This window comes from Hibiscus syriacus, unplaced genomic scaffold (genome assembly GCF_006381635.1).
Source record: "Hibiscus syriacus cultivar Baekdansim isolate YM2019G1 unplaced genomic scaffold, ASM638163v2 tig00112293_pilon, whole genome shotgun sequence".
Lineage (NCBI taxonomy): Eukaryota > Viridiplantae > Streptophyta > Magnoliopsida > Malvales > Malvaceae > Hibiscus > Hibiscus syriacus.
In genome coordinates, this window is record NW_024063296.1 from 1,238,210 (window position 1) to 1,310,298 (window position 72,089).

At 34.8% G+C, this 72,089-nt stretch overlaps 3 protein-coding genes, 1 long non-coding RNA gene and 2 pseudogenes across 4 annotated transcripts; 4 read left to right on the plus strand and 2 right to left on the minus strand.

Annotated features, from left to right (window-relative positions):
• The first annotated feature begins 4,059 nt into the window (after positions 1-4,059).
• Positions 4,060-11,071, plus strand: LOC120177643. The gene is made up of 3 exons (XR_005521446.1): positions 4,060-4,189; positions 6,736-6,741; positions 11,023-11,071. It is a non-coding gene; the product is annotated as an uncharacterized LOC120177643 (long non-coding RNA).
• Positions 11,072-12,920: 1,849 nt separating this feature from the next.
• Positions 12,921-18,453, plus strand: LOC120177556 (annotated as a pseudogene).
• Positions 18,454-29,161: 10,708 nt separating this feature from the next.
• LOC120177619 lies at positions 29,162-31,268 on the plus strand. The gene is made up of 2 exons (XM_039183704.1): positions 29,162-29,663; positions 30,492-31,268. Exons 1-2 carry the CDS (start codon positions 29,397-29,399, stop codon positions 31,158-31,160), a joined length of 936 nt encoding a protein of 311 aa, XP_039039635.1. The 5' UTR covers positions 29,162-29,396; the 3' UTR covers positions 31,161-31,268.
• Positions 31,269-31,654: 386 nt separating this feature from the next.
• Positions 31,655-33,099, minus strand: LOC120177665. The gene is made up of 4 exons (XM_039183739.1): positions 32,876-33,099; positions 32,583-32,653; positions 32,093-32,489; positions 31,655-31,995 (listed from the first exon to the last, which is right to left on the minus strand). Exons 1-4 carry the CDS (start codon positions 32,993-32,995, stop codon positions 31,804-31,806), a joined length of 780 nt encoding a protein of 259 aa, XP_039039670.1. The 5' UTR covers positions 32,996-33,099; the 3' UTR covers positions 31,655-31,803.
• A 1,907-nt stretch (positions 33,100-35,006) lies between these two features.
• LOC120177646 (nucleoid-associated protein At2g24020, chloroplastic-like) lies at positions 35,007-42,070 on the plus strand. The gene is made up of 7 exons (XM_039183720.1): positions 35,007-35,132; positions 35,345-35,496; positions 40,931-41,031; positions 41,123-41,162; positions 41,279-41,350; positions 41,627-41,683; positions 41,773-42,070. The coding sequence occupies exons 1-7, from the start codon at positions 35,045-35,047 to the stop codon at positions 41,851-41,853; spliced, it is 591 nt and encodes a 196-aa protein (XP_039039651.1). The 5' UTR covers positions 35,007-35,044; the 3' UTR covers positions 41,854-42,070.
• Positions 42,071-42,212: 142 nt separating this feature from the next.
• LOC120177557 lies at positions 42,213-55,214 on the minus strand (annotated as a pseudogene).
• Positions 55,215-72,089: the final 16,875 nt, after the last annotated feature.

Consider the following 72,089-nt stretch of genomic DNA (forward strand, 5'->3'; position numbering starts at 1 on the left):
AAATAAAGCAAACTCAACATGCATATTCGAAATAAATAAGAAATGTATGACCAGAGTACAAAACAAGGAAGAAATGGAGGGGCCTACACACAGTTTACCCTAAAAAAACAAAACAGAAACTCATCTCCTTCTTTCTTCTCTGCACGCATAACCGATCAAAATCGCCGACAACTAAGACCGGTGATCTTCACATACCTCAACCAACACCAATACAAACCGGGAAACCTGAACCGACTCAAAAAGAACCAAAAATCCCCTTTTCTTTAACCTGAAAACCTCGAACGAAAATCAAATGTTCTATGTGAGCACTGTTCGTCCCTCCGACCACCATCCATGGTGGTCGGAATGCTAAACCAAAGCCACTGACGACACTGAACCACAACCAAGACCAACATTCTCACCACATTTACGTAAGGAGGCTAAAAAAATAAAAAAAATAAAAAGAAGCAAAAAAAAAGGAGAGAACCATAACCTCTTTCTTATTTCTGTATTCAGACTTACAAAAAATGTGGGCTTACATTCTGCTTTTTGTTTGACTTTTAAAGTCCCATAAATTACAAAAAGGCAATATTACAAGTTTGGTCCATGCCTTTTGTTCCTTCTTTTATTTTAGAACAAAATTAGGGTATTACAGCTGCCCCTCTTTGCTCGTATGTTGTGTAAACAATGACGAAGCAAAGACAAATTATGGCCTAATTTTGTCTATCTACGATGTTTGCTTCGCTCCAATTCTTTTTCTGAAAACAGATGACTTAAAGATGACATTGTTCCTTCATGTTGAGGACGTCGGGTCAATCTGGAGATAATTTGGTGTTGAAGATGACGTTGCTCATCCATGTTGAAGAGTTCTGGTCACTTTCAGGTAAATTGTTTGTTGAAGATGACTCTGTTCCTTCTCGTTGAGGAAATCGGGTCAATCTGGGTCAGTTGGGTCCTGATAGGCTGCTGGAGCTGAAGCAAAAACCTGATGGGTTTTCTACGTGGGTTGTGCATTGGGCTATTGTTTGGGCTTCTTGTAATGGGCATCATTTTCGGGCCTACAAAATGTAAATGTTGTATTAATAATAATAAAATAATATTTTGTCCTGGAAATTTAATATGTTTGTTGGTGGGGATGACACGACTCATACGCAATGAAAAGGTCTGGTCGTTTAAAGGTGACACGACTCCTACGTGATGAAGAGATCTGGTCGGTGGATGACACGACTCATACGTGATGAAGAGTTCTGGCCATCTTTAGGAATGATGATAACTCGGTTCCTACGTGATGAGGACAGTTGGTTATCTATGGGTGACACGGCTCCTACATGATGAGGAGGTCTGGTCGAGGGATGATACTGCTCATACGCGATAAAGAGTTCTGGCCATCTTTATAAAGGGTGATAACTCGGTTCCTACGTGATGAGGACGACTAATTATCTAAGGTTGATGCGGCTTCTACATGATGAGGAGATCTGGTCAGGGGATGACACGGTTCCTACGTGATGATGATGGCTGACCATCTTTAGGGATAATGGTTTCAAGGGAAATCGACTCAAAGATAAGTGTTTTTTGTTTCAATGGAAACAGACACAAAGATAGGATTTTGATAGAAAATGTCTCAAGGGAGACAAAATGTGTTTCAAGGGAAACGATCTCAAAGGTGGGTGTTTCAAGAGAAACTAACTCAAAGATAGGTGTTTCAAAAGAAACAACTCAAAGATTTTTGTTTCAAAAGAAACGACTTGAATATTTTTTCACGAAAAATTGTCTCAAGCGAGAGAAAATTTTGTTTCAAAATAAACAGACTCAAAGGTTTTTTTCAAAAGAAACAACTCAAAGATTTTTATTTCAAAAGAAACAACTCACAGACTTTTGTTTCAAGAGAAACAGACTCAAAGATAGGTTTTGTTTCAAGTGAAACAATCTCAAAGATGTTTGTTTTAAGAGAAATTGTCTCAAAAGAGACAAAACTTTGTTTTCATAAAAATAGACTCAAAGATTTTTCTTTAAACGGAACTGTCTCATAAGAGACAAAATTTTGTTTCCAAAGAAACAGACTCAAAGATTCTTTGTTTCAAAAGAATCTTTCTCAAAAGAGACAAAATTTTGCTATCAAAGAAACATACTCAAAGATTTTTCATTTTGTTTTAAGTGAAACATACTCAAAGATTTTTCAAGAAAATCTGTCTCAAGAAAGACAAAGTTTTGTTTTTTGAGAAAACGATCTCAAGTGAGATCAACTTTGTTTAATGTGAAACAAATTCAAAATTTGTATTCTCAAAGGAAAAATGTCTCAAACGAGACGAAATTTATTTTGAAAGAAATAACAATCTCAAGTGAGATTAATTTTTGTTTCAAGTGAATCAAATTCGAAATTTGTATATCAAAGGAAAAAATGTCTCAAGCAAGATAAAGTTTGTTTTAAGAGAAAGCGATCTCTAATGAGATCAACTTTGTTTAATGTGAAACAAATTTGAAATTTGTATATCAAAGGAAAAAATGTCTCAAGCAAGACGAAGTTTGTTTTAAGAGAAAGCGATCTCAAATGAGATCAACTTTGTTTAATGTGAAACAAATTCGAAATTTGTATCTCAAAGGAAAAATGTCTCAAATGAGACGAAATTTGTTTTGAAAGAAATTGTCTCAAGCGAAACAAAATTTATTTTTAGAAAACTGTCTCAAGCGAGACAAAAATTTGTTTTGAGAGAAATTGTCTCAAGCGAGACAAAAATTTGTTTTAAAATTCTCAAAAATTGTGGAAAAATGTCTCAAGTGAGAGAATTTTGTTTCAATAAAAACACCCTCAAAGGTGATAGAAAGTCTGTTTGTTCCTGGATGTTGAGGAAATGTCTTGGTTGTTGACTTCAATAAGTCAAATCATTGATTCTTCAAGTTAGAGATATCTGATCATTTCCGAGCTTTGATTTCCTGAGATATCAAAATGATACAATTTTGACTAACAATCTTGGTTGTTATGATAGATGTCAAGATGAAATTTATTTGATTTTGCCCTCAAGTGAGGAGAAAAATGTCCTTAATACACATGATGATAAATGTTTGATGCAAATTTTATATATCATGTATGTATGTGTATGTATGTATGTTTTTCTCAATCCATAAGGAGAATGGTTGCAAGAGCAGTCTTCACTCTATCATTGATTCAGTTTGTCTGCATTTCCACTAAGGTGTACTCTTACAAACCTCGACCTGATACAATTTGTTTTCTTTCCCCATAAAATTTTTGCCCCAAAAATTTGGCTTCTCTTGCCCCAGCTTTGATCTTGAGCTTCGGAGAAATCTTCGTTGAATTCCAAGATATGCCTCCAATATTCGATGTTGAATCTCCAAAGATGCCCCAACATTCAATGTTTCTTACTTCAACCCTGATTCTAAGCATGAGCTTTGTGTCTGAGAGCCACATTTCAACTATCAAGATCCACTCCAGAGAGATTGTCTTGTTTGAAAAACGTTTTTCTTTTATTTTCAAAAGTATGAAAATATCAATTAAAAGAGTTTTGAAAAAATATTTGATAAAATATTACCCCTTTCGAGGTTTCACATTTGACAAATCATAAAACAAGAGTTCACTGGATATCAAAGAATTAATTACACTGTTAATCCTTCAATAAATTATAGCTATTTGATAAGTGTCAATATCAATGCCATCTTTGAGGTATGGTTAAATAAGGAAATGATAAAAATATCTCATGTTATTATTTTTGGTCAAATGTATGGGGTTATCATTTATTTATTGTTCACTGATATGATGAAGTAGCTTATGTACTCATTTATTGGAATTATTCTCCGACTCCCAGCTCTCATGATCTTATTCAGGTTGTGCGATGCCTTATCAAGGGACTTGTGCAATCGCCTCAACTACACCATTTTTATACTCGAGCCGCCTTTTCAGGTTTTCAACTCGAATCCTCATTTGGTTTTAAAATGTTATTCATAATTTACGTCTTGAACCCCCCTTCGTTATTTTTCTCTATCATGCATTAAAGATTTTAGAAAACCTTTTGCAAATAAAGATTAATCGTGATGTGCGGGATGAAATATGAAGATAGTCTCTTATGTTTAGAAAATCCATATATGATTAGAATGGACTTTTAAGGAACGTAATGTAGGCCATGGTTCACGGTTATGAAAGAAATGGATATATAGGCTCAAATAAGTGTTAAAGGGTAGTTAAACCAAGGATCAATTCGTTCTGATGCCTTCAATTTTGTCTTGCTCAATTTAAATCTGCTCGTATGTGTCTTTCTCTTGATGTTATGTGATCTTCGAGTGAAGTGATTTTAAAATAATTGTGCTTGATCAATCTCATAGTTTGAAGGTCGATGCGTCATTTGAGTCGAGAGACTCTTTGTCTGTGCTCTTTGTCCTCTTTTTGTTCTTTGTTTTTCTTTGCTTCTTTTCTCTTTGTTTTTGCTCTTTTTTTTTTTTTGCTCTTTGTTTTTTCTTTGCTTCTTTTCTCTTTGTTTTTCTGTTCTCTTCACTTTGATATGATCTTTGCACTCTGTATTTGGTTCACCTTTTGGTATCTCATCTGAATCAATGTCTTTACTCATGCGAGCAGATTTCGTCCAACTTGCACCCCAGTGTGGAGGGTGATCCTTGGTTAGGGTTAAATCATAAGAAATCATGATTTAGGCTCAAAGGGGACACAAGGGATATATATTTTCTCCTGTTGTGAAGGGATAAAGAAAGAAAGTCATTCATCATCTCATACATATAAGTCTTTGCAGAAGAGGTATCCCCCATGGGGATAGATTTTTAGGATTAATTTTTATTCACATGAAAACAACGTAATTAATGCTTGACAGAATTATTTTGAATTAATTCTCCTTTTTCTCTACTTCTTCTAGCATGTCTCTATTGCTCAGGTTCATCCTCAGAAAATCGATTTGAGATGCCCCACATTATTTCTTCTTGTAGGAAATTTCATGTTCAAGTGAATAGTGTACTCAATGCCTTTAGGTCTTATTGGTAGAAAAAGTTAGTTATATGTCTAAGAAGACGATGGTGTGACTTTGTTGGCTCAAAGAAATGTATGGGTATGAATTTTTGTGTATCGAAAGGATAGATGCAATGTTTCAAGATCGAAAAGAATGTTTCAAGGTCTCAAAGAGAGGGAATGTCAAAAATTGGCTCCTTGGTAGTGACCATGAATTATTTTGGGTAAAAATTAAGAGATTTTATTTTTGGGGTTCTAGACAGGATAAGAAAGGTCTAATCTTGTCATATGTTAAAAATCTATAATTCTTGAAGAATTAAGAGAATACGTAATTCATTTGATATTCAAAGAACTAAAGATTAAAATTTGTTCAATTATTCCACCCTAGAAGGTAGCATAAATTCAATCATTAAGATTAAAAATATTTAAGCACATATTTAAGACATAACAAAAACGAGTCAAACAAAATAATCTCTCTGGATGCAAATGGTATACAATGCCCCCATCCTTCTTCGATTATCCATGCCTCCTGAATCCATCGGGTTCTAGATCTTGCAATTCTGTGCTTTATAGTTTTCAGCGGAATGTCTGGAGCTTCCTATGTGATATCAACATCATTGACTTCAAGGAACGGAGACTCTTTTCTTAGACCATCCTGGAAGGCCCAGTCCTACAACCAGCTGAACATGCTTCCACTATACTGATTTATTCGAATCTTGCTTCTATGTGGTGTCACATGGTTATGACCACTTCATCAAATCCTCCACTGATTAATTCCATGTTTTTATAAATGATGCATGTGAAAATGCTTAAAAATAAAATACAGATGCAAAATGCAAAGATGCAAATACAGATGCAAATACAGATGCAAAAATGTTGATCCCAACGATGAATATCGTAGAATAATTTTTACCAAAGATAAAAACTTTCACATTACAAGACAGTTGTAACATCCCAAAAGTCAGGTCAGTGACTAAAATGTAAAAATTTGGAAACTTTGTGCTCAATTCTGAAATAAGCTAAAAGTTCAGGGACTTAAGTAAAGGATTTTGGATTAAATAGTAAAGATGGATTAACTAAAGGGGTAAAATGGTCTTTTCATAGGAAAGATTTTTATCTTCCCTTTTTGAGTAATATAAACGTGGGAAATATGAGAAACATCCAGAGTTCTCTTCTCATTTCTTCTTCTTCATACCTGGGAGATCAAGGCAAATGTGAGAGTTTTATTAGTTGATTATTATTTGAATTTTAAGTTTGGGTTTGATCTTTAGTTGATGGATAAACTTAAGGAAAGCTTGGGTTACGATAAAATCAAAGAATGGAGGGGTTAAGAGAGATTAAAGATTTGGAGTTTTTATATGAAATTTTGGAAAAGAATTGATAAGTGGAATTGAAGTTAAATTTGACTTGTCCATAGTTGAATTAAGAGATTTGGAGTGATAGAAAGGAATTTAGAACATGTTGAAATTTGAGTATGATTATTGAATTTCATAAGAGGAGAGGTTTTTGAGAATTAAGATGGGATAAATGAGTACAAATGGGCTTAAGTATGTGTGTTTGAGTTTAGTATATAAAAGAGGTTGAAAGAGGAAGTGTTTAAGTTGAAATGAAGTATTTTTCGTGTTGAAAATGTAATTTCTGGGCTAGGGGAATTGGTACCCATTCAAGGGGAACCGATACCCCTTCAAACGAACAAAAATTTCCAGAATGACATGGGGGAACCGATACCCCCACAAGAGGGAACCGATTCCCCCTAAAGGAAAATTGTAAATATTGGTTTAATAAGTTCGTTTAAGTTTCTAGTATCAAATTACAAGGTGTAGGAATCTAATAATTGCCTTAAAATGTATAATTATGTAGATTCAGAGCCTAAATGAGTTCCAGAATCATTGACAAGTAAGATCGATAAAAGGGAAGATAAGAGATTGGAATTGACTAGTGAGGCCAGGTGAGAGTATATTAGTAGTATATGATGTTAAATGGAAATAAGACTTATGACAAGACTATTTTCCATAGTAAAATGCATGAATTCATAATAGAAGTATATGTGTATGATTGAGATGTGTTGACATATTATTGTATATATGTATTATATGGTTGATGTGAATATGTGCTATGATATGATGATAAACCATATGAAATGATAATAAATTATATGAATATAAAAGATAAGTTATGCGATAAGATCTTTGATATATATATATATATATAAATGAAATATTACTACGTGAATACATGATATGAGATAATTTAAGTAATAATATGAGAATATGGTAAAAGTGAGTTTATGAGAAATGATATGAACTAAGTAAGCAAAGGTTACATATATAATATATTAACTAGGAGACTTGAACTTCAGTGATACTATGAGCATATAAGATAAGATAGAGAAGAAAGATTCATATGCTTAAATAAAATTATGATACATTAGTTGTATAATAGAAGCTATGGAGTGATATGAAATGATTATATGAGTTGTATGAAATTGAATTAAGTAAATAGATTAAATTGTATATAAAGAAATAATAGAAGTAATATATTCATGTTTATAAGTATAATGTAGGTTAGGTAATGTAAGTGCATACCAAGAAATACAGAATAAGGTAGATGATATGATGTAAATTATATTATGAATTAGTGATGTAGGAATACGATATAAATATGCAATAAAACTTATGTGTTATATGATAAATATGAACATATGAGAATAAGAGATTAGATAAGTGACTTGGTCATAGAAGCTATATAACCATGGATTAGGTAAATATGAATAATTTAAGTGATATGTAACTATGAGTATTTGAGTATGTATCTATGTGATGTGATTCATGAGGTTATATGAAATATTATACTATGTGACTATGTGAGTATATGAAAAATAATATAGGTACATGCAAGTTATATAGAAATGAGTTGTATAACCATGACTGATATGTATTACATGTATAGGAATATAAGAGAATAAAACATAAACTATATGAAAATATATGATTCATGTGATGTGACTCATGTGAACATATGAGAAAGTGTATAAGTTATATGTATTACATGATATATGTGATTTTACAAGGAATGACATAAGCTATGTGATTACATGATTATAAGAGATCAGACATGTGATAAAAGATAATTAATATGTATGTGTGAATATGAAATGATAAATGACAATGCCCATATTGTGTGTCATGAGAGCTAGGGGTATAGTTGGCATGCCAAGAGTCGAGGGTCTACGCGGTCCTTCGGGACATATATGTATTCTTTAGAACATGTGTGACGTCTTTTGAGACATACTTGATCCTTGGCATATGTATATGATTCTTAAGGAATTTTCCACGTGGTCCTTAGGGACAATCTTATATGGCACTTCGGTGCAATTCTACGCGGCACTACGGTGCAATTCTACGTGGCACTTTGGTGCATTTATATGAGCTGTGGTGATAGCATTAGTGCACAACCTCCATAGACTCATATATCTATAGTTCTCACATATGTACATGGGTTAATCAAGAGATATAAACAAATATATGTTAGTGATATGATAAAGGTTATAGAAATGATATGATGTTGTGTGTGTAGAGTGTTTGATTGAAAAGGTTAAGCATAAAAGTATGTGATTACATGATAAACTGCTAATGATGATTTATGTGTATGTATGTATTTATTGTTAATTAATCTGATATGATTTTACATGATATAAGGAAATCATGTAATTTGGTATAGCATGATAGAACAGAACATGCATGTATTGTTATATGTTATAAAGTGCATTATAAGTTTTTATGCCTCACTAAGTCATAGACTTAGCGTGTGATTGTTTCACACGTAGGTTACAGAAGCGAGAAGTGAAGCGTAGAAGTGTAAGACAGGTCAGCATCTTCCTTACAAAATTTCAAATCAGAAAATAGATGATTTAAATGGTTTTGGTTATTTTGAATATAGTTGCATATACTAATTGATTGAGTTAAATATGCTCTGATCGATTTTGGTTTTTGTGGTCAATTTATGTAAATAAACCACTTTTACTTTAATGAAAGTTTTAAATATTCTTGAATTTTGTCAAGAGTCAAAGTTTGAAAAGTCAATGTGACACCTTAGACTCGGATCCGGGTCGGGTACGGGTTGGGGGTGTTACAACAGTCTACTTTACAGACATGTCTTCACTTAGATGGTTGAATCTGAAATGGATCGCTGCTTCGTCTTGGATCTTCGTCCTCGAAAATGATACCCCTCAAGCGTTCTCTAATCTAACTCTGTTACTGTCACAACGGTGGTGAAGTCAATGCGTCGCTCCTTGATGGTTACTAATGGAATGTTTGTAGATGAGAATCTACTGTTAGATTACTACTTGGATCAGTGGATCATCATCAGTCTCGAATGATGCATGATCTTCGAGCTCACTGCTTCATCTCTGATCTCTGTATTTGGAACTAATACCCATCAATGCTCTGTAAACTAAATCCGTTAATGCCTCGACGGTGCTGAAGTCAGTGCGTCACTCATTGCTGACTAGTGATGACATGATTATAGATAAGACTCTACCGCTGGATTACTCCTCGGATCAATGAATCCTCCTTTCAGTCTCGAATGTTGCATAATCTTCGAGCAATTCTCGTTCTTGCACTCTGGACTTCTTTTAGCCTTCGTAATGTTTGTGTTCGTGACTGCTTGATTGAAAACTTTCATATTTTCTTGTCAAACTTTTCTCTCGAATATCCCCTTGATGATCAACATTTTCACATTATATTATGACGATACAATGCAATGCAAAGAATGATGAAAAACGACACAAACAAAATAAATAAGTTAGTGTACACAAGCAAAAGAAAAGAAATTAGTTAGTACTGGTAAGATAATTGATACAAATAAAAATCTTATTCAAAGAAGAATATAACACCTACCCGGTTATGATATCTACCCGAACATGCTTTCAATAGATAGCAATCCTACCCGGACATGCTTTCTACCCACAATGATCTATTTTTAAAAAATTGGTCCTAACCGCATGATATCGAGTTCGCATGCTTTTATTCAAAAAGAAAACAAATTCTACGAACTTAAAGTAAAAGATAAGGGTTTAGAAACGCTTCTTCTTTGTGTACACCTATTTTTGGTACCTACGGACGGACAGAGGTTCGATATGACTATACCTAGGGTGACCGTTCTACAGGTCACTATATGCATGGTTTTGGCTCTAACAGGAACAGGGTACTCGAATTGTCCTTGATGTCGGTGCCCCCTTGGGCTGCCAGACCCTGGATCCTCACCCATTACAGGTTTCGAACGGAACGAGTTCAATTCGAGGGAATTCATTGCCTTATACCCATACGAGGAATAAATTCCTACGAAGGTATAAGGTATGTATCCCGTGGGTTATTTGCTAAAACTCATGTGAAGAATAAATTCTTACGAGAGTAAAGCATTCACCCTGACTAATTTGGATCGAAGCTCGTGTCTAGAGCTTATGTCATGAAAATGCATGTGATGTGTGTGAGGAGGAGCGTACCTACCTTTGACTCAAAACGAAAAAGAGATAAAACTTGACAAAAACTTGGATCGATCTGAAAGTAAAATTCAAACGTTAGTATGACAGTTAAAAATGAAGCAATTAAAAACTTCAATAAACGAATCATAAGTTAACTAAAGACTCGAACTCATAATTTCCACCACAACGACAATATGTAAGCAACCTACAGCTTCACACTCTAAAAAGTTGTCCCCAGCGGAGTCGCCAAGCTGTCATAACTATTTTTTGTAAAAACAATTAAATATTATTTTAAAAACAGTTATGACTTTTATTTTGAAAAATTGGGGATTTTGGATTAATTTGGATTAAATTGAAAGGAGTCGCCATTGACCTTTGGGTTAGGTAAGTCGAATACCCAAAAGACGTCTTTTAAAATAATTTTAAGAAAAAAATCATTTTTAAGACGAAAACCGGTATGCGTTTACCAAAGATTCGTTTTAAAAGGATCCGGGAGTCGGTTACGTGTAGGGAAGGTTAAGCACCCCCACAACGCCCAAAAACTGGTACTATGTCGCTTACACGTTGTCGTAATGGTGAAACTCATGAATCGAATATAAAGTTAAAATATAATTCATTTATTAAAATTGAATTAATTTGCTTCGAATTAATTAATTAGAAGAAATTCTTTAACTCGAAAAGAAATCTCGAACTTAACAATCCTCCATCGGGAAAGCTAACTCGATTTTTCTTATCCATAAAGAATATTTCCCTCTTTGATAAAACGCGAATCGAATATAAATGGAATATCAACAATAAAATAAATTTCTATTTATAGAAATATGCATTGCATTGTTAGACTTAAAATTAAATGAATTAATAATTAGCAAATTACAATTTATTTCAAGTTCGTATTTGGTTCGAAAGTCATATTGGATTACATCACTTCGATCAAGTGGTGCTTTCCACGCCCATTCTACAAATTGTTGTTCTTAAAAATATTAGAGTAAATAAAAAAAAGGTTAAAAAATGAATGAAACAAATATTTTGTATAATCGTTCGAAATCAATTCCCAATAACAAAGAACATATACATACATAAATGATACGAATAAATATATAATATCCATACATTATAAAAATGTAAGGAAATAAAATCAAATTAAGCAAATATTAAATTATAAAAGTAAAATAAACAAATAATAAAGAACAATCATTAAACGAATAAAATTAAAATACTGAAAAATAAAGAGACGGAAATAAACGATTAGAACATTAGAGCACACAAAATGTAAATACTGAAATTAAATAAAGAAAATAAAAATTAAAAGTGCACAAAGTTAAATAGCAGAAATAAAATGCAATAAAAAATATTAATATCGTACTTTATTATGTATCTCGCACCATAAATGATGTGAGTCATATCCCTGGATGCAAGGTCGTACATGGTTCGAATATGAAATAAAACAAACATATAAATAAAAGGTTAACAATTAATAATTAGTGATTATAAAAGTTAATTGTTAGAAAAATTAAAGGTTAACAGAGTTCGAACCATAATAATGTAGATCATACTCCGGATCAGGTCACCACAAAGCCGAATCAAATATTATAAATAATAAATAAATAAATGTTATAATGCAATAAAATAAAAATTAATAGTTAACAGAGTCCGAACCATAATAATGCGGATTATACCCCGGATCGGGTCACCACAAGACCGAATCGAATAATAGAAATAATAAATAAATAAATAAAGGTTAGAGTGCAATAAAATAAAAGTTAGTGATTAATATACAATAAAATAAAATTTAGTAGTTAGAAATAAATAACATAGCAGAACAGTGACCAAATTAAAATAAAGCAAATTCAACATGCATATTCGAAATAAATAAGAAATGTGTGACGAGAGTACAAAATAAGGAAGAAATGGAGGGCCTACACGCAGTTTACCCAAAAAAACAAAACAGAAACTCCTCTCCTTCTTTCTTCTCTGCATGGACAACCGGTCAAAAACGCCGGCAACTAAGACCGGTGGTCTTCACATACCTCAACCAACACCGATACAAACCGGGAAACCTGAACCGACTCAAAAAGAACCAAAAATTCCCTTTTCTTAACCCGAAAACCTCGGACGAAAATCAAATGTTCTATGTGAGCACCGTTCGTCCCTCCGACCACCATCCATGGTGGTCGGAATGCTAAACCAAAGCCACCGACGACACTGAACCACAACCAAGACCAACCTTCTCACCACATTTACGTAAGGAGGCTAAAAAAATAAAAATAAATAAAAAGATGCAAAAACGAAGGAGAGAACCAAACCTCTTTTTTATTTCTGTGTTCAGACTTACAAAAAATGTGGGCTTACATTCTACTTTTTGTTTGACTTTTAAAGTCCCATAAATTACAAAAAGGCAATATTACAAGTTTGGTCCGTGCCTTTTGTGCCTTTTGTTCCTTCTTTTATTTTAGGATAAAATTAGGGTATTACAAAACCCTTCGAACAACGTTATTGAGGATGGACCGGACCTTGTCTCTGACTTTCTCGCAGGGCTTTTCGATTTCGGAAGACGAAATAAGGGAACTCTTCGCTAAGATACACGGGGTCTATGTTGATAGTGTACATAGCAGGATAAGGTCCCCGGTTGTGAACAGCCTTTGTTTTCTAGAATGGTTATACATGGCATCACGAATGTCGGTACGTCAAATCTGGAACGGAAGATGTGTGGCTAAGTTCCGGATCGTCGACAGAGAAAGTAGGTTCATGTTGGAATGTTGATGATAGTAATATATAGCTGTTACCTTCTTTGGTAGGAAAGTTACAGCTTTTAGGACTTAAAAAGCATCCTTGTAGGCATTGTTGCATAAATGTTTGCCAACTACTGTATTGTTTTATGTGAATCAAAACTAGACGTTTATCAATGTTGAGTTAAAATATGCACCGTAGGGAGCCAAAGGCACAAAAAAAGTACAGTGACAGTACGGTAGCCTTTCTTGGTTGAAAAAAGAAAACGATATGTGAATAAAAATGCATTTGCATTTTTCAAACCAAAATATGTAACCATTGGACTACTAACGGGTTGCAAGATATGTAAAACCAAAATTTACTCTTGCATTTTTCAAAGAATTAATAAGATCTTAATCAAATAGTTTTGGCAAAGAATCTCATAAATTTAATTAATGCTGCGACGTTGAATTGATGCCTCATACTTCTAAAAACCAACCAAATACCACTTCATCATGCATGTTATTAAATTATGAATATGTAACTTTAAGTTTTTTTTAATTTCGAGTTATTCTAAATTAATTTAAATTTTGAGTTTAAGTCTAATTTGAATGTGTAGCTACAACACATGTAATTGCTTGGTCTTAATATAGTCCTCCCTGTGCCAAAAATGAAAGAAAAAAACTGCCCCGTCGAATATCCACCAGTTCTTGCGTTACATGAAATGCAATCCATTTTCTTTTGGACATTTCATCAAACATTTCATGATCAAGCTCAGTTCCTCCTTTGCAACTACAACACATGTGAATCATGTGCTTACAACATGATTAGTCACATTGAGACCAAATTTTAACAACGACCTATCTCCGGGGAGGCCTAAATTCAAGTTGCCGATGGCAGCAAAGGCCTTTGGAAGCAACCGGGCACATGCAACTGTTGGCACGAAACTGAAAACCCATAAATCTTTCGCCTTTAAGTTTCAAGTGGGAGCATGAGCTTTGAAAAGCAGAGAATTGCTTGTAGAGACGATTGAAGGGAATTCAGTGTTAGCTTAATCCAACAGTAAAGCAGCATTCCACGTCAGTGTTTTTTTCGGTCCCACGTGGATGGTAGAGCGATCGCCACGCCATTTTTTCAGCTCTTCCCTTTCTGTCCAACTATAGAAAACAGAACTTTATTTCTCTTCTTCTTCTCAATTCGCGAGGCTAGAACAACGATCGGAATTTAAGGGGAAAGAAGGGAAAATGAGAATTTTTTCGATATCTTCGCTTCTGAATCAAGGGTTTGTTCAAAGAAGAGTTGTTAATAAGTATCTCGTCAATGCAATTCGTCCATATTCAGAGGATCTTTCTTCCCCGAAATCTCTAGGCTTGTTCTTATGCTCGAGTTTTTCGTCTTACATTCGTTTATTTTATCTTCTTCATGCTATCTTCGTCAATGCAACTTAGTATTCTTGTTAACTTGGATACAAATTTAGGATTTTTGAAGTCTGAATTTGAATACAATTGTTGTAGTTTGTTTGTTTCTAGAGAAAATAAAAATAAAAAACAGGTTAACCATTTTTATCTGACTCTTTAGTTTTCTTGAAATATGTGTATTCGACACTTATGTCTTAAGCATATACATGAAAAATATTTAACCATATCTCTAGAACTGAGTCCTGAGTAATAGCATTTGTTTAGATAACTGGAATTAAGCAGGCTAATGCTGTGCATATTTTCTTCCACTTTCAGGACCTCTATTGCAATATCGGAAGTTGGTGGAGCAAGGAAGGCTTCAATGATCCTTACCAAGAAAGGGTTGCTTTGGCTTTGGAAAATTTGCTTGGGAGGTTGGAACAGTATGAAAAAGATATGGAGGAATATCATGTATATATGAATTCTAATCAACTGTCGTGCCATATATATTTCTTCTTATGGAATTTCCATGACATTTGTTTGTATGATCCTGTGTTTAAACTTTTTTCTATAGATTAAGCTAGCTGAGTGGGAGAAAAACAGGGAGAATGAGCATCGGAGGCTTTTGATGGAGGAAGCCGAGAAAAATCAGCGAGGGGACCTTTGGACATCAGTTAATAAGCGCAAGAGTAAACTTTTAGAAAGATGGGCATTCCGGTGAGGCATGCTAGTTTGGTTTTTGTTCAAAAACTACATGAAACATTTGGATAGAATTTCAATTCTGTTCATTTTCCGGTTCTTTTGGCATTAATGGAGTTTCGGTCAATTCAGGGGAAATATGAAGATATAGAACCCGGAGTTGGTAAGTGGGTTTCATACCTCAATCGTGAGAAGAAATTGGATTCACTTGTTGGTCGTCGTCCTACTGCTCCTCCAGCCCCGAAAGGACTATATATATATGGGAATGTTGGAATGGTATGTTGTCAAATTTCATCTACAGTAACTGTGAGGTTTTGTGAACCAATAATCAAACCAGTAAAAATTGGAAATTTGACATACCACTTTATCAGGTTCAATCTCCTTTGTATCCTTTTCCATAATTCTTCCAAGTTGAACAGACTGTTGTTAACTTCTAGGAAGACAATGCTCATGGATATGTTTTATAGTGCCACTGATGGAATAGTTAAACATAGACAAAGGTTCCATTTTCATGAGGTGAGCCTTTTATCGTTCTATTTATGTCTTGAGTAATCTCTGCTTGAATCTATAATATCCTATTTTATAATTGAATGCTTGCTGTTTCCGAAGGCACACAAAAGAGACTCTCTCTTCCTAAAATTAGGCTCTTTCTTGTGCAAATGATCACTATTTCTCATTATAATCATGTATTGGTAGGGAATGTTATTATGGTAACGAGTAGTCTGCACTTTTTGTTCTTTAACAAAAAAAAGCATGGAAGTTAGAATTGCTTTACACTTTGGCAGGCGATGCTCAAAATAAATGAAGCTATGCATAAGTTGTGGAAAAATCAAGTTGAGGAAAAGTCTATTCATCAAGCATATCTTCTTGGATTATGAATCTTCCCTTTGATATGAAAGCCAAGGAGTGGTTAGCTGCTGAAGAAAGATATAACAAGAGTTCAGATGAAAAATATTCTTCCGGCAGTGGCGGATAAGTTCCTTGTTGACAGGCAAGCAGGCGAAAAAGGAGCTAGCATTCTTTGCTTTGATGAGATACAGGTAGTGTTCTTATCTGAACAAAAATCGTGAAGCCTTGATGCTGGTTGGTGATATCTACTCCTATACTATGATGGTTTCTTGAAGTGTGAAAATAAGAGGAGAATTATTTTAGTATTGTTTATAGCAATGACTTTGTTTCAGAATGTGCAACTCGTGCTATATTTTGAGCTGTCTTGCTTTCTGTTACAGACTGTTGATGTTTTTGCTATAGTGGCCTTATCTGGAATTTTCAGCAGATTACTTAGTACTGGAACTGTTCTAGTTTCTACTAGTAATCGGGCGCCGACTGATTTAAATCAGTGTTTCAGAAAATTCAATTCCTTTCGAATCAATTGATGTGTATGACTTCAATTATTCCGTATTAACAATTGATGAGGCTTTTTCCCCTCTTTATAATTTCTTATACAGGACGGTATGCAGCGAGAGATCTTCCTAAAATTAGTAGATAAGTTGGAAAAACACTGTGAGATTATTTTGGTTGGAAGTGAGATTGATTATCGCCGACAACTAGCACATAGGTCTATAGATAGGTGATGCTTCATTCTTTTCTATGTGGATACTGAATTATGTTTTCCTTTCATTCGTTGAGACGAACAATGTTTTCGTTCTGTATTCTTAATTGTCTATAATCAATCTCATTTCCGACTTTAAAAGAACCTGAAAATCTATTAGTGGTTGAAATTAGATTTTGCATATGCAGGTTCATTATTTTTGGCCTCTAGATGGCACTGCTCAAAGGAACTTGAGAAAATGTGGTGTCAGGTTATAAACCAGGTTGGAGGAGAAGTCACATCCAGTACTGTTCCGGTGATGTTCGGAAGGTAACTGTTAATCTACGGGCGTATGTTTTAGATCCATTAATTCTATATTGATGAATTTTTTTTATACAACAGGACATTGGAGGTGCCTGAGAGCTGTAATGGAGTAGCACGGTTCACATTTGAGTTTCTATGTGGTCGGCCGGTAGTATACTCGCCTTATCATTAATTCATACATTATTATTCCTTTTTCTCTCTCTTCTTTAGGGGAAGTAGCAGCCAAATCAGGTACTTGTTTATGATTCTAATTTCTAATCTAAAATTTGTTTGTTAATTCAATTCGTTTCTCCAGTTATGTGCTTTCTCAATCTTCTTTAGGGAGTTACTAATAGAATACGACTTTTCCAACATTTATAAAACCTGAACTTATTATAATTTGTTCTTTACTGCCACTTTCTTACTTTCAATTATCTGCAGGTAGGTGCTGCGGATTATATCGCTGTTGCTAAAAACCATCATACGGTCTTCATCTCTGATATTCCAGTTATGAGTATGCAAATCTGTGACAAGGTATCATTTCTATAGACGGTGATAAAGTTACTGATAGCTTTAGGTGCTGCATTTCCTTACCAAACCATATGTTCCATCTTTCGACATTTCAGGCACGTAGATTATTACCCTCATCGATGAGCTGTACAACCATCATTGCTGCCTATTTTGTTTAGCAGCTGCTTCAATTGATGACTTATTTCAAGGAACTGAAGAGGGCACACTCTTTGATCTCGAAAGGTAAGCCTTGTATTTGTTTGTATGACTGATTTTGAATGTAAATCACTAGATCTAGCATTTATGAAAATGAATAAACCTTTTCATTGCTGGTTATCAGATGGTCTGGTTAGAAAGATCCGTTTGCACTAATTGCTAACGTTATCCTTTTTTGTTCCAGTTTCCAGTTCGAAACGGAGACAGAAGGTGCAAACTTCGACAAGATGTTTTGGCAGAAGGGAGTGTGAGTTCCGGAGGTGCACCAGCTGGTATAACATCCATGTTATCCGGTCAAGAAGAGTTTGCCTTCCGCCGAGCAGTAAGTTGCCTTTTTTTAGATGTAACATCCTTATATGCTATGTTAGGAAAAGCATATTGAAGACAACATTAGCTTAGCAGAATTATGATAGATATAATAAATCTACCTTTGTAGGTATCTCGCTTGATCGAAATGCAGACACCTTTATACCTCGAAGGAGTTCGTTCCCTTCATCCTTACTTCCACAGGAAGCCCCAAAATTTCGGAAATCATAGTTATAATGCAAGCACCGTGAAACCCAAGTATCGTAACGAGCATCAAGTTTACATAGTCCATGGTGATTGCCTACATATTCTCTGTATCTGTAATAATGATGGGTCAATTTTTTAAACATTTGTTGTGCTTTCAGCCCGATTCATTTCTTGTAACCCCTCATACATATGCGGGTGACCCGATCCATCCGGGTGTCACATTAAGGCCACCGGAGTGACCCACCGTAAAAATAGGAAAAATTAAACTTTTTGTTAAAACGCTTAAAATCATAAAACAATTTATAAATACAAAAGTAAAATTTATCAGTATTCAGAAATAAAAGATATTTGACTTGGATATAAAAACAAAATACAAGCTACATGCCCCCTAATCACATGTACCGTACTCCGCAAGCAATGTCGGTGGAACTCCCTTACTGAAGTCGATAGTTTCATTGGTACGATTCTTTAAACCTGAAATGGTGAGTAACAGAGTGAGCTTTGGGAAGCTCAATAATACAATACTACCAGTTGATGCTACAGACATACAGATAAATGGAAAGCCATAAAATTTCCTTATTGACTTAGACTTATACAAGTTTTCAGGATGATCTGCAATATCACTGGTATTTCTCGAGTAACATGCATAAAGCTTTTAGTTCATAGGAAACTTTCATAGCATCAGTTTTCAAGAGATCGAATAGGAAGTATAGTGTGTTCCAACCAAAACCAGTGAAAATATATCTTTTAAACAATAATTGTTTACAACATATTTTCAAAACCATGGTGGAATCCTCCACCAAACTCCGTTATGTAGTTCCCCATAAATACATCTATAATGGTTTACCCTAAGCATACAGCAAAGGAGCCAACCTAAGGGTTTGCCTTGGGCCTATGGCCTAACCAAGGGTACCCTTAAGTCTATAAGGATTTACTAATATGATCAGGGTTGAACTCCATACTCCATAATCCTATCCATATAAAAATCCAATAGAAATAAATTTTAACCGTATATCATATTATCTGGATCGTGATCTAGTAAAATGTCAAAACGTAACCATGAAATAAACCATATAATCGATTTCACCAATACACCATATGTTTCCATTATTAACCTAAGGGTGTCTTAGGGCCTGAGAGCCTACCCAGGGTCACTTAGGTTCGTAAGGATTTACTAGCTTGAACAGAGTTGTACCTCCATACTCCAACCTTCCCAGATATATCCCAATAAAACAGTTTGAGTATAATCAGTGTGTTGAAATATGTTTCGATATAAAAAATTTAAAGGCAAAATGTTTTGGACTTAAATTGAATTTAATCAAAGTTTTCAAAAGGTTTCAAAAATAATTCAAAGTCCATTAATTCGGATTTAAGCAAAATGTTAAGAAGGGGTATCCATACCCCATGAAGGCTAAAATTCCAGAATGCTCATAGGGTACGATACCCCCTGGGCTGCAACGGCTAGTAAGGTCTAGTTAATTTGAATTTAATGAAGGAGTACTGATACCCTATGTAAGGGTACCGATACCCCTATTATGGGCAGCCTTTTTGAGTAGAAAAATATCCCCAAACGGCTCCAAAATCCCCAACGGCTATATATGACTTCAAACTCATTCTAAGTTATAAATACAAGCTGAGAACTCTTGAAGAGTAAAAACAACTATCCAAGCAATAAACACAAGAGAAGAGCTTTTTATTCTTATTTCCTTTCTCTTGTAATATTGTTCTTGTGAGCTAATTCTCTTAAACACCTACCTTGAGAGGTTTATTGTTTACTTATTTTATCCTTTTGTAAAGGGGAAATATTCTAGCTAAGCCCGTGTAAAAGCTAAGGAAATATCTAGTTTAGGCCATTGAAAAACTAGGGAGTTGTAAAGGTTATCTCTTTGTCCTTGAAAAAGAAAGACAAATTAGTGAATTTGTTGGAAAATCCTTGGTGATGAGCTAAGGTAGTGGATCTAGACTTGGTTGAGAAGTCGAACCACTATAAATCGTTGTGCAAACTTCTATCTTTCAATCTCCTTACTTCCTAAACACAAAAACCATTCTGACCCCTCTTTACAAACCTATTCGTTTTGATTCAAGCTTCCGAAAATCCCAACAATTGGTATCAGAGCCTACTCGTTAGAAGCTTAACATCCTTGAGACGTCCTCGAAGAAGCTCTACCAATCCCGACGCAACCGACAAAGAATGACTTTTTCCTCCGGTGCTTATTACCTTGAGATTATCCTATTATGGATTCACACCGGTCAACAAGCCACCCTTCTTCAATGGAGAAATATACACATTGGAAGAATAATATGATGTACTTTATTCAATCCTACAATGGAGAAATATACACATTGGAAGAATAATATGATGTACTTTATTCAATCCTACAATACAATCTAGGAGCTTGGAACTCAATCATGGACGGTTACTTCTCTCCACCCAACAAGTACAACGATTGGAGTAGAGAAGAGTAGAAAATTTTCCAACTTAATTCTATGGCTATACATATTCTATTATGTGCTTTAGGCCCAAATGAATATGGAAGAATCTCATCTTGTTCTACTGCCAAAGAGATTTGGGATAAGCTCCAAGTCACTCATGAAGGAACCAACGAAGTGAGGGAATCAAAGAAAAGTCTTCTCAACCATAGCTATGAGAACTTCAAGATGAAACCTGATGAATACATCAAAGCTACGACGTATAGATTTTTCATGATTGTCAACGGTCTCAAGGGATATGGAGATGTAATCCCTAATGAGAAGCTTGTGAGGAAGATAATTTACTCTCTTCCAAAGGAGTGACAATCGAAGAAGAAGACGGTCATTATCGAAGCAAGAAACCTAAAGTCTCTCACTCTCGACGAGCTAATTGGTTCCCTTCTCACTCATGAGATGATGGTGAAGGAAGATGAAGAAAGGGAAGATAAGAAAAACAAGAAGAAGAAGAAGAAGAATAATAAGGTAGGCATTGCCTTCAAATCCACCAATGAAAGCTATCAAGATTCAAGTGATGAGATGGATGAAGATGATGATGAACAAAAATATGAGATGGTCAAGCTTTTAAAAGAGTTAAAGAGATTCATGACTTCCAAGGAAGTAAAGCATGAATCAACTAAGAAGAAGAGTCCCCCGGTGTGCTTTAATTGTCAAAGAAGGGACATGTCAAGTATGATGGTCCCCTTCTAATAAAGAAAGGACCTTCCAAGAAGAAGGCATATGTGGCAGCTTGGAGTGATGAAGATGACTCCAATGATGATGAAGTAGTCAACCTATGCCTAATGGCCATTCATGACGATTTAGAGGTATCTTCTAACTCAAATAAATTTAATTCATTTACTTTTGATGAGTTACAAGATGCTTATAATAGATTGTATTTGGGATTTGAGACCATGAATTCCAAATATACGAAATTAATTTCAAAACTCAAAATTGAAAATAAATCAATTTAAAGCTAGAGTTGATTTTGAAAATCAAAATAAAATTTTGAAAAATGATTTAGAGCTTTCAAAAATCAAAATAAATGATTTAGAAAAGAAAAATTTTGAGCTAGGAGTTAAGCTTGAAAGCTTACCAAGAAAAGAATTAATTTCTAAAAACAATTTATTTTTTTAAAAATGGCAAAATGCTCACATTGTCATTATCATGGTCATATGGAACATACTTGTCCTTTGAAGAAAGGAAAACGTTTTAAAATTAGGCAAGTATGGGTTCCGAAAGGAACAAGGGCATTGAAACTAATGTTCAAGGATCCAAAGCAATTTGGATACAAAAATCTACTTAAATGTCTCTTGTAGGTGTGTGGAAGCAATGGTGATGAAAGTGATGATATTCAAGATGCTCTAGCCACACATGAAAAGGAATGGGTAACCTCTAAGCTTATTGTTTTTAATTTTAGTTATTTGGTTGCTCATTTGATTTTAAGCATGCATGAGTTTTTTTTTTAAATGATTATACATTATTGTTTGAATCTCATGTATTTTAAAAAGGTTTTATGGTGAACATTTTAAAGTTTTAATGATCTTTCATAATTTTTAGTTCATCATAATAAAATTTTGATCAAAATTGGTTTTAATGCAAATGATATATCTCTAACAAGTGATGTCAACTTTTCAAATACTTTGATTTTACAAATTTTAAATTTTTGACCTAAATTTGAATGATTATGCATGTGTTTTTAAATAAAAAAGATATCTATCTAACAATTAATATCAAAATTTTCAAATGCATAACATTTTTGGAAAACTTTATGCATATGATCTTAAATTCAACAATTGGTATTGCATAAAGTATTTTTAGACTTGGATACATTGAATTTCATGTGCTACTAACATGTTTGTTATTCTTTATTGAAATTCAATTTTGTTTAAGTGTCAAGATCCTAAAAGCTTAATTTTTTTTGGAATGCATTTATTGAGGGGGAGTTTTGATTTTTCAAATGATTTTAAAATGCCAAATTTATCACTTACTCTGCAAAGTTATTTTAGAACTTTAAAGATTGAATTATTTTTGATATAACAAAAAGGGGGAGAAATTTGGTTTGAAAAATTCAATTTCTTAATGAAAAAGGGGAGCTTAACATTTTCATATATTTTTCAAACAATTTGTATCTTTTTAATTGATATCCTATTGTTAACAATTGGTATTTTTTCATTAAATATTTGATTAAGGGAGAGTTTTGCCAAAAACAAATTTTCAAATGTTTTGTTATATCAAAAAGGGGGAGATTGTTGAAATATGTTTCGATATAACAAATTTAAAGGAAAAATGTTTTTGGACTTAAATCGAATTTATTCAAAGTTTTCAAAAGGTTTCAAATAATTCAAAGTCCATTAAATTCAGATTTGAGCAAAAATGTTAAGAGGTATCGACCCCCAGGGGTATCCATACCCCCATGAAGGCTAAAATTCCAGAATGCTCATAGGGCACCGATACCCCCTACAAGGGTATCCATACCCCCTGGCTGCAACGGCTAGTTAATTTGAATTTAATAAAGGAGTACCAATACCTTATGTAGGGGTACCGATACCCCCTATTATGGGCAACCTTTTTGAGTAGAAAAATAATCTCAAAACGGCTCCAAAACATCTCCAACGGCTATATATGACTTCAAACTCATTCCAAGCTATAAATACAAGCTGAGGACTCTTGAAGAAGTAAGAGAACAACTATCCAAGCAATCAAACACAAGAGAAGAGATTTTTATTCTTATTTTCCTTTCTCTTGTAAATATTTGTTCTTGTGAGCTTAATTCTCTTAAACACCTACCTTTGAGAGGTTTATTTGTTTACTTTTTATCCTTTTCTAAAGGGGAAGATTCTAGCTAAGCTCGTGTAAAAGCTAGGGAAAGGTTCTAGTTTAGCCATTGAAAAACTAGGGAGTTGTAAAGGTTATCTCTTTGTCCTTGAAAAAGAAAGAACAAATTAGTGAATTTGTTACAAAATCCTTGGTGAGGAGCTAAGGTAGTGGATGTAGACTTGGTTGAGAAGTCGAACCACTATAAATCGCTGTGAAATTTCTATCTTTCAATCTCCTTACCCTAAACACAAAAACCATTCTGACCCCTCTTTCCAAACCTATTCGGTTGTCGATTCGAGCTTCCAAAAATCCCATCACAATGAAAACAGAAATCATAGTTCATAAACCAGTAAATTCCATGATTCCATAAATCTTGAACAATTCATATTTTTCGGTGAAAACCGTAATCGGAGAACACATACCATGTTGCCATGGTTCATAAACCCAGTAAATCAATAATTTCGTTAAAACTTATTTCAAAACATAAAATCGTCATGTAGTACATGTGGAACACACTAGAGGATCCAAGTATTTTTCAGAAGCACTTAATAGCATCAGGAAAAACGTGAAATTTATTTAATTTGATCGAATTCCAGGAACGAGGTCCTATTGAAAGGAATCGATTACTAATAGAACTAATCAGACATTTAAAGTTGATACTTTAGAATCCAACTATGATTCAGGTGCATCAAGAAGGTGTTCTAGAACCTTTATACATAATAAATTCTAGATTCAGATTTATTGAGAGTGATTCCATACTCAAACAATCAGGGGTATTCAGGATTATGCATTGAATAATAGGATTTTAGTCCAATTGAACCAAATAGGGTATTTAGGACCCTTTGCATTGAGTTACTTGTGTGTTCAGATATGAACAGAGTGATTTGAGTTGATAAGGGAGAAACGAAGATTCAGGACATTTACAATCTGTGTCGACCTATCTGATTATCGAAATAACTCGAGCTGAACAACTCCTAGAACTAATGCATGTCGATCGGTTAATTCGTTGCCCTTCCAGGATATTCACTCTTTAATACCAACAATTCTTGTTCATAGATCATCTTCAGGATCATCGTTGAATAGATCTTAAGGAAATAAACAAATATTCCAATGGTCTTTATTTTATTTCCACATTGCAACAATATCAGCAATTGTCGATGTACTTTAATTCGTGGTTCATAACCTTTATGAACGATACATCATGCAAGTTTATCGGTGTTTCCAGACTTATCCAAATCACTTAGTTAATCCTCAGTCATTGAGGTTACCTAATTCATTTAGTAGTTATGTCTATCCCGATCACTTTAGAGTTTTCCAAAGTAATTCGGACGTTTCTGAGTTTCAGATATATATATTGTACTTCTATTCAGTTCAATTTGGTCATATAATAAAGTTATTTTGGTATTCGAGGTTGATTTGTTCATTTCAGAGTTAAGGGTATTAATTATTCCATGGCTTAGAGGTATTTTAGATCATTTTATACTTTAGGGATATTTTGGTCATTGTACACTTCAGGGATATTCTATACTTCCAATATAGATCCGAAATTTAATTCAATGATTCCAAGGTTCAAGTGAATCAAGATATGAGTTATGAGGTCGATCCATATCATATCCATCTATTGTGCTTAATACTTTAAGCGTATCATCGTTATTTCATTAAAAAATGTCAGTGGCATACTTTTGATAAATTAGGCTTGAATGTATTCTAGTTCTTTTAGTGTTCATGTTATTTTGCTCCTTTGATCAGTAGAGGTTATTATAGTTCAAGGACAATTTGGTAATTCTTTTTAATTCAAACATATGTACTATTTTTGATAACTAGTCAAGTATGTCTTTTCTGGTTTATCTTTCACCATCTGGGGAAATCTTGGTCTTATACAGCACAAGGGCATTTTCATAATTTTACCCTTATAGGGTTATTTTTTGGTAATTTCTTATCCAAATAATCTTGATATTTAACCTTTAAAGTGATTTATCACAATATACGGATCTTGAAACCAATTCATTTATTATTGAATCACTAAACTTATAATTATTTCCGAATGACCTTCCAATTTCTCTTTTATCTGGTCATCTGAGTCTTATATCGTGTTTTGTCCTTAATCCAATTTACGTCTGAGTCCAATGATAATTAATTTCATCTAATGGACCAATCATTTCCATTCATGCAATTACCATCTATCAATGAGTTCCAAAAAACATATAAAAGGTAGTAGAGTACTACCTTGGTTTTCGTGTCATATCGATCGACTATTTAAACTCCATTCGATTGCCCTCGAACTTTAATCCAATGTCCAATGATTCCTCGGATACAAAGTAACTGAATTTACATCAGAAACTGAACTCAGTTTAGAAACAAATTTGAATATGAAGATAAAACATTGAAAAACGGATAACCGGGTGCGAATTTGGAAAAGCGGACTTCGGATTCGGACTCAAGACGTTGAAAAACATAAAATATGACATTTTCGAAAAAGTTGACTTTTTGGTCAAAATCAATGGTCAAAGTCAACGGGTTGACTCAGACGAGTTGACTCAGATGAGTTGACTCAGACGGGTTGACTCATACCGAGTTGACTTGGACGGGTTGACTCGGACCGAGTTGACTCGATGACTGGACCGGACCAGGCGGGTCGGACGTGTGGGTTGACTCGATAACGACTTTTTGTAGGCTAAACCACGGCGAACAACGTCGTTTCTCAATAAATTAGCGGTTGGGTTGGAGTCGTCAGTCGATGGGGAGCTCAGTAGGCACGACAGCGGGCTTCGAAGGATGTCGGACGGCCAACAACTTATCATTCGGGCTTCTTTTATAATTCAAATGCTTGGTCCGATTTCTTCACAGTCGAAAACGAAATGTCAAAATGTGACGGTTATTGAAACATATGGCGTCTAATTTTTACTTTTTATATGATATTCCTTTTAAATAAATTCAGGTTTTATATGATTTTAATCTTATTTGATAGTGCTTCAATATCATTTTCGTCGTACGTAAGTCTTTGTTTCTAAAAGAAATTTTTGTTACGCCATTCATTCAATTTTTGTGTTTCAACCTAGGGGCTGTTTGTTTGCCTCTTAATGTAATCATTCAGCGCTGAATGCTGAACGGTTCATCATTCAGCGCTGAATGCTGAACGGTTCAGCATTCAGCGCATTTGTTTCGCATCTCTGAATGATTCAGTGCTGATTGATTCAGCAAAACAGTGCTGACTGATTCAGCAAAACAATACTAAATGATTCAGCACAGAAGTACATTATGAATCATTCAGAGCCAGTTATCAAACAACATGTCACATTCAGAGTCAAATAATTCAGAGCCTCTGAATCATTCAGTATTTGAATCATTCAGCGCTTAATCATTATGAAGTAAACAAACAATCCCTTAGTCTCATTGATTACTTTCCGTCAGTGAAGTTGGCATTACCTGAACTGAAATTATTTATATATTTAAAAAAATTAAAATATGGTAATTGTAAAGTATTATGTGTTTATACTTTTTTTAGTTAATTAACCATGGACATTTAAATCTTATAAACATAATTTTTCGAATTTAAACTTGAAATAGTTACAGAGAATGACACTCCCTCTACCACCACTAGGTCACTTGGATAATAGGCAAGTAAATTTTAGACCACATTTTAAATCATTATTGGATGATATTCCTTTAACGGATATTAAAGATTCAATTTTGAATAATAACATAACAAAATGGCAGATATTTATTTATCTTACGTAAATGGATTAAAATTTTATATGTAGTTATTTTTTTTAATAAAATTAAGTTTTTATTAAATATATAATTTTAAGATGATAATTTAAAGGGTGTGAAAAAATCAACTTTTAAATATTTGTTTTATCTTCCACAAAAGTCTAACAATTATAAATAAATCTTTTATCTCTATTTAAAATTAGACCAAATATTATATAATAAAAAAACTGATATAACAAATTATTTCACAAAAATTCAAAGTGTATAAACAAACTAACAAAAACAAAGATTTAAATATAGGAAACTTAAATATAAAAGAATAAATATATAAAATTTCATAATTTTGTTTGTGAAATTAAAAAATATTGTTAATTTATTAAAAATTAATTCATATAAGAGTACTTTTGAGATATTTTACAACATTAAAAGCAATTAATTGAAGTTGCTTTTTAAAAATAAAAAGGGTTAATTACACGGTTGATCACTTATCTTTAGTTTTGTCCATTTTTTGTCACTAATTTCAAAATACATAAGATATGGTCTTACGTTTTATTTAATTAAGATACGGCCACTTTCGTTTTTATTTAATTAAGATGTGGTTACCAAGAGTTAACTACTATTAAAAACAATTAAATATTTTTATATAATCACACATTTGGTCCATGTTATTATATATTCTCTCAATTTAGTCACACTTTTAATAAATTAAAATAAATTTAATTATCCAATAGAAAGATGCACATGTTATGCCAGTAAGGTTGCTCAAAAATACCGACCCGATTGAGCTGATCTGTCGACCCGCTGACCCAGTTAAAAATATTGGGTATTTATATTGATTTTCCTGGTCAGGTACCTGACCAGGTTTCTACTTTCTAGGTCGAGCATGAGTCACAAAATGTTGGTTAATCGAGTACCCATTGACTCACTGCTCGATTTCTATTTTCATTTTCATTTTATATTAAATTTTTATTATAATCCTCAAATTAGTTCACTCTAACATTCTAAAATCCTAATTTCTTAACTTTTGACACCATAACACCATAAAGATCTAAATTCTTAATTTATTAAATTATTTCACATTAACATTCTAAATTATTTTTTAAAATACTTATTTTAACTTCAAAACATTTGAAATTTAATTATGTTTCTTTATTTTAAATTTTAATACATTTTAGTTAAATTATATAATTTGAATTTTTGAACTTTATGTGTGGATTATATATCATAGACTTTAAATTTTAGAATTTTATATAATTTTTAAAAAATATATAATTTAAAGAAAAATAAAAAATTATGAACCAAGTACCTGTGATAAGAATTATATATAATATAATTTTTTATATATTAACTTAAATATATTTTACTATTAACTTAATTTAAAAATATGTAATTTATTTTAATATATTAAAAGTATGATTAAATTGAGAGAATATATAAATAAAAAATATCAAATATGTGAATGTATCAAAATATTTAAATGTTGTTAACGGCTGTTAGCTCCGGGTGATCAAATCTTGTTGAAATAAAAATATAAATAATTATATCTTATGAGTTTTGAAATCAGTGACCAAAAACGTATACAATTAAAAATAAGATTATAAACATGTAGTTAACCCAAATAAAAAAGTAAATTGATATGAAAAGCGTAGAAACGTGGCAAAGTTTGATTGGAAGTGAGTCTTTTCTTGACCAAAAGACTGCATATCTGTCAATTCCTATTTTTTAAACACCATTTTTCCCACGCGCCAAAACGCCGTCTAATACAGTCGACATTCCTTCCATAATATTTGTTCTTCTTAAACTAAACCTTCACAAAAAAAGCACTCCTTGAGAGTTGAAAACTCTGGGAAAAGAAAAAGAAGCCTAAATCTTCCTAATGGAGTTCAAATTCAGAGCGGTTGATTATCAATCTTCGATCTCTGCTCCTTCATCGTCTTCGACCTTCAATCCATCACTGTCGGGTCAAATATTTCGATCTCACCGTAAAGTCATTCTTGGTAAACCGAGACCGTCGAACGGGAGAAGTTGCAGATCAGGGATGAGATAATCGCGTCGGAAATCGCGCGTCGGAGGGCGTTAGAAGCCGAGGTGAGGAGGGAGTTGATGGCCGAACGGGAAACGGCGGCCCGGCAGAGATTTAGGGAAACGGGTTTGTCTTACGAGCAAAGCCTCACGATGCGCCTCGAACCCAGGCTTCCTTTCGTGCCTCACTTGCATAGCCTCAACCGGTGGAGGACTGAGGCTCGTTTCAACTTGTTTCCACCGGCATTGCTGCCGCCGCCGGTCGTGTTCCCCCCACCGCTAACAGAGAATTTGGACTCTCAGGGTAAGGATGCGTCGGAGGACAAAAGGAATAAGCTGATTATACTGGTAAGCCCAAGTATAAATGCGTAAACTTGAAATAACTTTATATACAATGTTTTCTCATGTAAGATCCTTATGCACAATGACCATAGACGCAAGAACCCTTTTGAGTGTATGGGTTGGGTCGTTTAACTAGCCAACAAAGATCAAGCCTTTGAGACCATTAGCTAATGTTGCCGTAGTACTAGATTTGTGTTTGTATATTAGCTTAATGGTGTTCGTTTCGCGTTTGATGGTGTTGCAATTGGCACAAGTAATGCATCTAGAGTTTGCAATTAATTCATATTGTTAAGCCTTGTTGTTTCCTAATGAGACCTTGCAGCCATGGATCAATGATGAAGATATTTTTCCGAGATTGCCGTAGCTGCTTTTACTCGGTGTGTTATAGTGATCTATTTCATTCTTCCTAGAGTACAATAGATTGATGATGAATTTTCTGTTCCATTAGCAACATCCTTTTTCATGACTTGTTACAATGTGGGTCTCATTGCTCTGCATTGCTCAAACATTTATGCTTCCTTTTGTCAAGTTATCTGGAATTGTAGCAACGGATGGCAGCTGCATGCTTCATTTTGTTTCGGATCCTTCATGCATTGCATGTATGCTTCTACATGATTTATTGATCATTTTCTTTGGGATCTCAATTCAAGTTCATCTGATCTTTGGTATTCTGTTGTCTGCTTCAAAAGTTTCTCATGGCAGCCGAGAAAAAACCAATATATCTGTTAGATTTTCAGGAAAGAAAGGCCGATGGTTAGATTTATTTTTGTTGGAAAGGCCGATGGTACAGTGATTGGCAATCGTTTAATTGATTCTTTTGTGTAACATATGCAGCCTAAGCCTGATCCTAATCGTGTTATTGGAGCAAAGCGGAAAACACCACCTCCAGCAGGAACCAGCAAATTGCGTCAACTGTTAATTAGCTCGAAGGTGAAACAAAATGATGAATGGAGGTGTGCCATTTGTCGTATCAATGTCACGAGTGAGAAAACTCTGGCTGAACACCTTGGAGGTAAAAAGCACAAGGCTAACGAAGGAAGGAAAAAAGCAAAGAAGATGGAGAAGAATTCCGAGAGAAGGTTTACTGAAGAGAAACCTGCAGATTCCCTTGAGATGAAATGTGCATCAACTGAAATGGATGACATGGAGAAGACACCCAAACTTAGCAATGAAAAGATAAAGAATGAAGAGGATGAGCAGCTGATTACGATAGAGGGAAAGGCGAAATGGTTTCTGCAAAAGAAATCTGCAGATTTCCTTGAGAAACACACTCCAACTGCAATGGATGAGATGAAGAAGACACCATTTAGCAAAAAGAGAAAATTTAAGTTTTGGTGTGAAATCTGTTCAGTCGGTACGCATTCTAGGGTGGTAATGAAAAATCATAAAACAGGGAAAAAGCACACTCGACGACTCCTTGAAGTCGGTAAACGTAATGTAGCTGCCCTCACTACTGCCACCACAGATACCGTCATTGAGCAGGGAAGATATAATGATGCTTAGATGCCAACAGTCTCTAATGCGATTTCTAATGAAGCAAAGCTAAATTTAGGTCTGTAATTACCTTCTGAGATTTCTAATCAGATTAGTTTAGCTGAAACCCAAAATGTACCCAAGATTGATCGATTATTAAATGCCAAGGGTTTAGAGCTAAAATGCCATTAGTTTTGACCTTGTTGAATCATTATCTGATCCAAAAGGGTGCATGAATTTATACCTAACAGTCAAGCTCTCTTCTGTAACATTTGGACAAACTTTCACCATGCACTTGGACATCATTTGGTGCTTGCATTTGCTTCAGGACCTTGGTTTCGGACCCACATACACCCTCAAATATTGATGTTTGTGGTCGCATTCTAATTGGAAGTGATCGAAAGTGAACTTCCAGCCTACAACAAATACCCATTTCAAGTAGCAAGATGGAAATGTCAACTACGGAAGCTAAGCAGCAAAATTTTGTAAATCTCTCAACAACCATTCACACCACAGAAAATTGCAAGGAAGCAATTTTATATATGCCCACTATATTTTCTTTACAAAAAGAGGAACGAGAAGAACATATATCAATTAAAAGAGGGGCAGTTAGGCAAGCTAAATTCACTTAGTTCTCAACCCCTCCAACTAAGCAACTTCTATTACAAGAGACTTAAACCCTCAATGCCACCTGATCCTGCCATGAGATCTTTCTTTTCCCGACTCTGTTCGGTCCGTTTCCGGTGTTCCTGCAGGTTGATATTTTAATATCATTGTGCTGCCAGTCGCATGGAATTCGGATCGTACTTTTCTTGAATTCCTCTATTCTCTTTGAATTGTCCATGGACTGCAATTCTTCCTCTCTCTGCAATGGAAGACAAATTGAGATGAAATTAGTTTGTTTTAAAAGATAGCATGGGGGTTGTGATGAATATAACTTGTCATGGCTATAAATAGATTACCGAAATCTGTTTTAAATCGAAAATTGGTTTCATGGTTTGAGCAGTAGCCTCCCTTCCACCGTAAAGCCTTTCCCTCTGATTTAAATCAAGAATCGGTGAAGACCTTTGCAAAAGAGCATCACCCTTACCATTGATATTTTTGTGCTGCTTCTGGTTTAAGTCAAACATATGAGAATGATGAATGAAAGAGGCTTCCTTTTCACTATAGGTCTTTCTCTTTTGGCTCAGACCGAACGACATAGCTAGGCGGCGCAAACTACTTCCCCTTCCTGTTGAATTCTTCTCCTTCACATTGGATTTACTTCTAACCACCGTATTCGGTGGCTGCACAAAGTTCCAGCTGGCTTCGATGCTTGATGAACGGTTTTGCATCAAGAACTTGTGCCTCCTCAAAAACCTAAGAACAAAATCCCGGTCAAAACCGAAATATGAACTCTATATTGGTATCTAAGATTCTAAGGTAAAATGTAAAGGAGGTACAACATCATACCGAACTTCGGCCGACAGGGTCAGTCTTCGCTCTTTCATCTTCTGCAATTTCTTTCTCATGGCATCTGTTTCCTGAAAACATAAAGCATCCCTCAAATTCTATTGGAGAAAGCATTCCATTTAGAACACATTAAGGATTTAGGTCGAAAAATCAACAATTTAATCATCAAACATAGCAATGAATTGAAATAAATACATATATCAATGGAAACTAGAAGATCCAATTCTTAAAGATTGAAAAAATAAAACAAGAACACCAGCACCAACTCTAAATAATCTGGGGAAAAATGTTACCATGTGCAAGTCTTCAAAGTCTTGCAAAAGACTCTGGTGCTTGAACCTCATCCTTTGGTCCACGTACATCGCACATGGAGAATACTCTATGGCAGCAACAACCCCTTTCATCTTATTCATGGTTAAAGATCACAAGGTTAAGGTTCAGAGAAAGAACCCAGAAGGCCAAAATAAGGAAATACAAAGGAGAGAGAAAAAGGGGGGCGGGCAGAAGAAGTGTCTTTGATGAAAAAGGGAAAGAAAGAAAGAGAGAGAGAGAGAGGTAGGAAGGTTATCGTTTTGCTGTTTTGTCTGTGGAAAACTCTGACCGAGACAAAAGAGAAAGACCAACGAAGGCCATATGACAACTTGGTGGAAAAACATGTTTTTTTTCTTCTTTTGCTGAGACTAGAAAGACAGAGAATAAGATTGGTTTTCTTTTGATTTTCTTGGTCTTTGTCTGTTTCATTCCCCACCCCCAAAGAAAGAGAGAGAAAAGGGTAAAGGCGAAGCCTTTGATGCAAGAAGTGGGATGAAAAGGGAAGATGGCAGCAAAAGGATAAAAAATAGGTTTTCCCTGTTTGAACTCAGGTGTTTCAGCTGTTGGTTTCAATGAAGAAAGAGATGGTTTTTATTTCACATTGCTCCAGCCTATATCCAATTTCCCACCATGACCTCTTTGTTTTCAAGGAATGGTGGTGTACCCTAATGAATAGTGGTGATGGTGAAACCCGCTAGTTTTCACCCGCCATGTGCTTCGCTTGGTTTGCCAATCCATCTGTTATGTGGAATGCGACAGTAAAATTGAAACAAACAGGGTTAATTGCACGATAGATCCTCAAGAATTCTGATTCTTTTTAACCAGTCTGAGAGTTTTACTTTCCATGTGAAACTTAAAACAATGGCATGGAATTATGTCAAAAGTTTTGGAGAACCAAAAAGGTTTTGGGAAAAAAACATGTAATCTGTGTTGCTCTAACTGTTTGTTTTCTTCTGTTGAACTGTTTAAAAGCAGTTGGCATGCACTTTCTAAATCAAGTTGGCCATTTCCACCATTGATGACACTTTGTGCCTTGTGGTGCTCATGACTGTTTGCAAAATCAGAATTTGGTCTGGAACTGAAATGTGAAGGAGCTGTTGGTGTGTAATGAGAAGAGAAATATTGAATTTAGGTGTGCATTAAGGTTGGAACATTCATAGGCTCGTATGGAGGCAATATGGTAGAGATGTACCGAGAGATGGTCGAAGATAGTTGTTTCCCTGAAAATTTTAATTCTTATATAATTTAAATATTTTTATATTTTTTATTAATAATTTGTATCCGTCATCCTTATTTATAAATTCATCCATTCTAATATAAAAGCTTGCATCCAATACGAAAGACTTTTAATTTTCAACTAGACCATGACTCTAGGGTTTGAACTTGTTTTGGAGGAACAAGTCATGGGAGTAGCTGGCTTTTGTTGAATGTCTAACGCACGATTTTAATGATTGCTGCTTGTGGTCATATGGAGAGATCAAACTAGAAAAGCTATGATAAAATGACTTACTTTAAACCATGGTAGTAAGTACGTAAGTATTTTATTTGCTTTAAGAAGTTATTCAAAAATTATCCGATTAATCTAGATAAAATATTATAAGTATATATTAAAATACAATTTCAAGATTTATTTTTTTTTTTAATTATAATGTCAAGATTTAAACTTCAAATTTAATATATCATCCGCTCAGAAAAGATGGGTCATCGAAATTTGTCATACTTAGCTCGAAGAGAATAGATGCATCAATTGTCTCGAAGAGAATAGATGCATCGATTGTCAGGCTAAAATGACTCTTGAAAGAGAAGAAGGAACTCATGTCCTTACCAACCCTCCGAAGAAAATTGTTCCGTTATTACGAGCTGATACTAGAGGATTGGCTACTCTAAGACCGTAGGCTATGATGTAGCCATATTACTCAATGTAACAAAAAAATAAAGTCTCATCCGCTCGATCAATTTAGTTTATGGGCCTTTTCAAGTTGGGTTGGAACTATGCAACATAATGAAACAAAATTGGGCCTGAGATAAGCAACCCTAAAAGGAAAAGAAAAGAGAGAAAGAAAGCATCCACCTTATCTTCTTCTGCTATATATGCTTTGTGTAAAAAGATCTGATTTTTATTTTCTGGGCAAACAGAACCTCCAAAGGATATGGCTTCGTCGAGTATTGTGACTGCTCAAATATCAAATCAACTTGGAACCATTGATTGGAAAAAGCCTATCTCTTCACTCTATCATGGTAACTCTCTCTCTCTCTTCCTGTTTGGTTGCTGAGAAAATATAGGATCGGAATAGACCATGATAAAAGTTTTGATTTTAATTTAAGGGTTTGTTCCAGTGATTATTATTCATAAGAAATGAAGTATTAGGCAGCATGGCTGAAATTGTTGTACCGGATCCCATTTTAATTTCTTTTAAATTGTAATATATTCTTTCCACTGATGTTATCAGGTAACCTTAATTTGAATAAAAATCTAGCTGGTAAGCAGTTTTTATCAATGTCGGATCCTACAAAATCCGAGCGGAGCTATAAATCTCTACGCGTATACGGTTTGTTTGGAGGTAAAAAGGAAAACGGTGAGAAGGGTGATGAACCTTCCAAGGTAATGGTAACATTTGTTTGTTATCTATGCCACATGTGAATATCAACCATTATTTTACAAAAATGGTTGCATTAGTATCTGCATCGAGTAGCTTGCGATCTGAATTATGAGGACAATAGCCCCTTTAGCATTGCTATAGTCCGATCCATGCTATCATATTGTTGTGGCCTTTTTATTATAGTTGCTAATACTAGTTTTGTTGGCTCCAGCCTTGTCTATAACTGAAAATGATGCTTCAAATTATGCCTTAGGTGCACTTATCCCTCAGTTCCAATGACCTTTTAAGTTTTCCTTTAAACCGTTATTTGTATTTTACTTACAACAACAACAGAACCCCATTCCCATATGTAATGGGGTAAGGGGAGGTAGGGTAGTAGGCTGCCCTCAATGCTAGTTTGAGAGCAGCTTCCGTGGAAGACCTCCGGCAGTCAGAAAATTAAAAATGGAGATAAAATGCAATACATGTATAAATAAATAAATAAATACATAGTTGAACAGTCTTCATATGCATTTTTCATATGCGTGAATCGAATGGGAAGTAATCCATGCAAATAAATTCCTGCGTTAAAAATCTCTGCATATAGACAGAAACGTAAGACCCGACTAAATTTAAAAAGAGGAAACATGAAGAGAAAGATACATAAAAGTCAACAATAGCAAGCTAAGAGAAAGAATAATGTCAAATGGGTTAAAACCTAAACTAAGGCAACACTACTCCGCTACCCTAGTTCTAAGTTTTCATAAATTCAAATGACAGAAACATATAAAAAGTAGAAGTCATGGAAATTACTACAAAGGAATTAAAAGAAGATAGAGATGATACACCCTATTGATGTGATCCGTACTACTCGGCTACCCTGGTCTTAAGTCTCTATACTTTCCTATCAGAGGTAATGTCCTCGGTAATGACTAAATCCTTCAAATCAGATCTCAAGCAGTCTTCCCACTTCCTCCTTGGTCGTCTTCTCCTTCTGGCACCGTCGACTGTAATAGACTCTACCCTCCTGACCGCATCCGACGGTTGTCGCCGAAGGACATGCCCAAACCACCGTAGTCTTCCCTCCTTCAATTTTTTGGATACAAACACCATCCCCAAGGACATCCTAATTGCAGAGTTTGGTATCATGTCCCACAGAGTCCTACCACATGTCCATCGAAGTATTCTCATTTTTGCGACCTCCATCCTCTTTACGTGATCCTTCTTGATTGCCCAACATTCTGATCCATACAGTAGCGCTGGTCTTATTGCCATTCTATAAAATTTTCCTTTAAGTTTTTGAGGCACCTTCTTGTTACACAAAACTCCAGTAGCAACCCTCCACTTTAGCCATCCCGCCTTTATACGGTGTGTAACGTCATCATCTATCCCCCATCTTTATGTATCATCTTGAAACAATCCTTTAATGGGAGAACGTGTCCTTCTATGTATACTTCTACATCTTCATCGTTTTGGTTCCCACTGAAGTTTGAACATAAATACTCTGTCTTTTCAATATTGATCCTTAGGTCTTTTTCTTCTAAAGCAGTCTTCTAGGTAGCCAGTCTACTATTTAGCTCGGTTCTTGTTTCTGCAACTAGGACATTGTCGTCAGCGAAAAGCATACACCATGGAACACCGTCTGATGTCGCACAATAAATGTCGTCCATAATCAAGGCGAAATGTAAGGGCTAAGAGCCAATCCCTAGTGGAGTTCGATTTCCACCGAATGCTCGGTGTCGCCAACTGTAGTCCTGACGTATGTAGTATATCTACAGTACATATCACGAATCGCCGAATATAAGCAGATGGGATCCGTCTCATTTCCAAACGTCTTCCAGATCGTATCGCGGGGAACGCTACCATACGCTTCTCAAGGTCAATGAACGCCATGTGAAGATCTCTATTTTTTCCCTATATTTCTCCATAAGCCGTCGAAGTAGATGAATTGCCTCCGTAGCAGACCTGCCTGGCATAAAGCCAAATTGGTTTTCCGAAACCTTAGTAACCTGTCTCAACCTAGCCTCTATCACCCTTTCCCATAGCTTCATGGTATGGCTGAGTAATTAATACTCTGTAGTTGCCACAACGTTGGGGATCTCCTTTATTCTTATAGATTGGTATCACCGTAGACTCTCTCCACCTCAGGCATCTTGGCAGTCTCTAAAATAATATTAAAGATGTGGTCAACCACTTAACTCCCTCTTCTCTAGGGCCAACCACACAGTGATAGGAATTTGATCTGGACCGACAACTTTGTCCCTCCCCATCTTTCTAAGAGCCATTTTGACTTCCTCAAACCCAATCCTACTTGTAGGGCAGTCATTGGCCGTAGTATAATGGTCGGTTGACCCATCAATGGTACTATCTCTACAGGGAGAGGCACCGTCATTAAATAAGCCGAAGAAGTAATTACCCAAAAAACCCTCTAATATCATGATCTTCACTAAAAGAAACACCATTGTTGTCCTTAATAAACCTAATGCTACCTAGATCATTATTCCTATTCTCCCTGGATTTAGTCTGAAGATGCCGTTTTGTCCTTCCTTGGTGTCTAATCTCTTACATTTCCTTGTATGTCTATCCTTTGCTTTAGCCACCGTTTTCTTGGCTTCCCGCTTTGCCTCCTTGTATCTTTGTTTAGCTCTCGATCTTTCTTCGTCGTCATTGCATTATAGAAACTCCTGAAGCAAGTTACTTTGTCTTCACTTAGTTTGGACTTCGTCGTTCCACCACCACTATTTTTTATGTTCCTTGACCTTTCCTGTCGACAACCCAAGGGTGTTTTTGTCTACCTCTGATGGAATTTGCCATATTTTCCATAAATATCTGCATTATTGAGTTTGTAGTTCCAAAATCTATATTTGACATAACCTTACTCCTAAAGTCATCTGTCGCTCCATTTAAGTTCTCCAAAGGATCCTAGGTTACCAAGTTTAGCCCTATTAGTGCTCCACCTGTGGTGTACGCGGAACATCAAAACCAACAATCTGTGTTGTGATGCACATGCCTCTTCAGGGAACACCTTACAGTCAATGCAAGCCCATCGATCCCGATTTCGAACCAGGATGTAGCGATTTGAGTACAATGTCCCCGCTATGGAAGAATCAAGTTCAAATCTCTCTTGTTAAAGGAGTTAGTGACCACCATATCGTGTGCAGTAGCAATCAAGCAATGTACGCCCTCCTCATTCCTACTACCAAAACCGAAACCCCCATGAACACCGTCATACCCGTCGGTTGCACTACTTATATGGCCATTGAAGTCTCTCCTATGAAAACTCTTTGGTCATCCGGAATGCTCTTAATAACATCATCTAACTGATCCCAGAAGCAACGTTTTCCCCTCCCCTAGGCCAACGTGTGGGGCGTATACTGAAAGGACATTCACCACTTCCGCTTCTATAATAACCTTAATCATCATGATTCTGTCCCGGTATCTACAAATTTCACTACATTTTCCTTGAGCCTAGAGGAAACCAAGATACCCACCCCATTTCTAGCATTATCGCCTGAATACCACAATTTGTACCCATTACACTCTCTGGCGCGAGCCGATTTCCACCTAGTCTCCTGAATACAAAATCTATTTCCTATTACTAAGTACGTCGGTCAGCTCCAGTAGCCTAGCATTTAATGTGCCTACATTCAACGAACAAACTCTAAGTCTAGTCTCCTTGACACCACTTTGTCGAGCCCTCCCCCTATACACTCTATGGGATCTAAAAGACATGATCTCAAGTAATCATCTATAGCCGAAGCTATGAGGAACTAACAATAAATAGTAGTAATAAACTGGTTAATAAAACCCAGCTGATACAAGTCAGATCTCCAGGCAATTAATAATAATTTGAAATTAAAAAAGAAATCCATATAATCAAGACCTCAATTTTATCAATCAATAATCCAAATCCGAACAAATTATGAAAAATCCAAATCGAACAATGCAACCAATTACAACCTCAACAGTATCAACCAATAATCAAAAGAAAATCAAAACAAAAAAATCAAAACCCAACACTGTAAAGTACTAGAAGAGCCAAAACAGAAATCAGAACCTGAAAATTTACGGATCAATACAAATCTATTCAGATCCACAGCCAATTAGCTTGATTCAAGTTCTAGTTCAAGTTTCATAACCAAAGATAGCACAATTTACATATAAACCGAAAGAGACAATTTGGCAAGCAGATCTGTTTTTGTTAAACTAATGAAAACGAGCTCAGCCTAGTGATATGGAAAGTAATGTTTTGATTCACGGGGGGAAACAATGTAGAATTACAACTATCTTAGAAAAACAAAAGATTCAGATCAACATCTACTCAAACAAAAATTTAAATAAACAAAGTGGGTATTCAATATCTTTAGATCTACCGAGCTTACGGCAAGTTATGTAAAAATAGAACAAAAAATAAAAGAAGATAAGATCTAAATTTCTAAAATTAGGTTTCGCTACAGACTAGACTGCTAAGGATAATAATAATTTTCACAAGATTGGTTAAGAAGAAACTACTGGTATTGCCAGGTTCACGGCAGATATTCGGCAGATACCGGTCCCTGCAGCTTAAAGAGAAAGGAAATGGGGAGAGAAGATACTTGTACTAAAATTGCAGTACTGAATCTGAAACTCTAAAGAGAAAGAACAATATACAATTCAAACAAAAATTAGAAAATTGAAAGAAGCAATCAAAACATCAAGATTATGAAACAGAAACGATTTAAAAACTGATCAAGTAAAAAGTAGTTACTTAACCCTAATTGCATACCTAATTTACCTGTGCTTGCCGGGGTGGCCTCTTTAAGTTAGAGCTGTTCTTGAACAGCAAGTATCTTGCTTGCCTTGTAAAAAAGTCTCAGTGTTTTTGCAATTTATAAACCTGTTTGGCAACCCAGAAAACAGAGTCAAATTGTTCTTTCCGAGTTTTTCAAATCTGAAAACAATATCTCAGTTATTCATTTGTATTTTACTTATTATGCTAATTGTTTATGCGAAACATATTGCTAGCATTTGATCTTGGTAGTTGGGTAGATCAATGTCGATATGAGAAACAGGCCACTTATTACTAGTTATGTTGATCTTCTTATTTTACCGCTATTTTATTTTATCAATTGAAAGATAATGGAAACAGGCCACTTTTGTATCCATGGGTGGAATGTATCCAATGACGTTGTCTGCAAAATTAAGGGAGTCAAGTCTATATGCCATGATGATTTATTGTCTGTTTTCTGCATTATAAAACATGTTCATATACATAGAGAGAGATTATTGTTCATATGTCTTATCATTAGATTCGCACTGTGTTTCATGATCACTAATCCGTTTCGAAGTGCCAAAATTGATTGGCGCTACACGAGCTTCATCATCATTCACAATTGCACTTGATAGTTAAAAGATTGTACCATGGTTGACTCTACCTCCTTGGAAACTAATGTGTCTTTCCTACTAATTTTATTTTAGGCAGGAATTCTTGGAAATATGCAAAACCTCTACGAGACAGTGAAGAAAGCACAAATGGTTGTCCAGGTTGAGGCTGTGCGAGTGCAAAAAGAACTCGCCGCGTACGGATCTTTTCTGTTAGCTGCTATTAATTTTACTACTTAACTTAATTTCTTTCCGTTGTGAATTCCATTTTTTCCCATTCTAATGCAGAGCGGAGTTCGATGGCTACTGTGAAGGTGAACTCATAAAGGTATATTATTTTACGGTTCTTTCTTTTGTTCTAGTTCTAGCATTGCGGTATACTCTGTTGCTGCTTTATATCTCAAGCCGGCTGTATGATGCATCTCTCTATTATTTTCTTTTCAGGCAACATTATCCGGAAATCAGCAACCCATACGCATAGAGATTACTGAGGCAGCAATGGAATTGGGTGCAGAAGTGAGTATGATTATTAAACTACCTCCCCACAAGATTATTCGAGATCAATCCATCCTCTATTATAGTCATGCCGTGGGTTATTTTTATTTTTAAAATCCTTCCAAGGAATCCTTCGGGAAGGAACCGTTTTGAACTTCCACTTGTTTAGTGGGGTCTCGATACTAAGCCATCTTGGGCTGCAATTATAAGCCATTGAGAAGAATTTTAATTCCGTTTTGCATGGTTTTGCTCGATTCCTATATCAAGTTGCTAACTTTTTATTCTTAATTCTTGCAGAAGCTATCACTTTTAGTTAATGAAGCATATAAGGATGCACACCAAAAAAGTGTCGAGGTGATAATCTCACGATCTTTCATAATTACCAGATGGATTCTTTTCCGTAATCATTTTGCCGATGATATTCCTTTTTGCCATTTTCTTAGGCTATGAAGGAAAGAATGAGTGACCTTGCACAAAGCTTAGGAATGCCACAAGGTCTCAATGAGGGATTAAAACAACAATAATCTCTCAAATATGCATGCGGATGGAGCTTGGTGAGGTTTGAAGCAACGATAATCTCTCAACTTGCTCCGTGGTTAGGTTCGTTTTGCATACCGACCAATGGTAGAAATGCTCGTTTTGTACTTTTTTCTGTGAATTTCCATTGTGAGTTTCGTTTCCCTGATCGAACTCACACTCTGTTCTAAAACGCCTTGATTTTACGTAAGTTATTATTTCTAATTATAGTTGAATTCATTGCCTTTCAATGTCATTTCCATACCTATTTTCTAGGAAACCAAACATTGCAGAATATTTTCTCATTGTTCATGGTGAAATGCAGAACATTTTAAGAGCTTGCGCTCAATATTGTCGGCTGAATCCTAACTAATGAATCATTTCTAAACTCGAATCACACACTAATTAAATGGTAGCTGTAAAGAAATTCATTTAGACAATTTTCCCCCTTTCAAGAAGGACCTGAAAAGAATGGAAGCTCTCCTGGGTTGAGACAATGGAACTTCATGGCCAGCTCCTCTCACTATTGCAAAGGCTAACCCTTCATAAACTTAAGTCCATCCTCCAACCTAAAACCACATTTTTAGAGACTCAAAATCGGAATTTTTTTGAAGAGGAAAAAAATTTTGGGATTTGAATACCGGATTGCCAGAATACCATGGATACCATGGAGTTTTGATGTGCAGATTGAGATGGCTAAGGGAAAACCTGGTGGCTGTCACTGGTACAACTGAATCTGTCTCTCCACTGCAACAACAGATTAAAAATCATGCATATTGGTATTGGAAATTTTTGAAGGTGTTTATATTCGATTTATGTACGTTTAAATTTTCAATATCGTCTTCGTTTGTTTATTTATTAAGGTGTTCGTGTTTGGTTTATATAACGTTTGCGAATATGTTCGTTATATATTCGTGAACATGTTCCTTTACACCTCTAACGGCAAACAAAAGACTTATCATTCATATGATTCTACTTGTTCCAAGAAAAACTCACCTGAAAACCCATATTCTTAGGCCTGCTGCAATCAGCTCTTTTTATTTGATAGCATTGAATTTTCAGAATCTTTCCATTTTTTGATAAGAACATCACTGTCCAATGACAAAAAACCATTTCAACAAGCAGTTCAAGTTAAATGATAAACTGAAGTACTTGGGAAAATACAAGCAGTCCATTATAAGGAATTCCAGTAGTATTTGCATGCATAGCCTTCTGCACGTCCGGCCAATTATAGTATCTCTCGGCATAGTTCTCAGTACACGTATCATAACCCGAAACCCTTCGATGCAGGAGAGTTTTTTTAGCCTTATATGTTGTCATGAACCGTTCAACGCCAAACAAGGAGTATAAATGCTGTACTGATCAATGTCACCGAACTCTGGTTAATGGCATAACTTACAGCAACATCACATCTTGCAGAGCTTTTCTCTTCTGTGAAAGTGCAGTCTTTCATGATGGATTTGTATGTTTTATCTGAAATCATTGAATGGCTCCAGCAGTATGTAACAGTTCCAATACTGTCATAGTAATTATCTGTCACAGCATTTCCTACCTGTGTTGATCAAACAATTTTTAAGCTTTTTGGTTGATTGCTTCTGGTAAGTTATGTACATGTCTGGTTTACTTACCATAAATCCTCTAAGATTGATGATTGAATTCCAGTGAGCTTTGTTATAATAATGGATTTTCTTGGCTAACTGGGGAACATAATGCCCTGTACAAACATTGATAGAAACTTGTTGTAAGTCTAACAAAATTTCCGACTGAGAAACGGCACCGGGACCATTACTTACCTGCATAACTTTCTCCAGTGATGTAAAATTCCCGATGCTTGTAAAATCATCCATTGATGAGATATAAGGGATCCTGAGTGATGAATATATTATAAGATCTCGAGAAGGCCAGTAGGGTGCAATATCGAAACTGTTTAATCACCTGTCCGATTGTCTCCGGATTCTTTAAGATTCGAGCTCGTATTTGTATAGGAGAATCCAAATCCAGCAAGTGATTCGAGGAACAAAATGTTTGCTTCTGCAAACAATTACAACAAAATAGAGGTTTAGCGGCGTTTTTAGACCTATAGCGGTTTTTAAGCGCCGCTAAAACAACTTCCGTTGATAGAAAAAAGCCGTAAGAAGTGCCGGGCAAACCAACGCCGCTAAAGTTCGTGGCGTTTGAGAACAAAACACGCCGCAATAGGTGAAGAGATATAGCGGCGTTTTTTGAACAAACGCCGCAAAAGGTCGATATCTATAGCGGTGTTTTTAACAAACACCGCAAAAGGTCAAGATATAGCGGCGTTTTCTAGATACAAACGCCGCAAAAGTCTAAATCTATAGCGGCGTTTTTTAACAAACGACGTAAAAGGTCAGGTATATAGCGGTGTTTTTTGATACAAACGTCGCAAATATCTAATTTTTTGTGGCATTTTTATGTAAACTCCGGTATTGTCTGTGTTATTTAGCGGCGTTTTTTATACAAATGCCGCTAATGAACACAGAATTGACAACAATTGATTTTCGTTCTTTGGTTACCCCAAATTACATTTTCAACCTGTTCCATTATCCAACAAACATGACATCTATAACAACAAACTCTTTCCATCACAACCAACTTCAAATCCATTATAGTAAATAAAAGTTTACATTAACGTAATAGGTAATGTAGTTAAACATTGTTTAGTATTAACAAAACATATAACATAAATAAGACCTAAGATGGTGGACTCTGAGGTTGTGTTTTTTGTATATCTGCATCATAGCTTCTAGTCCATTTTCAAATTCTTTATATTTCTGCTGATATGTGCTTCACTCTCTGTTTTCCTCGCTCATTCTCGACTTTCATGTTAGCCATTTTTTTGATCCATTTCAGCAAACTGTTGTTTTAAACGACTAACTTCTAATTGGGAAGACTGAGATTATGCTGACATATACTTAGATGAATGGATCTAAAATATTTGGTGGAGTAACGAATGATCCTTGATAGTGAACCGACCATATCTTTCAGGACCCAAAACGTCATTAATAACTTGATTTTCGATGTCATCCACATTAACAAGACCATGACTTGAAGCCGTAGCTTCATACTCTGCCCTTTTATCCCTCAATTTTTCCTAATAAAAAGTAAATAATTATTTAAAAAGAAGAATGTCATACTACATATATAAATAAAACATAATTCAAATCCTCTATCCAATAAATGTACCATAATTTCTACAGCTTCAGCAGTCATAGGAGTGTCATCCTTTTTTGTTGTGTCATGTCGAAGAATTTGATTCGTCCAGCTTTAGAACCAGATGTATTTTCCAACAGTGTACCATAATATAATTAATTTGAGTTAGTTTGTACATGGAATACAAATAACTATGCGAATAATCTATAATACCTTGTCATTAGCTATACAAGAAAAGCTCTTTGATCCAGCCGTGTGAGTAAACTTTTTTTGTTGCCTGCTAGCAACACCAACATGCTCTCGGTCCTACAATTTCAAACAACCACTTATAAAGTCAATATTATAATTCGTTAAAATTATTTTTGAAAAATACATTATACTTATCCTTTTTGTGAACTCCAAAATCTAACTGTATCTTCCCATTGATACCTGAGCATTCCAGGTGGGACAATTTGTAGCTTCTCTTCAAGGCTGAGATCATTCTTGAAGTATTTCTTTTTTTAATGAACTCTTGTGGTCTCTCCATCTCTTCCCTAATGCTTGCTTCAAATAATCGTCAGAGACCTCTAAAGAAAAAATTCTCCTACACATCAAATAAGTGTTCAAAGTAAGTATAAATTACTATTGAATTGTTATAGATTATCTATTATAATGACATTATTACCTTAACAAAATCCAAAGCCTGATTTTTGTTACTCTTAGGCATTTCACGCCATGACCCATAATTGATCAGTAAAAGATTAACATTACGTGCAACTATGCCTAAGTAACCGAATAGAAGACGTGCTTCTGGGCCAATAGGTTGACCGACATCGTTTCTTGAAACTTTGACACGATGCCCAGATGGAAGTTGGTATAATTCCTTCAACGTTGTATGTCCTCTAGTCTTGCGTGTTCCAACATTTTTAATTATATAAGAAATTATTAAATATAAGTTTTCAAAATGAACAAACAATTAAATAAAGTGTCGAACATTACCTTGAATTTCTACACCTTCTTCAAACGTAATAGGATCTTCCAAAGAGTAAACAACATTCGACTCCTCATTATTTGTTTGTTCATACTCTTCAGAAGCTCAAACAATTCACAAATAACTTATTTTTCTCTTCGGCATGATATCTGTAATAAACAAACAACATTTTGAGTAAGAAAATGATTTAATTAATGAATATATTGAATGACAACATATTAAAAGTTATAACATTATAAAATAAATAAATTAAGATATAAAATCTTACGACATTCATATGTCATATCAGTTGTCATAAATATCTTCATCAATGCCCTCCTGAACCCATTGAAATTGTGTTGTATTAGTGATAGTTTCATCTAAGTTTTGAACTACAAAAGGTAAAGATTCTAATCTTGTTTCAATATAGTCTCTACTTCCATCCCCGATGTCTATCAAGTCTCTGGGGGTATTACGGAGCACAACATACCAACCGTCATCCATTGGATCATGACAGTAAAAAACCTGTTTCACTTGAGAAGAAAATACATATGGCTCATCCATCAATCGTTGACCAGTGTGAATTAATCGAGAGAAATTCACCATTGTAAAATCGAATTTATATCTTTTTATGCCTCGAGTATTGTTTACATCAACACAGTCATACCGAAACAACACAACCTTTCGTTTTCCATAATAATCTAACTCAATAATATCTGTAAGAATTCTATAATAATCAACATCTCACTCCAAAAGATTATTGTCCCTAACACTAACATAACTTGTAGTTGAAGAAGCAACTATGACTCCACAATTTTGTGTCCTCCTTAATCTTTCACGAGATTTCGTGTGGAACCTGAACCCATTAATGAGGAAGGCAATATATCTTTTAACTATTCTATTCGGACCTTGAGAAATACATTTAACATCTTCACTAACTTCTCTCCCACTCCAAACCTATTACACATGAATGGTGAATTAATTTGCATTGATTTTGATATAAAAAGAAATACATATATTATTTATAACTATGTGGAATTATTTAGTTGCTTACCGTCTGGCCTAAATATTCATGAAAAGTTTTTGTGAATAACTTATGCATCTCTCACTGATGTAATCTTCGGGAGCGTGCACGAGATCTCAAGACTTATTTAAACCCACTATAAATTATATTATGTCGTTAAAGAATGAGAAATATAAAGATTAAGAAATTTCATTAATATGATGGAAAAGAACATATCAGTGTGCTTGTACCCAAGACATATCATCTAAGTGTGCAATTTCAACTTTCCCTAGTGGTTCACCATAACTTCCAAACAAATAATTTGAGGTAAGTCATTATTACTGAACATATCATTTCTATTTGGTCTATTCCATCTTGTTTCAACATCTTCCAAATATCTAGAGCAAAATTTCATACATTCCTCTGCCAAATACCCTTCAGCAATTGATCCTTCCGGATAACGCTTATTACGACTGTAAGACTTCAACTTGCATAAGAACCTATACACTAAACATTATATATGTAAATACGTTTTATTTAAAGGTATAATTACCAGTCATTTGAAACATATAATTCAATTAACACCTCTCTATAGGGTACATCCATCGATAGAAAACTGGTCCACCAACTCTTGCTTCGTGAGGAAGATAAATTAGCAGATGCACCATAATTGTGAAGAATGAAGGCGGAAATATCTTCTCCAAGTTGCATAAAGTCAAGGCGGTTCGATCTTGTAGTTTATCAAGTTCTTCAACCACATATGGCTTTCATTATATTAGAAAGTTCAATGATACAAGACGTCATCTTACTCGATATGCAACCGCGTACAACTACTGGCAGTAAATCTTACATTAATATGTGATAATCATGTGACTTTAAAGAATAAAGTCTTCGATCTTTGACACTGACACATCGAGATATATTTGATGCATACCCATCTGGGACCTTTAAATCCTTCAACATCGTATTCCCATTAGGATGTAATTGCGGATGAAGATCATGCCGAATTCCCATGTCGACTAAGTCAAGTCGACTCTTGAGATTATCTTTAGATTTTTTGCCATCATTCAGAATGGTCCCGATAATATTCTCAATATGCATTACATCAAGATTATGTCTCAAAATCTGATTCTTCAAATAAGGTAACTCGAAGAATATACTCCTCTTTTTCCACAAGTCTACCTCATTTGGATCATCCTCTTCATCAGACTCATCATCACTCTGTTGGTCAACATCCACTTCTTCATTCACCTGCTTTGTCTTTTTCCTTGATTGTATATTCGTTGGTTGATTAATCTTTCCATAAGTAAAATTTATATGTTTCAACATTGAGAATATATCAGACCATTTGTTTGGTAAGGAAATTTTTGAAACTCTTCATCACCATCAAACATATTCTTTTAACTTCTAAATATATGATTATCAGCTAACCACCGACGATATCCCATATAAGAGAACTTCTTTCCATTAAACAACCACTTGGAACATGTTTGTGCAGCACAACAAGGACAAGCATAACGACATTTGATACTCCAACCAGATAAATTTACATACGCAGTAAAATCATTAATTGTCCATAATAAAGTAGCGTGTAAATTAAAGTTCTCATTCTTCAACATATCATATGTTTCGACCCATTCCCATAACTTTTTCAACTCTTCAATAAGCGGCTGCATATAAATATTAATATCATTTCCGGGACCTTTCTTGCCAGGGATTATCATGGATAAGATAAAAGATGATTGTTTCATGCAAATCCACGGAGGCAAATTGTATGAAACAAGTATAACAGGCCAAGCACTATACGAAGTTCTCATGATTTTGAAAGGATTAAATCCATCAGTTGCAAGATCGAGCCTGACATTTGAGGATCTCTCGCAAGATACTTGTTGTCAAATGACTTCCAAGCTAAAGATCCGCAGGATGCCGTAATAATCCATCATCGGTTCTTCCATCATGATGCCACCTCATAGACTAAGCAGTCTTGGAGGACATAAACAATCTTGTAGCCTAGGTATGAGAGTAAAATATCGCAAAATCTTTACCGATTTCTTTCTTGATCGTGCTTGAGCTTCATCCTCACTCACATTTTCTGCATCCCTAGTCATCCATCGAGATTTTCCGCATATATGACAAGACTCCTGATTTTTTCGATCACTCCAATACAACATACAATCATCTGGACAACTATGAATTTTGTCATATCCAAGACCCAAATCTTTTATCATTTTCTTCATATCTTTGCATGATTGAGAGATTTTGCAAAAGGAAACACTTCTCCTAGTAACTCCAACAATTGCGTAAAGGAGTTACTAGTCCACCCTCCCGAGCATTTTAAGTGGAAAGACGAATGCAGAATGATAGCTTTGAATATTTTGACCCCTCATAAAATTTTTCATTCATTTCATTGAGCAACTTGTAAAACTTTGCCGCTTCTCCATTTGGCTCTTCAACACATCCACTTCTTCCTATCTCAATGAAATCATTAACATCATTGTCACATTCATTTTCTGTAACAGATTGATGATGATTGTGCATATTAAATGCATCTTGTAACATCCCTTCCATGTCATCTTCTCTAACAGTTCGATGGTGAGAAGTAGTATGATAAGTAGAATAACTCGTGGAAGAAGATCTACCTGATATAAACTCTCCATGAAATATCCATTTTCTATACCTGGAACAAATCCAAAAACATCTAGATGCTCATACACAACTTCACGAATGTGCCAATTAATGTTAGCACACTTCTTACAAGGGCACAAAATCATATTCTCTTGGCTTGCATTCAGAAAAGCTAAAGTTAAAAAATTTTCGGCTCTATTTCGATATTCATCTATTATCCTTGAGAAATCCATCCAACTCTTATCCATTTCGTATTTCTGCAGTTCCAATTTCAAATGTTAATTGGTAATATTATACATAAAGTTAGAACCTAAACAGAAGCATTACATTTAATTTCACAATTTATATTATTAATAAATTGGAAATGAAAAAAACACGCTAATTGCGTTGCAGTACAAATAAATGCTCTCGGTAATCTTCATGCTTTTGCAGAAATTGTTTGTGACTTGCTTGCTCGGTCAGAACTAAAACTAGTGAATTAAAAAATTAATAAAATATCATTTTTGTCTGCCTCACATTTGTCTTATTTATGGTTGCTCTTTTTCTAGCACAGTGAACATACGCTCGAAGTGTTGAGTGAATAAATTATATTATTTAAAATTTTTTTTATCTCCATTATAAGAACTGTACAATAAAGCTTAATCATCCAACTATGAAATCCATGTACGTAAAAAAATGTTAGCTTCATTTTTCACTCTCTCGTTCTTCTTTGGACCAAACGGAATAATGTTTTTTGTGTTAACAAGGAAAAACCGAATTTTCAGAACTATAGAACACATGTATTTCAATAAACTGCCCTACCAAAAGATAATGGTTCCCTAAAGTAGTTGGCAGGAAGGGAAAATTGCTGCACGGAAAATAAACGCACATGGATGATGATTTACAAATAGAGCCAATGAACTTCGAAAATGTAATTGCATCAGAAAAAAAAGATAAGATTAAATTGTAGACAGGAAACTTACGTGAAGCAATCGGTTTTCCAAATGACTCTTTGTTGAACAGCAGTGAAAAGATCAACCACCTTGATATCCAATTCCTGTCAGAGCTGGATACACGATTCAGAATAAGTCCGGAATAACTCATTTGTTCATCAACAGGAGGACAAGTAAGAAATATGAGGCGCGTTCAATCCGGAAGGCTCTGGTTACGGTCTAGGAGAAACTAATAAAAAGTCAAATTACAGTACTTGTGTAAATATTTGGCATTTAGCTAATTTTTCCTTCTCATCTTAGCATATGTTACTCGCATGTTTTGCAGAAGAGTTTTAACAAATTAGAAATAGAAAAATGAAACTCCGTACGAGGGACACATAAACAGAGAAAGACCATAATGACTCTTCTATTAATTTTTTGAATAGCACATAAACAGATAAATACCATAATGACTCTTCTATTGAGCTGCGATGAACAGAAAAAACCTTTTCTCAAAGGAAAAACAAAGGCAATTGGGGTCTCACAAAGAGCATTTCGTAGCTCATTCAATCATACATAAAAGTCTGGTTGCTTGAGACAATGGGGGTCTTGAAAGTTATGGTTGCTGAAACCAAAGGTTGGGTCTTATTTAAGCTAGATACGTCAAGTAAATGTTTTAGCCGACAGAAAAGAAGAAAATAGGAACTGCATTGTCAATGAATGTGTAATATCAGTTATATTCTCGCATCTATATTCGCACAGAGAAAAACTGACGCCAGACAGAATAGTGATTATACTGCAAGCGCTCTAACAGATGATTCACAAGAGAAAATTCGCCCAAAAAAAATCCAGAGAAAAAAAAGTCTCTAGGGTTTAATAAAATATTATCAAATCAAACAATGCCAAAATCAGTCCACAAGCTGGACTGTTATAGTCAAAAATCGTCTTTATTCGAATTTTGCCAAAAAATAGCAAAATCTCGAAAATCACTCTAAATTGAAATTCGAAATAAAATAAGCAATCTTCAAAAAATCCGGCCTAAATCGGATTTAAATTGATTTCCTAATTGACAATCGAAATATTACTATAAATAGTAAAAAATATCTAATTCTAGTGATTCGGAGGGGAAAACAGCAGAATTTGAGGTTGAAAAAAGGCCACACGGAGCGTAGCTCGATGTGGAGAGCGTGCGCGTCGAAAAGAGTTTTCCGGATTGGGGTCTTATGCGCGATTCTGACACCTGTAGCCAAAGTTATGGCCAAAAGACTGAAACATACTCAAAACGATCCCAATGAGGAACATGTCACAATCAATTCTCGCCTTTGCGCTGATCTGCCAATTCATGGTATCTCAGCGCCATCAAGGTGCAATCTGACAGCTCAGCATCATCTGTCTCGGATCCCCTGCATCAAAAACACATAAAAAAACTAAATTGGACTAAAAGGAATACAATTTTGGAACTATTTTGTTACTGATTCAGGCATTATTGAGGCCAAATATAATGCATATTGAAGCTCCAACCTGACATGAAACAAATTTTGTAACTTCAAATGGTGCATGACTAAACAGTTCTTCCCATCATAAAATCCAAGTGTATTAACTCGTATACTTCACAAACCCTCTCCTACAATATACCCTGACTCGTCTCTCGGTGACCCTTTTCAACCGTTGATGACACTAGAAAATTCGTCCACCATTGACACCACAATCTAACACCTAAAATCATCAAGAACCCCCAAATTCCCCCGGAAAAACACCAAAATAACCATCATCTCTCATTTACCCGAATTACCATTGAGCTAAACTGATTCATCGGCAAGTAAATCACATGCAGCTTTTCATCCAAATGGATGGTTTTCGATAACGAAAATGGCAGAGTGCGAAGGAGAAGAGATATATACCTTTTGTTGACCGGAAACTGGCGACGGCGGCTTAATGTTGCGCTTCTGATGATGGTTTCCCGGGGGTGACTTCACTGTGATGGTTAGGAAATTGTGAATGAAACAATTAGGGATTTGGAACTCGATGGCTTAAAGGATTGGACAATCGCTGCGTTTATAATAAAAACGCCGCTAATGTACATGACTATTGGGGCCTTTATTGCAAAAAAATGCCACTAAAGTACATGACTATTGCGGCATTTTAACAAAAACGCCACTAAAGTACGAGTCTATAGCGATGTTTGCATAAAAACGCCACTAAAGTAAGAGTCTTTCGCGGCGTTTTCATACAAACGCCACTAAACATTTTGATTTTTCAGAAAGGGAGGGAGGGAGCGGGAATGAAAAAAATAGGTGAAGGGGAAAACATGAAAACGGGTGCGGTAAATTTTAAACTTTAGCGGCGTTTGTGTTTAAAAACACCGCTAAAGTACGAGTCTATAGCGACACTTTTTATAAAAAACCACTAAAGTACGAGTATATATCGACTTTGTATAAAAATGACACTAACATATGAGTATATAGCGGCGTTTTTATAAAAACTCCGCTAAGGTACAACTATGTTGCGGCGTTTGTTGAAAAATGCCACTATAGATAAACCTTATTGCGGCATTTTTATATAAATGCCGCTAAAGTAATACTCTTTAACGGTGTTTGTTGAGAAACGCCACTATAGATGAACCTATTACTTCGTTTGTCTAAAAACGCCACTAAAGTACTACTCTATAGTGGCATTTTTATTCAAAACGCCACAATGAAGAACAAGAATTTTTTGATGAATTGACTATAACTTGATACCTCTATCATATTCGGACATAGATACGAAGTACAAGCATGAAAACACATGATGAATGCATGTCGAGTTCGGATACCGGAGATTAAACGAGTTATAAACATTGGATTATTATCTGTGTTCCATGAATATTTGTTAAGATAAAGGGATGAACCAGTCTTATTAATCCGAAATGGTCCGATTTCCTCTGACGCTCCATATGCAACAGATGAACAACCAGGTCCTGTGCACAGTGAGCCAAGGACATGTTCAAAATCATCAAATAAAATCCACAATTTCTTATTCACAACAACTGTTTTACTTTGTACTTTCAAAATACATGAACTTTGAGCACCGGGACAAGTTCTTGATGAACCTGGAAGAGATGTGACCTTTGAAATGAGAGGTTCCAATGGTTAAAAAATGCATGATTTCAAGCAAGAAAGCAAAGCAACATCAAAGAGTGGTCCAGCTAGCTAAGCTAAGCTAAGCTAAACCACTTGCAGTAGGGCCAACCTTTGTGTGCATTGTGGAGCAAATACTGCAGAAACTTGGGGCTCTCAAGGACATGAAATGGCCATTATTACCCCAGAATTTGTATCTAATCACAGTTATTTTTCCTTCCTTGAACTACATTCAAAGTCTCGGTTTACCCTTAACCAGTAGGTAAGATTGTGACTACTATATGTATAAATTACGTATATAACATTTAATGGTTTCACTGGAGCAATATGAGAAGGAACGCCTACCTTCTTTGCTCTTAATAAAATATCTAAGCTGACAGTTTTCTTCTCAGATGTCAGCTTCTGTTATTAATATGCCAGATAGGGACCCATTTTATTATTATTTTCACTAAACATCCCCCAAATTTACAATTTGATCCACATATTTTAATACGTTTAAAATATAAGGTACTACTTAAATAGATTAGAGTGTTTTAGGGTTAATTTAGAATCTGAGACATTGTTTTAAAGACTTGAGGGAGTTAATCCAGTTTAATAGTAGTTGAATTCTTCCTCCATTTCTGGGTCAGAACAGCTCGTGCAACCCACATCATCACCACCACCATGTTCACAGAAATGCTCGTGCTTCAAAGAAACAAAACGGAACTGTAGCATTTGAGGCAAAGCTTCTTTTTTTCTCTAGTTTCCATGGCTGCCTTCTCTCTCAAGTCAACTCAAAGACAAAGATAAAGAAAGGTGGAGGGGTGCATTTTGCAGCAGAAGGCTTGGGATGGGAATTTTGGACGATTCCTACTGGGAAAAAGTTACTTCACTTTTGTAGTAGCTTTTTGGGGTTTCTCTTTTGCCTTGAGAAACAAGACTACCAGATACAAACAAATCGGATAAACAAAGTGCTTTTTTGCTTGAGGGAAATATGATGGAGTTTATTCAGTTTGTAGAAGGAATAAAGAACCCTAAAAGAGGATACAGACACACAGAAAGACGATGGTCCCACTAGATCGGTAAATGAGATGAGACAGACGATAAACTATTCAAATTCAGTATTCAGTAATACTTAAGCTCAACTCGGCTCACTAAGGATGTTTCAGTTATTACTCAAGCTCAACTCGGCCCACTAGGCATGTGGGATGTTTCAGTTTTCTAATTTGCTCTTAAAGTGGTGCAATTCATGGCATTGTGACTTTTAAAAATCTCCATTATCGTGCATGCAAGCTCGTACTACATGGTAAAATCCAGAAACAGATGATATAGAAAGAGTCTGACCTCCATTGAGCCAAAGCACCAGAGGATTCTTCTCAGCAACCGAAGTGGCTTCGATGAGAAAGTAAAAGCGAGCCCGGCCGTGGGTCTTGTCGACCGTAATGTAGCCCGAGAACTGTGAAAACGACACCGGAAGTTGTCCCGGAAGTGATGAGATTCGATCCAATCGCTGTTGTTTCGGTACAGAAGCAGCAGCAAAAATGCCGTCCACAACGAGTGAAGCTAACAAGAAGAAGAAGAAGCATTTGCTTTCAAAGTAGTTTGCTGCTGCCATTTCAGAATTCAGACCCAATGAAGCACAAGGCTAATGCCATAGGTTTTATATATGGTGAATTTGCTGTGCATTACACCATAGAGAGAGAGACGAGGGGTCCATAACCCATCATAAATGCATCACAAGACTCCATGTCTTGCCATACTGAAATTTTGTAAAACAAAATATATATATATACTAGTCTAGTAGTAAGTGAAAACCCTAATGGAAAGGCATGCATTAACTTTCTAAATCTGTAATATCTTGAAGATGTACTTAAACTAACATGGATCTAAAGAGAAGGTCCTTTTTAAAATAATAGCCTTTATATAATAAGAGTATATTCAAAATCATTACTGTACTATCGCAATAGTTATAATAAATTATATTCATAATCCTAAAAGACAAGAATCGAAAAACACAGTCACAACAAATAAAACACAATCTCAACTACAATTTGAATTTCTTTTACTTAACTAAGCATTTTTGGGTTCTTGTAAGAGCATAGGTACCAAATCCCATTAACGGAGAAGGGTAGACGTGTAAAACTTTGGTTTCTAATTAGTTTTGGCATGTTATCAGCCATATATAAATACAATTATCTTATTATATAAAATAATATTAGTTTAAGTATAATATCAAAAAATTCTCTATTTTTGTACTTGTATTCTTTTTTTCCTTGATTTTTGTTTAGTCGGTGATGACATCATCTTACTATTAATTATTAATTTCCGATAATTATTATTTTTCTTCTTTTTTTTCATACTATACTTATTTATTTATCTTTTTTCTTGAGTTTTTTAATATTAAATAATAATCTTTGTTCTTGTAATATACTTTTCTCTACTTTTGCGCACATCTTTCCTATGCTCTTGTGGCACGTTCTTTATAACTTTTGGTAAGTTTTTCGCATACTTCTACGGTCATGTTGGTGTTTGTACAAAAATCCTCACAATATTTGTTTTCTGATTGGTTTGTTGGTGATCACGTATTGTTAGATCAACTTTTTGATAAAAAATGTTTGTTGGCATAATCAAAATTGTATGGCAAAACAGTCTACCAAATTGGTTGGTTCGTTCACCACCATTTTATCAATTTGTAAAGTTTCTTGTTAGCCAAAAACAAGAAGTTTTATGATTAATGTTGAGTTCTTTTGATGTTGGACGTTATTCACATTGGAATGTTTCATTTTTCTTTACATATCTTTAGGTTTGATAAATTTATTTTATGTGAGAGTATTTTGGTGACTATTATTCTCATTTTCTTTTTTGAATATGATGTAATTTTGATTCCTTTTTATTTTTCTATTAAATAAATTCAGTTTCCCTCGTAAAAAAAAAAATATATCATCAACTTATCTTTTAACGTATAATAAAATGTTTATTTGAATATTTCAAAATTTTTAAACACCCTAACTCTGAATGTTTTAGTATTACTTTATCAAAATAATAATTTGAAGATAAGATTATTAATTGATTAATGATATAATACATCAATCTATTTTAAAGTATGGAGTTGATGAAACTACTATTGCTTGCAAATTTTTAGTAAAAAATTAATATTTTATTGGCGCGATATAAAGTTACATTAGCACTTTATCACATGAGGTTATGTTACAATTATGTAGGAGTAGATGAATTTTCATTCTATCTCTTGCAAAATAAAAAACTCTAAATTACGAAAGTTTATTTTAACATTTTTGATTTGTCGACACCATTTTTCGCCTGGGTGGGAAAAAATTGTACCGACTTAAGGGTTTTTCTTTGAAAAGATTTTGAAATTTGAGGAGTCGCCACCAATCATTTTAATGTATGATCAGGATACCATAAAACCGAGTGATTTTAATAAAATTTTATTTCTATCAAAATACCAAGTTTAGGATCTACGAAACCAGAAAATTGGTTCGAGAGTCAGTTACGCGTGAGGAAGGATTAGCACCCCCACAGCACCAAAAAATTGGTACCTAGTTGATTACCTTATATTTAAAATAAAAATTTTGAGTTCAAACTTTATCTAATTTAAATCATTACGGGTGCAAAGTTAAAAGGGTATTCGTTTATTAAAGCCATAGCATTCACCCTTAGCATGAATGCGAGAGATAAACTATTATGCCCAATAACCGAACATTGCCTTGATTTTAAGAAATCACGTCGCAGTTTTAAAAAGGATGTCGACCTATTTCGGGAATTACCAGTGGTCACCCCCTGAGCATACTTGCGGGAGATATACTATTGACTCCTTAATAACTGAACATTGAAATAATATGCAATCAAACAATTTATTATTAATCCTAATTAAACTAAATGTAGATTAAGGTTTTTTTTCTATTTTAATGTGTCAAATTATGAAAATTAAAGAAACTAGAGGCATAAACCTAAAACGTAGGCTCTAATATTAATCTTAATTGATTTTTAACCAATTATTAAATCGAATAATCGATATGGTCCCTTGAGCATTTAGGCGAGGGCCAACTCGAATTACTCCTTAAATTTAAGGGCCCAGATAACAATCTAACCTGAAGTGAAGATTCTAATAAATAACATATTTAATTATGTTAATTCAAAAATTGTAATTAAAAGTTTAAGGACTAATGTACAAGGAAACTAAAGTCTAGAGACCTAAATGTAAAACTTTAAAGTTTTGGGACCTAAGATAATGATAGTCCAAAGTTAAGGGACTAAACCTATGATTTAAGGCTCTAACTAGCCCTATTATTTAAACTAAAGTAGACCTAACTAAAAAGTCATAGGGACTAAAGTTAAGCTAAGGATTGAAAAATTAATGTGATAAATTAACAAATTATTGATTCAAACAACCAACTCGAGCAATCAGACATTTTTATGCGAAAACTCAAATTGGATTGTTCCCTAATTAAAACTAAGGTGAAAACTAGTATCTAAATCAAATATTTAATATGGAAACAACCTGACCTAAGAGTAATATAGAACATAATAAATCTAAGGAACAAATAAAAGTAAATTAAGAAAACATAAACATGCATGAAATTTTAAATGTATTAAAATTAATAATTATAAAATATAAATTCTAAATTAAATATTGACTGACACTAATGTTAATTAATAAATAATTATATGGTGACTAAATTAAAGTCAGCAACATAGTACAGGGACCAAATTCAACTAAGTATGTGAATTTTAAAATGAGGACTAAATTGAAATAAATGTAAAATCAAAAGTGCAAAATTGAAATTAATCAGTGACCTAAGTGTAAAAACACACTTAAACTAGAGTGAATAAAACATAATTTTCTCTTTTTATCAACTAATAATCCAAATAGGTAAAATCACAAAATCAAGCCATAAAAATTAAATAAGCACGAAAATGTCACAATAGGTGACTAAAATGCAAAAAATGCTAAAACGAGGGGACTAAAAAATATAACAATAATTCATAACACTCATAAAAAGGGTAAATAACAAATTAGGTCCTCATAAGTGACCAAATGCAAAAATTGATTAAACTTGGGATTTAAACACAAATACCCATAAACTACTAATAAAACACTCTCTTTTTCATTTTAAACCCAAAACCCAATTTTTTTCCAAACTCTCTCAACTCTCCCTTCTCTCTCGGCCGACGACCCATTGGCCCCTTATGCCACCGCTTGACAGCGACTTCGGCCACCACCCATGGTAGTTGGAATTCCTAAACCAAACCCAAAACAACCCCTCACCTTTTTTAACCTTCTAAACTAAGATCTAGGATCTAAATCCCCCAACAAGGCTCCTAAATACCCCAAAACTCTCCTAGATGTTTCAGTTTCCCTATCTCTGACCCCACGATGATAAAAGTCCCTTCGATTTCTCCTTTCAAGTAACTACTCGATTTCCTTTTATATATATATATATATATATATATATGTATTCGAAAATGAGAAAAAGAGGGAAAAAAAAGCTTTTTACCTTATTTTTTGGTTTTTTATTGCTTCTAAAATTAGTGGGAAAAAGAGTCCATTTACATGCTTTGTATCAGGATTCTATACCCGATCTTTACAGAGATATAAATAAAAAAAATACAAAAGGAAACCTAACATAATGCCATCACTTTTTGTAATGATTTTGGGTTTTTAATACCCCTGATTTTTTGGTTTTTGTTGAGATATCTGACAAATTTGTTTGGCTAGGCTTGACGGTAGCGACAATCGGTGTGGCTAGACGTGGAACAAGCTCAGTAGGCGGCTAGAATCCTAACTCTGACAATGGCAGTGGTAGCTAATAAGGATGTGTTAGGGTTAGCGTTAGGGTTTGGACTTTGGTTTGGGTTTGGTTTGGGCCCAGTTTTGTTTGTTGGGTAATGGGCTTGGGGTTGGTTTGGGTATTTTGGGTTTGTAATAATAATAATAATAATAATAATAATATAATAATAATATATAATAATAATAATAATAATAATAATAATAATAATAATAAAATAATAATACTGTAATGTAAGGCGATGGATGAAAATGGTGACTACAACTACCCTCTTTGCTTGTTGCAGTGGAACTAAAAGAGAGCAAATACAAGGCACCATTTTTCAAAGCGATCATTATTTCTCAAGCTGCAAGCTCTTCTATGGAGATGTCAATATATATTGTATTTGAAAAATGAGAAAATGAGGGAAAAAAGCTTTTTACCTTATTTTTTGGTTTTTTTATTACTTCCAAAATTAGTGGGAAAAAGAGTTCATTTACATGCTTTGTCTCGGGATTTTATACCCGATCTTTATAGATATATAAATAAAAAAATAAAAGGAAACCTAACATAATGCCATCACTGTTTGTAATGATTTGGGTTTTAATGCCCCTGATTTTTATGGGTTTTATTAAGATATCTGACAAATTTGTTTGGCAAGGCTTGATGGCGGTGACAATCGATGTGGCTAGACATGGAACAAGCTCAGTTGGCAGCTAGAGTCCCACTCTGGTAGCAATAGTGGTAGCTAATAAGGATGTGTTAGGGTTAGGGTAGGTTAAGGTTTGGCTTTTGGTTTGGGCCCGGGTTTTGATTGTTGGGTAATGGGCTTGGGTTTGGTTGAGGTATTTTGGGTTTGTAATAATATTTTTAAAATAAATAATAATAATAATAATATAATAATAATAATAATAATAATGTAAGGTGGTGGATGAAAAATGGTGACTACAACTACCCCTCTTTGCTTGTTGCAGTATAACTGAAATAGAGCAAAGACACAAGGCACCATTTTTCAAAGCGATCATTGTTTGTCGAGCTGCAAGCTCTTCGATGGAGATATCAATCCTCCTCATTCTATGATGGATAAGACTTGATTAAACAAGTTCTTTTCATTATGAACTTATTCTCTAATAAACGTTGATCCAACTCCTTTTGCGATGGAATTAATCTTAGGGCTAATGCTAATCCAACTCTTTATATGATGGATGAGCCAAGGTTGAACAAGTTCTTCTCATTATGAACTTCTTCTCCATCATCGGATGAGTTCTTCTTATATGAACTCTCCATTGGAAATATTGATCCACCTCATTCTATGATGGAATCGAACCAAGGTTGAACAAGTTCTCATTATAAACTTCTTCTCCCTCGTCGGATGAGTTCTTCTCATTATGAACTATCAATTGGAAATGTATATCCACCTCTTTATGTGATGGAATCAGACAAAGTGACGATGCTAATCCAAATCTAGATGCGATGGATGAGCCAAATATTGATGTTGTTCCAACTCTTTATGTGATGGAATCGAGCTAAGGTTAAATAAGTTCTTCTCATTACGAACTTCTTCTCCCTTGTCTGATGAGTTCTTCTTATTATGAACTCTCCACTGAAAATGTTGATCCACCTTCTTTTATGATAGAATCGAACCAAGGTTGAACAAGTTATTCTCATTATGAATTTCTCTCTTTCTTCAGACGAGTTCTTCTCATTATGAACCCCTCCATTGGAAATGTTGAATGGTTTATCCTTTCTTTTAAAATTTTTAAACTTGAAAAAGATTATAATATGCTAGTGACTTTCATTTAAAGTACCCGAAGGTAATAACTTGATGGTCCTCAATTTTTGTTGAGATCCATTTTTTCAATAGTAAAAATATGGACTAATTCTTTGCTGAAATCATCTTCTTCCTCATGAAGTTGTGAGATGAAATCTTTGTTGATTCTCTGAATTCCTTTCAAATGTTCAAAACATGATGAAAAATGAATATGTATGCTCTTATTTTTGCAAATGCCTAAATATGCATGATGCGATTTTCCTGTTTCGAGTTCTAAGGTCTTATAGATCGTTTTTCTATCTTCATTGTGTCCTCATCTTCGCTGGGTCTTTCCTGATCCGTGATCCTGGCTTTCTTCATTTCTAAAATCAAGATTGATCTCTTAATATTCTATGTGTGTTTCTTCCCGGGAGCGGCCGAAGATATGCCTTGGAACGAACTATGTTATTGTCATTTCATTATTTATTTTGTTATTCAAGTCATTGACATCTCTCATATCACCTTCTGTCAACCACTTTCTTCAATGAATATGAACATTTTCATGGTGGATTACCTTGGATTCCTTGTATTTTATAGGTTAATTCAAAATAATACCGAGAAATTACTTGTTTGAAATTGGGTTATGTTAGCCTGTTTGTGACATGAAGAAATAAATGATCTGAAGCTTGAAGTGATAATCATGAAATTTATTGATAAACTATATGTTTTTACACAAAGTCATGGCAATCGAAAGAATTGAGTAGAGACTCTGGAAACAAAAGGCATATGTCCTAATGAATTCTAGCCCAAGTGTTCCTGAATCAGTTAATTTGACACCTCGAGGTGATCCTTTGTCTGGGAGATCTCAATGTCACGAAGCTGTCTGCATATGTGAAGTCACTTGCAAAAGATCCAACTTTCGGGAGGTTTTACTTGCCTAATGCCCCCAATACCAAAATGCATTTGAGCCACATTTTCAGGTTTTCAACTCAAACCCTTCATTTGGTTTCAAGACGTCATTTACGAATTTTCATCTTGAACCCTTATTTTTATTTTCTTTACTTTTCTTTCTTTTTTCATTTCCTTAAGCGTAATATTTCTTGATAGAGTCTGAATTTATTAGGTTCCTCAGCACTTTTTCGTCAATCTCTGTCAAAATCAACGCTTATTCGGAAAATGCCTTTTTGACAATGTATGACTCTTCCCAATTAGGCATCCATTTCCCATAAAAATTATTATGAATAGGCAAGGTCTTTTTAAGCACTAGATCACCCTTTCAAAATTTTTTCTGGTGAACTTTCTTATCATGGGGTCGCATCATCCCTTTTTGGTACATTTGTCTATGACATATAACTTTTAGTCTATTTTCTTAAATAAGATTCAGTTTGTCAACCTGGGATTGAAACCATTATGCTTCATCTAACATTACTTCTTTCAAGACTCGAAGCGATGTGATTTTAATCTCAATAGGTTCAATTACCTCTATTCTATAGACTAAAGAGAAAGGGGTTGCCCCTGTCGACATTCACACAGTGGTCCTATATCTATATAGGGAAAAGGGTAAATTCTCATGCCAATCTCTTTAGGTTTTAGTAGTTTTCGTAATGATCCTTTTTATTTTTTGTTTGTTGCTTCCACTGCCCCATTCATTTTCGGGCGGTAGGTTACAAAGTTGGCATGTTTTATCTTAAATTACGCACAGAATTCATCCATCATCTTGTTATTCAAATTAGTAGCATTATCTGCGATGATCCTTTCTAGCAACCCATGTCAACAAATTATTTCTCTCTTTATGAACTTGTAAATTATAGATCTCCTGATATTGGAATATGAAGCAGCTTCTACCCATTTAGTGAAATAATCAATTGTCACTAAGATAAAGCAATGCTCATTTGAAGCCTTTGGTGTAATTTCCCCAATGACTTCCATACCCAAATGGAAAATGGCAACAGTGAGATCATAACATATAAAGGTGAAGGTGGTGCCTGAATTTTATTTGCATATATATGGTATTTATGGTATATTCTTACATAATCAGCACAATCTGTATGCATCGTGGCCCAATAGTATCCATATCTCATGATTTTCCTGGACATAGATAACCATTTGTATATGTTCCTCACATTCCACTATGTAGCTCTTCCATAATGCTCTTTGCTTCTTTGGCGGTCACACACCTTAACAATACTTGATCACTACCCATTCTATATAAGATTTCTCCATTGAGGAAATATCCAACTTTTATTCTTTTATAGTTTTCATGTCGATTTTAGATGCTCCTGGAGGATATGTTTGATATCTCATATACTGTAAGATATCAGAACACCATGGATGACCATCCACTTGTTCTTCTTGGAGATAACAATGTGTCATGTTTTATACACTTACATTTTTATTGGCATCATGTATGTTTTCCTATTAGCCTTAAACATTGTAGCCAACATCGCCAGAGCATCGACTATCTGATTGTCCTCTCGGGGAAGATATCTGAATGTAATATCTTCAAATTCTTTCAATAGTTCTTGGACCAAACTTTTTATAGTGTTTTGACTTTCCTTTCGATGGCTTCTTTTAACCCCGTAATACATGCTTCATATTTTGCCATGTTGTTGGTGCAAAAGAATTCCAATATACTTGTGAATGGATAATAAATTTCTTCTGGGGAGATCAACACTTCCCTATTCCTTTCCCCAAAGTGTTAGAGGCTCCATCAAAGTATAATGTCCAGGGTTTGTCATCCATGGAACTTTTTTCTTTAGTGGAGATGCACATCAAATCCTCGTCTGGGAAATTGAAGTTCAGAGGCTCGTAATCCTATGAGGCACAACCCGTAAGAACGTCAGCTATGACACTCCCTTTTATTGCCTTTTGGCTCACATAGACAATATCAAATTCAGATAACAACATCTGTCACCCAACAGTCTTCTAGTCAATGTAGAATATTCCAATAGGAATTTTAATGGATCTATCCTTGATATTAACCACATGGTGTGGTACAACATGTACGTGTTGAGCCTTTGGGTTGCCTAAACTAAAGAACAACACAACTTTTAAATCGGTGGGTATCGAGTCTCGCAATCAGTGAATTTATTGCTCAGTAGTAAATTTATTGCTCAGGTAATAAATGTCTCTTTCATTTTCCCTGACTCGTCATGTTGCCCTAACACACACCCCATTGAATTCTTGAAAACTGTTAAGTGGAGAATTAATAGCCTGTCAGGCACTGGTGCTACTAGGATTGGAGCGTTGGACATGTATTTATTGATAATCTCCAAAGTCTATTGACATTCATCATTCTAAACTTCAGGGTTATTCTTCTTGAACAATTTAAACACTAGATAATATTTTTCAGTCAATTGAAAATGAGCCGATATATAGTTCAATCTTCTGAGGAACCTTCGAACTTCTTTCTATGTGCGAGGTGTTGCTTGACTTTTTCTGAATCAATCTCAATTCCTTTCTGACTCACTACGAAGCCAAGTAATTTCCCTGATTTTACCCCGAATGTGCATTTAGCTGGATTGAGCTTTAAACAGTACTTTCTCATCTTTTCGAAGAGTTTTCTTAGGTTATGTATATGTTTTTCTTTGGTTCGGGATTTGGCAATCATGTCATCTACATATACTTTAATTTCCTTATGCATCATATAATAGAAGAGAGTTATCATGTTTCTTTGATAGGTTGGCCCATGATTTTCAATCCAAATGACATCACTTTGTTGTAGAAAGTGATCCATATGGTTATAAATGTTGTTTTCTCCATGTCTTCAGGATTCATTTTGATCTGATTATATCCCGAGAAGCCATCCATAAAGGAAAAACCATGAATGCCCCATAGTGTTATCCACCAGAGTATCTATATGTGGCAAATAAAAATTATCTTTTGGACTAGCCCTATTAAGGTCTCGATAATTCACACACATGCGAACCTTCCCATCTTTCTTAGTTACCGAGACTATTTGGCTACCCATTCAGGATACTTTGCCTCTTGAAGGAAACCTGCATCAATATGTTTGTCATTTTCTCTTTGATCTTTAATAGCATCTTTGGCTTTATTCTCTTAAGTTTTTGTTGAATTGGCTTGCATTCTGGTCTAATTGGAAACTTATGGACTACTATATCAGTTCTTAACCCAGGAATATATTGGAATGACCATACAAATACATCTCTGAACTCTTGGAGCAAACTTATCAATTATAGCCTTATTCTTGCAGACATAGTAGTACCAATTTTTGTCTCTCTCTTCATTTCTATTGTTCCCAAATCACAAGCTTTGTTTCTTCCTTGTGTAGAATTTTTTTATCTTCCTTCTCCACCAATCTTAACTCATTAGGAACCTCACAGTCTTCCTCATCTTCGCACTCATTGACTTCTTTCAGAAATAAAGGTCACTCAAATCTTTTTTATGACTGACTTCAGAACATTCATGCTAGTATTATTGTGAGATCTGCATAAAATTTGGCTCGATGTATTAGAATATGAATTTAAAGAATAAATAATATGGAATAAAGAATATTGTAAAAAGAACACAATGCAAAAATGCAAAGAATAAAAATGATTGTCATTTGAGAAATAAGATAAGTATATTTCATTAATCAACTTTGGTAACATTGATTTCTACAAAAGTTTCTTTTGATACTTTTAAATGATAACAAGAGTTATATTTGAGCATTACTTTGACATAGCCCTAAAAACTATGGGGAGGTCCTCATCCGTCCAGTTGTTGAGTTCTTCATCAAGGAATAAATGTCGAATTCCAGCTAAAAACTTTCCAGGCTGGGTTCCCCTGGTAATCATGTTGACAGACAATCCTTCCAAAGCTTCCTATCATATTTTGTTCTTTCGTCAGCTCCTCAGTCTTGATAGCATTGGTCAGTTGTTGCTCTATGTCGTACACTCCTCCAAACTTGAAATAACTCTCTATAGGAGGGAAAAACATACGTTCCATAGGATATCCTCACCTTTCATCCTATATTTTCTTGTTTTAGTTCTCTTTCTCATCTCTTGGTTACTTGAATCAGAGCCTATGGGCTGCCCATTCCCTCAATGCCTTATAGATTACTACCCAATCTTTGCCAATTTTGTTCCTTTTCCTTTTCCTGGAGTTTATCTTACTGTCATCTTGGTACAATCAGATAGCATGGGGCGTGGAATTTCACTTCTTTTGGAAACGTATGTTGCATTAGTGACTTTAAGGCCCTAAAGGAGCATTCCAAGGCATCCTCATTAACATCGATGTGTGGGGCATCGGATGTTACTGAAGCAATGATTTTTTCAGCCCCGATGCTGACCAACTTCCCATCAATCAAGAATTTTAACTTCTGATGTAGAGACGAATGTACTGCTTCTGTAGCATGGATCCAGGGTGTAATACCCCAACCCGTATCCGACCCGGATACGAATCCGAGGTGTCACATTGACCTTTCAAAACATGTACTTGTATAAAATAGTGAGTAATTTAAAACATGTACTTGTATAACTTTTATAACATATAATGACTAATTTATATAAAAGAAACATTTTCATTATTACAAAATCAATCAGAGCGTGTATATTTCACTTATTTATTTACATATAACTATTCAAAACATTTATAAAACTGTTCATAGCTTAAACAATGTATTCTGTTGAAAACATGCCAACTAGAACTTTATATACTAAAATACATATTATTCACCTCTTTTCTGATCTGACCTTTAGTAAGGACAACTGACATGTCTTGCTCCACATGCTCTTTACTCTTCTCGAAACCTACGTGTAGAATCACTTACACGCTAAGTCAAAGACTAGTGAGACATATAAAACATATATGTAAACGATAACTAATAATCATACATAAACAATTACTATTATCATTTCACAACTCATACTTTTATATGTAACAAATATATATATATATATATATATGTCCTTATCATTCATCTCTTATCTCATGTTCCTATGATCTCTTATGTCCATATCATATATCTCATAGACTTATTATTATATCATCATTTCAATCAATTATACTCATTCACAATACCTTAACCTTACTCATGTATATCATATACATATACCATATATAGCATGAAACACGTACACCCAAGCAACTATATTATCATCTTCATTTTTATTAATATTATCTATTTAATAGCCCATGATACACATGTGAGAACTAAAGATATGCGAGTACATAGAGGTTGTGCACTAATGCTGTCACCACAGCTCGTATAAATGCACCGAAGTGCCACGTAGAATTGCACCGAAGTGCCACGTAGAATTGCACCGTAGTACCGCGTATAATTGCACCAGTGCCATATAATAATGTCCATAAGGACCACATATCATTCCTTAAGAATCATACACATAGACTAGGGATCAAGTATGTGTCTCACAAGACTTCACACATGTTCCAAAGAATATATATATATCCCGAAGGACCACGTAGACCCTCTACCCTTGGCATGCCAACTATACCCCTAGCTCTCATGACACATAACATGGGCATTATCTTTTATATCCTTTTACATATTCATGTAACCATATTATATATTCATATAAGCTCATGGTTTTATTCACATAACATGTAATCACGTAGTTCATGTCAATTCTCATATGAGTTCATATTCATATAAACATAGGATTCACCCTCATGTTCACATATACTTTCTCTTTCATATAGCTCATAACATTTCTCATGTTCATATGACATGTAAATCATTGTCATCTTATCATGTTATCACATAAACATATAATCTTACAATACATACAAAAATACATCAATACATATATTCACATATATCTATCATTTCATTATCCTTATTATTATTATTCTTATCCTCACCATTTATCCCTTTTACTTACCATATTCATATCGATAACACATACTCATGCACACATATAAATCATAAGAAACATACTTCTATGAATTCATGCTTTTCACTATTGGAAATAGACTTATCGCAAGTCTTATTTTCCATTGAACCTCATATACTAAATAATGCGCACTCACCTTAGCCTTGTTTGCTTTGAATCAATCTTAATCCTTAGATTGTTATGAACAAGCTTCATCTATATCTACATCATAATAATACATTGATACATATCAGTATACTAATTGATATCTTCTAAATTGTCACTTCTTAGGCTAAAAGAAAGCTATTTTCATCTTTAATAAAGGTATGCATCGATGCACTATACAGTGTATCGATGCATTCCCTATCGGTGCATCGATGCACTACCTGTGCATCGGTGCATAAATGACATTCGATGTTTGTTTAATTGAGAGTGCATCGATGCACATTGAAGATGCATCGATGCATATAACCCAGAAATTCCATTGCAAGCACGAAATTCACTCTCTTTCATCTCAACTCTTCATCTTTCACCTCCATTAATATATAACTCTCATACACATGTTTAAACTCATTTATATTCATTTATCTCATCTTTAACCTTAATATCCTCTCCTCTTAGGAACTTCAAGAATCATACCCTATTTCCACATGTTTCAAATCTAATTCTAACACTTAATACTTCTTAATTAAGCTGATGACAAGTCAAATTTAACTTCAAGTTAACTTATCAACTCCATTTCAAGATTTCACCCAAGAACTCCAAATCTTTAATCTTCCCTAACTCATTTATCTTTTGATTTTAAGATAACTTAAGCTTTCCTTAAACTTAAGTATCACCTAAGAATCATAACCCAACTTTTAATTCAACAAATAACCAACTAATTAAGAAACTCACCTTTGAGCTGGAGCTTCACGCACAAAGAAGAAAGGAGGAGAAGAGAACTCTAGAAACATTGCTTTTGGTTTCCTACACTTCCACGTGTAAATATATATCCCCCACTATCACATTTTTAATTCCTTAAATGATCAAATGACCATTTTACCCTTTAGTTCCTTAATAATTACTAACAACTTTTAGGAAATACTTTCAAATAAATTACTGAACTAATCCATTCTTCTACTTTAGTCACCAAATTCTGAAACTTTATAATTTGGTCACTAACCCATAGTTTGGGATGTTACACAGGGTCTTCCCAATAAGCAATTGTAGGTCAGGTGGATGTCCATTGCAACAAAGTCAATGTTGTAGATGATAGGTCCAATTAACAAGGATACCTCTATTTTACCCATTATATCTTTTTTGGTTCCATCAAATGCCCTCACAACATTGTGGTAAGATCTCATGTGTGATCTGTCTATGAGCTTTCTTTGTAGTGTAGCCAAAGGCATCACGTTTAGTAAGGAACCCATTATTTATTAGAAGCTCTGACAGGATATGGCCGTGGTAGTGAGTAGTGATATTTAAAGCTTTGATGGATCCCATTCCACCTTCTAGGATCTCATCATCAGTGAATGTGATGTAATTATCTCCAGTTATGTCCCACGATTCAATATAGTTTATATGTTGATATATCCTTATGGACAAATGTCTGGCTTAGCACTTTCAGCAAAGCGTTCCGATGTACCTATGAATTTATAACATATCTAATATTGATATTTTGGCCTACTGCTTGTGAAACTACTCTACTATGTTGTATTCACTTTGTTTTAGGAACCTCAGGAATTCATGAGCCTGAGCCTCAGTAACTAGCTCATTAATGATTGATGAAGGTTCCTCGTTAAATATTTTTGGCACTACTGCTGCCTTGGCTTTGGCTTTCGCATTTTCTTCCTCTATGGATGTCTCAGGTGACTATCATCTTCCATCCTCGTGAAGTGGTCTACCTCACTCACTTTTTCTATGATTGATTTCTTTTCCTCCTCTACTTTCTCTGAGGATCTCAACCTTTCTGGTATAGACACGCTTACAGCATAACTCCAAGGAACCTGTCGTGTATCTTTAAATAGGAAATGAGATAACATTGTAATGACGACTTTAGGATTTGTTGATGACGAGCTCTCGTTCCTAGGCTTGACTGTGATGACCACACGTTTTCTAATTCCTTGCATCCTGTTAGAGCTATTTGCCATACAAACATCCATCTTTATTTTTCTCTCATCTTGATTAAAAAATTCTACTTCACCATTGCTCATCATTTTCTGAATTACTTCTCAAAATTATTGGTAACCATGAATGTCATGACCTTACTCTTTGTGATAATTACAATATGCTCTACGCCCAATAAGCTTCGACTCGGGATCACCCTTGATCATCCCTACTTTACAGTTTTTACACCAAGCTAAGAGGAGAATTGATTTCTAAAATCCTTCTTCAACCTCTTATTTTCTTTTTTATTGATCATATTTACTCTTTGCCCCCCATGACTGGGCAGGGGATGAGTGTTTGTAGATGGTGCTTTGAATTATAGGCCTCCTATGTTTATAAGATTTTGCATAATCTTTTTTAACACCAGGAAGTTCTCGATGTCATGGCCGATAATCCCTGTATGATACTTGCAGTGGGCGTTGGCATTATACCAATATGAGTAAAGAGACTGGAATGGAGTAAACTTATAAGGGCGTACTAGTCTGGGCAGGGGATGAGTGTTTGTAGATGGTACTTTAAACTCTAGGTCTCCTGTGCTTATAAGATTTTGCACAATCTTTTTAAACGCTAAGCACTTCTTGATGTTATGGCCTGCAATCCTTGCATGATACTCGTAGTAGGCGTTGGCATTATACCAATGTAGGTAAGGCGGTCGGAGTGAAGTCAACTGATAAAGGCATACCATTTATGCTTTTAGCAGTGAGGCATATATTTTAGAATACAATATTGGTAAAGGTGAGAATGTCATCCTCGTAGCCTTTTTTCTTGGCTCTCTATTCTCATCGGTGTTCATTTTCTCTACCCTAGGCTGGGTGATCGTAACGCTATCCGTGAAGTTTTATGGTAAGTGCTTGTATGATTTACTTCATTCTCTTTCTTCTTATAATAGGTTTTTTTGACCCTTCTCTTCCATCTATCTTTCCACTCTTGATGGCATTTTCAATCAATTTTCCTAAAAATATCCATATAAGCAAAATTCTTAGTGGCATTCCCTAACAGATGTCTGAGATACGAAGCCTTCAAATTGTTCATGAAAATAATGGTGGATTCCTTCTCAAGTAATGGGGGATGCAGCTGAGTAGTTACATCACACCACCTCTATGCGTATTTCCTGAAAGTTTCATTGTGTTGTTTTTTCATATTTTGAAGAGTCCATTGGTTGGGGACCAAATCAGTGACATGGTGGTATTGTTCCAAAAAATGCCTTGGCTAAATCCCTCAATATTTTGATGTGGGATTTGGTTAGCTAGTTGTACCACTTCGCAGAAGACCCAGACAAGTTATCTTGGAAACAATGTCTCAATAACTTTTCATTTTCGATATAGCCAACTAGTCTCCTACAATACATAGTGAGGTGGGCAGATGAACATGTGGTTATGTCGTACTTTTTGAAGTATGTTACTTTGAACTTTGGGGGAAGGATAAGGTCAGGGACTAGCTTAGCTCTCTGGCATCCATTCCATAAGAAGGCTCAATTACTTCTACTGACCTTACTCCTTCCTCTAGATTCGTAAGCTTAGCTCATTAATAAGGGCTGAACATGTGGTTAGCTTAGCTCATTATTCACTTTCATTTTTTCTTCCAATTCATTAAAGTCGGGTGACAACTCTTCTATGCCCGATTCGATGGGTCTTGCTCTAACCACAGATAGATAATTCATTGGTAATAAGGGCTTTGTGTGGTGTTGTTGGTTATCCACATGGACCCCAGGCTGAGTCTCCTGTGGAGCTGAAGATCAAACAAAAACATGCACAGTTGTAAAACCTAAGGATGCAGGGATATGGTGTAAAATCCGATGGGTGTTGAGGGTTAAAGGCACAACCAGCTAGGTGAGATAGTTCAGGTCTAAAACTTAGTGGATGTAAGGGTTCTTGATCGGATGATGTTGGATAGTCAACAGTGACCTTTCCAGCAGTTGAATGTTTTTCAAATATGTCCTCAATCTTCTTCAGTAAGTCAAGCTGTGAGCTTTC

Bases quoted from the DNA above. Each gene is read 5' to 3' on its own strand.
- LOC120177619 (XM_039183704.1), top strand. From the start codon at position 29,397: ATGGCCGAACGGGAAACGGCGGCCCGGCAGAGATTTAGGGAAACGGGT. The intron at 29,664-30,491 runs GTAAGCCCAAGT...TAACATATGCAG, and splicing joins GGAATAAGCTGATTATACTG to CCTAAGCCTGATCCTAATCG.
- LOC120177665 (XM_039183739.1), bottom strand. From the start codon at position 32,995: ATGAATAAGATGAAAGGGGTTGTTGCTGCCATAGAGTATTCTCCATGT. The intron at 32,654-32,875 runs GTAACATTTTTC...TTATGTTTTCAG, and splicing joins ACTTTGAAGACTTGCACATG to GAAACAGATGCCATGAGAAA. The intron at 32,490-32,582 runs GTATGATGTTGT...TTTTGTTCTTAG, and splicing joins ACCCTGTCGGCCGAAGTTCG to GTTTTTGAGGAGGCACAAGT.
- LOC120177646 (XM_039183720.1), top strand. From the start codon at position 35,045: ATGGCTTCGTCGAGTATTGTGACTGCTCAAATATCAAATCAACTTGGA. The intron at 35,497-40,930 runs GTAATGGTAACA...ATTTTATTTTAG, and splicing joins AGGGTGATGAACCTTCCAAG to GCAGGAATTCTTGGAAATAT. The intron at 41,684-41,772 runs GTGATAATCTCA...CCATTTTCTTAG, and splicing joins CACACCAAAAAAGTGTCGAG to GCTATGAAGGAAAGAATGAG.